Here is a 58,718-nt window from a genome sequence, read left to right on the forward strand (position 1 = left end):
CAGTGAATATATTATTTAATTAAACATTATTTGGGAGTAAAATACCTTAGAACAAAGGTTATCAATCTGTTAAATGGAAAGGATGCATATTTATGTAATTGAAGTGGTATTATAGTGTACATTCCACTGTGATATGCCAAAATCATAAACAAAAGATAAAAAAGGGGTCATTCAAAAATTTCACAATAGTACTTAATACTACAAAGAAATTGCAAAATCAAGAATATATTTTAAAATAATTTAAAAAATCACACTAGGCAAAATTCATCATACACATATATGTCCAATGTTTCATAAAGAAAACAATAAATAAAAACAGATCACTGTGTTACTCTCAGTGATAGTTATTGTGACTACAGTTTACAAATAATTACATTATCATAATGTATCACAATCCACTTGTTTTAAAATGTATTAAAAACAAATCAAACGTGTATAAATTTGTTTACATTATAGGATATCACAATTGAATCTAAAACTTTAATTCTCTTTTCTTGTAAACAATTCACAAAGGCTGTTTCAATTATTTTATAATCCAATTGACAAAATGAACTATTTTTCTTTACCTTCTTTTCTCACAGTACAAATATGTAAATTTGCATCCAATACCCCTTGGGGTACCATAGTTGTATTCTGAACTTCAAATAATTGTCTTGTTTTTGTAAAAGTCTGCATAAAACAGTTTGCTTACTTTAGAATGTCCCTTGACAATACAAATAATATTGCTTATCTCTATTAAACTGTGAAACTCACTTTAAAATATTGCTAATCACTCACACTCCAGCTAACTTCACATTTTCTTTCTCCACTTCACTTTTCTTCAACTTGACTTGCCTCACTTGGTCACCTATATTTATATGTTGTTCACTGAGGCCTGGAATATTGTACAACCTGTGATGCATTGATTTAACAATACTTAGTTAAGGTAACAAGAGAAATACCAAAGATTTGAGTAATGTGATGTCAACAGTATTAGTGATGCCCAGACAACAACTTAGTTGCAAACACAGTGCACCACTTGTAAAGAGTTGTCAAAAATTTCTTACAACTAGCACCTTTTGAAACAAATCTTCCACACTGCTGTCATGAAAACTAAACAATCATAAAATATTAACTCACAAAAATAAATATTAACATTTGCACTAAACATTCTTATACATTAACAATGTATTTGTTATTTTTTCAATACTTCACACACTTATAAAAACAAACATTTTGATTGTCAAATAGGGATAACTTATTTTAGTTGCTCATCATCCTAAACAAGAAATTCATAGAGGTCTGGCATAACCTGGTGGTTAGCAATCTCAACTTGAAATCTGTGGGTTGTGGGCTTGATTCCCCATCATATTAAACATACTTGATCTTTCAGCCATGAAGACATTCTGATGATGGTCAATCCCATTATTCATTGTTTAAAGAAAGGTAGTTCAAGAGTTGGTGATGGGTAGTGTTTAACTGCTTTCTCTTTAGTCTGTCACTACTAAATTTTAATACCCATGGTGGGAAAAGCACAAATAGATCTTTCTATAGCATTAAATTAACAAAACACAAATGAAGGTAAACTATCTGCTATACTGGACAAAAAAGTATCAAACATACTTCCATACGATGTCTGTTCAAAAAATATGCGGACTGACGTCATAAAACAAAATGTACTTTATTTAGAAGTTACAGGTCTGGGACCCGTTCAAAGTACTCTCCTCCCCAATGCACACACTTATCCCAACGGTGTTTCCACTTGTTGAAACAGTCCTGGTACGCTTCTTTTGTAATGTCCTCCAGCTCCTTCATCGCATTTGCCTTAATCTCGGGAATCGTCTCAAATCTTCTTCCTTTCAAGGATCTTTTGAGTTTGGGGAACAAGAAAAAATTGCAAGGTCAGGTGAGTAGTGGGGGTGGGGAAGAACAGTGATCAAGTGTTCGGCCAAAAACTCACGAGTTCTGAGGGCTGAATTTCGCAGCAACGAGGTGCATCTTCAATTTTTCGGTCAAAATCTCATAACAAGATCCAACTGATATCCCACACTCTTCAGCAAGCTCCCTGACAGTCATACGTCGATTTGCCCACACCAGGGTGTTGATTTTGTCGATGTGTGGGTCGCCAGTTGACGTGGAAGGACGTCCAGGACGCTCATCATCTTCAATGGACTGTCGACCATCCTTAAAATGTTCATGCCACTTGAAACATGCCGTATGCTTCACAGCAACATCACCGTAAGCCGTGTTAAGCATAGCAAAAGTTTCAGTCGCAGATTTTCCAAGTTTAACACAAAATTTCACAGCAAGTTGTTGCTCCTTCAGGTCATTCATTCTGAAATCCGCCAAACGAAAAAAATCGCACTTCACTTAAAACCGCGTAGCTAATACACAAATGAAGATATCTGGAATCAGAAAATGGCGTCGTAATCAGCTGATCTGTGCGAACCTAGCGACATCAAGTGGATTCCCCTGGAACCAACTGGAGCCACACAATTCAAACAGTCCGCGTATTTTTTGAACAGCCCTCGTATATATATCAGTTCATGCAGATAAGTTATTGAAATGATGACTGCCAGTTTTGATGCATAGCACAGTTCTAAATATAATAAAAAAAAACAATGTCTGATATGCTTATATATCTTTTTGCATCTTGTATTTACTATTTATTTATTATAACTCAGCACTTTTTATGCTACTGGTTTACTTCACTAAATCTGAAAAAAAAAAAGTTTTCCATTGCATGTAGTTTGTTAAATAGATAATTAATCATTGAAAATAGTTAATTCTTTTGAAAATATTCTTTCGTTATAATATACATATAAAAGAACTATCCTAAAACATTGACATTAGTTCTTCCTTACATTAAAAATACTTATCATTTCATTACCAAATCAAAAAATTAGTAGATGTAAAATGGAATAAGATTTTTTGTTTGCATACCCAAAATGCTATACATAATTTAGAAGTAATTCTACTGCTATACCATTGGTTTATTATAAATTTTAAAGTAATAGTTGATAATATACTGAGTATATATATATATATATATAATCATGAGCAATTTAATTCTACAATTAATATTGGAAACAATTTTTTCTAAATTACTCATGCAGGGTATTATTTGTGGATCCATGACATTGCTACTTTGTTGTTTACAGAGTCCTTAATATACAAGCCACACACACAAAATTTAAACAAACATACCATCACTATTGCGATCAATTTAAACATTTACATAAAATTATAACTTTATCAAATTTATTCATTTTTTGCAATAACTGTTGTAAAAAGCAACAGCATAACATTAATTAATTATAATGCACCATGAAGGCTTCATTGTGGTTATATTTATTTCACTGTGGTAGGTATTAAGGGATGATAATAACAATACCAAACGTGCACAGGAATAGAGGGATTCCTCTTCACCTTCCTCGTGGATTATTATACACTATGGAAAATATTAAATGTGAGTGTTGCAGAGTGTGCATAAAAATAGTTGTCATCATCAAACTCAAGGATTTCAGTAGAACTGGAAATGTAGTGCAACAGAGAGAGAAATGAAACTGGTACACTAATTACTGTTAAGTAGAAAAAGTAAATTCTTCACATCCTTCAACATGAGACTAAATTGATCTGTTACAATATTTCAAATTTTATATCAGAGGTAATTCAATTCTAAGCTTTAACTCAAATATTGTAACTGTAATTTTATGAATGAATATTTAAAAACTAAAAGAGTATAAAATAAACTGAACATGTTCTGTCATTTTTTACTTTCTTGTAAGAAAGGAGGCGGGTAGCTAGGCACTCAGATTACAAACTGTAGCTCCTTTGAACAAAACCTGTTGTCAAAGATAATTAATGAAACTTTACATTATCAAGCATACCTAAAAATATGAGAGACTTCAAATTGTGAAATGCAGATGTGTCCACAGGGGTGTCATTAGTACTATCATTGGATACTCAGTAGCCCTACCCCCAACTGAGATATTAGGATCTAATGTTTTAAAAGTTAACAATTTTCCCTGCTTTGTGACTCGAACAACGTAAGTGTTTTTGTTTTTATTTTTGATGGACTTGGTAGTTGTACTATGTAACTTGAATCAATGGCAATACTGTCAGACATGCAGAGGAAATAGATACAAGAGAAGATCCAGAGTAGTCAGCAATGCTTCAACACACAGAGACAAAGATTGACTATTAACCAAGCAGTTATTCACTTAAACAAAACACAGATTCCATACACAGATGAAGAATAGTTCATCTCATTTCCAGACAATAAAATAAAAATTAAGATGAGTTATCAGCATTGAACCAAAGACAACTAAAGATTTGAAATATTTGATTACACACTGGAATACCAACTCTCTAATACAGTGGTAACAAGAAATATCTTGGGCCTTTGAAAATTTATTTGCCCACTACACCCCCAAGAATAATTTCATGGAATGATGTCATGTCCTCATAAAGCTAATTGAAGGCAAAGTTATTATGTGCTTTAAAATTCCATAGTGAGCTGAGGCATTCAATATCCATTGTTTTGCCAATTTCTTGAGCTTCCTGGTGGACCACAGAAAATTATTCCTGGTCTCATTGCCTTGTTGATAAACTTGTAATTATCCTCCAAAATATGGCCCGGCATGGCCAGGTGGTTAAGGCACTTGACTTGCAATCCGAGGGTCGTGGGTTCGAATCCCTATCACACCAAACATGCTCCCACTTTTAGCTGTGGGTCATTATAATGTGACGGTCAATCCCACTGTTAGTTGGTAAGAGAGTTGCTCAAGAGTTGGAGGTGGATGGTGATGACTAGCTGCCTTTACTCTAGTCTTACACTGCTAAATTAGGGACAGTTAGTGCAGATGGCCCTCGAGTAGCTTTGCACAAAATTAAAAAACAAACAAACAAATCTCCAAGACATAGCAATAGTCTCAATACCATTTTCTTGAAAATCTTTTGTACTACCACACAGGACACCAGGCATTCACTGGAAAACAAAACCACAACTAAAATATATACATTCCATAAAAAAATTTCAAATAAGACAGGATGTCAATTGCAATTCATGTAAGTTGTAATAAAATCAAAACAAACTGTACAGTATGTACTTGTTGTTTTCCATATTTCTTTCATATCAGTGCAAAATTGTTAAGTCATCTTTTAGCTTTATTTCAGATGAACAGTGTTGGCTCTGGTCTGTTAAAATATTCAGCAATCAACCAGGGGAAGTATACTTTTGTTGGAGTACTCTCATCTCCCCTCATACAGCATTGGATTTGCTAATCTCAATTATTGAGACCAGGATCATTAGTCAAATGGAGACTGTTTGAATTTAGAAGATCATAACATTGCATCTGTTTTTCACTTTAATTTGGTATTTCACTTGAGGTGGCATTCTTGGTGAAAGAGACTAAGAAAACCAATAATTAACATTTTTTGTTTTCTCTTGGATCTTTTTTTTTAACCATGATTGGGATGAAGAGGGATTGAATGTTCTTTTAACACCCCTGATTTTAAACTAACTATCCACCATCATACCTCTTATGATGAAGCTCATTAATCTTGACCAGTGAACTTGATGATCAACAGACAGTTGCCATCAACAAAAGAACAAACACAGTAGCAGACATTCTTAGAGAGATCCTGTCTGACAAAGAGGAAGAAGATGTTACTGTGTTAAAATGTGGATAGAAATGCCACCAGAATCTTTTAGATGGGCAGTAGAGAAGATCTGAATGAAGACCACCAAAGCTGCTTATGCCAATGTTACATTTCAAAACTACATGCCACTTTTCCAGAAGTAAAGATACTTTTTAGACAATGTTTTAGCTTTATGTAGCCTTTCATATTCCAAAATTTAAGCCTAACATTATCACTTAATTTCTAATCATGGTTTTCTTCTGTTTTTCAGGTTTTTATTCATGAGCCTTTATTGTAATATCTTGATAATATAGAATTTTTGGTGCTTGGCCAGTGAAAGTGTTTTTTTTTTTCTGGCTACTCCCCCACATTTAATTTATAGATACTGGCATTGTTGATCTCATTCTGTGCATATTACTTCTAAATTCCTGCTTCTCTCAAGGAACTTAAGTCCAATATGGGCTATTTGTTAGGTTTCTCTTAACATTTCAACTGCTGGGCTCTACTTTCTCCACTGCCTTCTTCCCTTTTATCAACACCAGTAATAACATTACTTTAGAGAAACAAGTGCTAATCATTATTAATTTTACTTTTTACAAAACATTTGCATGCGTGTGTGTGTTTAAATATGTACATATGTGTATGTATTGATATATATCACTCGGCTATTAACTATAACTAGAAGCAAGGCAAATGAAGACTGCTGAATCCTCAAGCACCCCAGTTTCAGAATTATCCAAATACCTATTAAGATTGGATTGGAATATAAACTTACCTGAAGGCAAAAGGTAGAAAACATTTGAAATGTTGTTCTTCACATTTGAACTGTATATATTTCTACTATTTATTTTCTATTAGGCAACTGAGGGTCATTTCACTAATATCCCATATGAAAATTCTTCTTAAAACTATATATTAGAGTGACATGCATTCATGTTTTTCTTGTTTAAGTTGAAAGCAGTCTCTTCAGTTTTTTATTGTAATGTATTTATATGTATTGACTTCCTAAGAGCTGTATACATCAGCTTCTTTTTGGAATATGTCAAGATATTTCATAGATTTGTTAGTTGAGCTACTTAGTAGTAGATTCTGTTTCATAGAAATGTCTACTTGATAACTGTTAGGTTGGTGAAAAATTGGCTTATCTTCTGTGAAAAGCTGTAAACATTTGAACAAAGCTATTGCATTATATTTCTCAAAATAAAAAGGTTAATTTTCACTTCTTTCTTTTCATCTTAGAATTTTTCTATTTCTTGAGAACACCTGGAAAGAAATGAATTCAGAAATACTATAGAAAATTTGTTTTTACTGATGTTGTAATGTAGGTGATGCAAAATTTAATGTCTGGATGTGATAAATGCTTTAACAAGACTGGAGAGGATCAGTGATCTCTCAACAAAAATTCTTCTTGTTTCATCTGTGATTGTGAAACTATTTCTGTTTTTTTATTATCATTTATGAAGTCTATTTTGTTAGTCAATGTAATAATACTTGTAGAACATTTCTTGATGCTGTTATATGAGCATTTGTGAGTACCTAAATCCAAAAAATTACAAGAGTTACCTACCTGCTGACATTTCATGCTCTGGTGGACATAACAGATTCTTTGTTGCTGTTTTAATGGATATAATTTTCTTGATAAAATAATTACAATAATTACATTTTTTCCTGCTGGTATATTTTCAAATCATATGGTATTTGATATTTTAGTATACCCATTTTGGATATTATCTAGATACATGGAAAACAAAAGAATAAAATATTTTAGGTACAGAATTTTATATTTCAGAAAAATTGTGTCAAATTCCAAGAGAATAACAAATAGCTATAATTGAAAAGTAGCTTTCGAAAACTGTTGTGTACATGACCACGTCTTGTATATGCTTCCATTCTGAATATATATAAAATCATTCCCACACCCCAGTGGTTCAGCAGAATGTCTGCAGACTTACACCTCTAGAAACTGGGTTTTGATACTCATGTTGGGCAAAGCACAGATAGCTTATTGTGTAGCTCTGTGCTTAACTCCAAAACAATTTAAATGAGCAATACTATTACATTTTATCATAAAATCTTGGTTTAAAAATTTTGGATCATATTTTACAAAATTTAAGTTTAAAAACTTGAAAAGAATATTTGTCACCAAGCATTTAGATTCAAAGTCACATGCTAGTAATATGAAATATATAATTACTTGGAAGATTTAAAAAAAAATTCCTCTTATGTTCCACATGCATGCACACATAAAGTATTCATATATGTATTATTACTCAAAATTACATTAAAGTATTACTCAAAAGTAAAGCAGGTAATTGTTCATAAGCATTCCTAACTGAGAGTTCTAACCTTTTACTTGACTGTTAGTCTTTCATGGAGTATTTTTATTACCCTCTTATGTGTTATGAACTGAATTTTGTTGTTTTTGAGAAATCATCAGCAATACATTCTAATCAGAAACAACTGATAACTAATGGACTTAAAGATACATTGTATATATCCTAATCACTCATTTGGCAGTATGGCCAGATGGTTAGGGAGGGCAGTTGACTCACAATCTGAGAGTTGTAGATTCATATCCCTGTCCAACCAAACATGCTTGTCCTCTCAGCCATTGGGGCATTATAAAATGACAGTGAATCCCAGTATTTGTTGGTAAAAGAGAGCTTGAGAGTTGGTAGTAGGTGGTGGTGATGATTACCTGCCTTCCCTCTAGTCTTTCACTGCTAAATTAGACATGGCTAGTGCAGATAGCCCTCGAGCTTTGCTGGAAATTCAAAAACAAACAAAAATGTGAAGCAGTAATGAGTCGCAAATTTTGCATTCTCAAATTCACAGTTTAGGCACTCTTATGACTTGGTTCTTGTTATTAGTGTAATTACAATGTTCCAAGTTGTTGCAGGATAAATTAACAGGGAAATTTTAAATGAAACAATCAATCCATAAACTTAAAAACGTACATACAAGGGCATGATTTCCTTAAACAACTTTAATTAAATGAACTTATTTATAAGATATTCCCCTCAGTTACACTATTTTGTTCAATTTGAATCAACTTTATTGGATATCCAGAAAGTGGAAATGTAATATAACTAAGATGTTTGGTGTCAAATGGTTATTTGTGTACTCACATGCCAAGTGACTGACATAATTAATAGTTGGAAGAAATAAGTAGCAGTATTTTGTTAATTTGTCTTTTTCACAAATGGTGACACTATTGCAACTCATTACTAACAAGATAAATATATATGTATATACATATTGAGAAGTTTAGACTAAAATAAGTATTGGCATGTTGAGCCTAAGTGGCACTTTATGAGTAACATGGCCTGTGTCAGAGATCCCTATAGACCTGAGATATAGCCATCAATAATATAAACCTTTGCTTTTCTATCTTTTAGCACAAATCTGCACAACTGGGTATCTGTAGTGTTCCAAAAACGTTTAATATTATAAACCCTTAAACTTATCACTGAACCATCAGAAGAAGTAATCATATAAATATACTGTGATATAAAACAATACTTTTTTCTGTCTAATTCCTTGTTAATATTTAATGCTTTCGAAATTTCAGTATTTTCTTTCAGTTCTGTTTAGATATTGAAAATCATTCAAATAAACACATATTAACTTTGTTTCTTTCCAGGGATCCTTCAAACCTACATATAACCTAAATGACTAATGTGGGTGACATTATGATAGCTAGAAAATACCACAGCATGAACAACTTAATGTTCTTATAGTTCAAATGCAATTACCTGTAAAGCTTGTTTGTTGCAGAAATTTTTGGGAAAGCTAAACTAAGAATTATCTGCACACAGTTGTTCCTAACTTTGAAGTTACACAGCTAGTCCACAGCATCCTTAGCCACCTATTGTCAGTCTAAATAATGGGACTCAACTGTTACACTTGTAGTGCAGCCATGACTCTAACTTGCATTTTTGCGCCAATGGTTTATTAACCATAACAGTCTAAGTGCATTAACCACATGAGGCCACAATTGACCTACAAACTGTGAAGGTAGGTAAGTGCCATTAATATTTCACACACACACATGTACATGTAACAGGTAATAAACTATTCAATTTAAAAATTAGGTGTGAAGATAGAAGGTAATATATTTATCACATTACTTTTATGACCCAGCAGTGTTCTTTTTTTAGTTTTAACTATTTTGAACATGGAACCTTTGTTTCTTCTTTTTTATTGTGTAGAGCATCTTGAGCTAAATTCTGAACTCTGTATTGGTCATTGTTTTCTTGCATTATCAAAAGGTTTTCCTTGTTTGACATCTGATGTCAAATTTATTCCTGACCAAACAACTTAGTTTCCTTAGGATAATGCTCTTTTTTTTTTCTTTTTTTTCAGAAGTGGCACAGCCAGATGAAACAAGTTACTTAGGATCACCTCCCAATCCATTTTACCCTTGCTACTGAATACCAGCATAATAAAATAAACTGTTTCCCACTTGTCTATGATATGTATTACTATAACCTAATTGGAAACCATTACACGCATCAGACAACTGGTTCTTGATAGTAAGGAACTCTCAACATTTGCAAAGAAGGAGCATTATGATCACTCTTCCTTGTTCAAATGAAATTTGTCGATCAGTGTTGTTCTTTATACCATTCTATATGGTCTACAGATTGTATTTGGAAATGGGTCTGTAATGGGGATTTGCAAATGTTTTGGTGATCATGTCTCCATCTTGACCTTTAACTTGAATGATTTATCAAAAAAGACTAGGTTCCACCATATTTCAGTAAACATAGAGTGAATAAAATCCACCATGAACTTCAGTAGTATATAGAACTATAGTGGATTCTATTTCATGTGATTATTATCAAATCCAGGTTTTAATGGTGTTCAAGATTGAGTGTTATTAAGCCTACAACATTTATGTTCATGCTTACTTTTTGAGTGAATGAATTATACATAAATACAAGTTGATTGTCATGTTTAGAAAGTGTATCTTCTACTTTGTTTTAAATTCTAAATAAATCATTGGATTCTTTGTAATGACCTGGAAAAATATAATTTATTATAGTTGCAGAGTGATAACCTAAAAAGTGATGCATCTTGTTCCATCAAGAATGTTAGGCCAATTATATGTTTACTGTAATTCAAAGAAGTCCACTTCCCACAAAATTTTCATGTTAATAGATCTAAGAAGATGAGTGATATAGCTTGTCAGAGTATTATTAGCAAAATCATTCATACAAATGTTACTGTCTAATGTGTCACATATAACTGATCAATGTAAATGATGAGAAATATTTTTATATGTATTACATGATGGCAAACAATTCTAATCTCTTTGGGAGATCCAGCTATTAAATTTGTTAGGATATTTTTTACATTTCACCAAATATTGTTTGTTTTCAACCCTTCCTTATTCACATAATATTTCACCTTTGGTGTAGATATCATCAGTAGACTTTATAGCTCTTTGTAGTTCAAATTCGTAAAATGTCCAATTTAATTTTTCTTGGATATAATCTTGCATTAGTAGATTTCTCGGTATTCTCTGGTAAATCATAAATATTTTGTCTGCCCATCCAGGCTTATGATTTTTCTTAAATTGATGCATTACTTTACTAATACATACTTGATGGCCTAGTTTGAACTGAAATTTTTCTTTAGTGTGCAGTTTCTAAGGTGTTTTACACACCACAGACTGATTAGTGATTAACATCTATTTATTGCTTTTTAATGCTGTGAAAGTGTGATTGATTATAAGCACTGACAAGATGTTTCAGTACAGTTATATAAGTTTCTCATTTAATAATGTAGCACCATTATTGTAGTTATAAGAATAAAATTAAATATTTTTACTATACACTTTTGTTATGTGTGTATTAAAGAAGTGAAAGTCTTAATCTATGAGATACCATAGAAAGAGATGATTAGTAAACTGTTCTAGCATCAGTTTGAAGTTTACAAGGTTTTTGACCCTGTTTTAAAATTTATTACAGAGAATATACAAGTGTTGCACCTTTGTTATCCTTGAGTGAAATGACCCATACATATTTAGTAAACAAGTTTATACATAATAGCATGGCATAATGTTTAGAGACAGCAAGGGGTTTGTTGATCTATCTTGGCTGTCCCATTCTCTAAGCCAAACTTAAAAAGAAATTTTAGAGTCAGCCCTTATCATACATATATTTATCTAGCTTTTCTTAAAACTTATTCAAATTTACTGCCTCCACAACATCCAAAGACAACTCATTTTGCATCCCAACAACTCTGTTTGAAAAATAAAATTATTAGATGAAGATGGCTTCTACCTTGCCTAAATCTGTCTGTCCCCTAGTTCTATAATTCTCACTGTTGATTCACCAACATTATCAATTCCTTTTACAATCCTAAACACTTCAGTCAGATTCCTGCTAACTTTTCTTTTATCAGGAGAAAACAGTTTTAAGAATCTTAATTTTTCCTCACATAACAACTTCTCCATCCCACATACCATTTTAGTAACCATTCTCTAAACACTTTCCAACAACTCAATGTCTTTCTTAAGGTAAGGAGCCCATGAATGAACACAGTACTCCAAATATTTCCTAACCAATGACTTATACAATGAAATTATAACCTCTTTAGACTTGTATTCAGTATTTTTGTAGACACAAACCAACCTCCTATTTGTCCTACTACTAGCAACAGCACACTGTTTGGATGGCTGATCAACATTACACCAAGATCTTTTTTTTTTGACACTGTTAAGATTATTCTCATCCAAATTATACTTATAATTTAAATTATGATATGTAAATACAATATCTTGCATGAATCATAATTAAAAGCCATCTACCACTTATTTGCCCCATTCACTAAAGATCTAAATCCTTTTGTTAAGTAACAGTGTCCTCTTCACATCCAGAAATACCCAAGACCTTTATCTTCAGCAAATTTAAATAAATTATTGACTATTCCTTCATCTGTCATTAATGTAAGTCAAAAAATAGCAGTGGTCCTACGACTAAGCCCTGAGGTAGACCACTTTAATAATAATCCAGTTTGACTGAACTTCATTTGTAACAATTCTGTGCTTTCTTCTATGAAGCCATTCTTCTACGCAATTAGTTAATGTATCCCCCACACCTACAGAGAACTTTTTTTTTGAAGCATTTTATGTGGCACTTTGTCAAATGCTTCCCGAAAATCCGGATACACCAGATCTACACTCTTACTCTCATCTACATATGCAGTAATATTTTAAAAGCATGTCAAAAGATTTATAAGGTAAGATTTTCTCTTAGGGAGACTGTGTTAACTATTTTATAAAATTCCAAGCTTTGTTAAATGACTTTGAAAAGTACCTTTTATTAGACCTTCCAAAACTTTTCCCACAGCTGATGTAATACTAATAGGCCTGTAATTACTATGACAACTTTTGTTACCTCCCTTGAAGATAGGAGTAGCATTAACTAATTTCCAATCTGTTGGTACTTGTCCACTATTCAAGGAATTAGAAAAATTGTGGGAAGTGGTTCACATATTTAATCCTTGACCTACTTTAAAACCTTTATGAAAATATTATCTGACCCAGGATCCTTATTATTCTTTAAACTTCCCAATGTTATTTTAATAAGCTCATAATTTATGCAGTTGTCTTATTCAACTTTGTTTTCATCTATCACATAAGTAAATAATTATACTGACTTAGGTTAGAGAGATCGTCGAAGTTAGCATGCCATTATTTGTTAATCCTAGAAAGGTTAACTCTGTTTTTGAAAACTTATTTTACTCATTTGTTTAGGGTATATGTCTTCTGTCAATTTAACAAGTCTTTAACCTGATTTAGAGTTACAGATTTACTTGGTCCTTTCACAGGTATAACTAAAGATTGTACTCTTCCAAAACTAGCAGGATGTGTAGGGTATAAGAGATAACTTGTAGGGTTGTATTAGCTATTATTTTCTGTGCCATCTATTTGTATTTCATTTTTTTACCATGAACTTTATCTCTAACAATAACAATAATTTGGCCTTTACAATGGATGATATTAAATTTTAAAAGATTGATATCAGTCCATGATGATAGTCAAGACATGAATGAATGAATGAATGAATAATACAATAATACATTATTAAAAAGATCCCTTTAAATACAGTAAGTTTAGGTCTTTTAACACACTTATCAAGTTTCTTATACTTTCATTTGCTTACAGGATGGAAAGAATTTATAGAATAATTGTCAGATACAAACGTTCTAGGAAAACTTGTGGAAAATGTAGTTAAAATTCTTTTATTTTGTAGCACGTCATTGATTAGGTCAATTGTGTTACTGTTTGAGATGTTATTTGAATAATCACTGATTCTCCATGATCATTCCATGTTAGATCCCCTCCCCATTGGAACTTCACATGTTTAATAGAATTTCAGCTTTCTTTTTATATTTCTGAGGAACATTGTTGATGATCTTTAAATGTTCATGAGTTGGCAATTCCATTTCAGTTTTAACAGGTTCCATGACTTGTGAATGAATGGTATATTGTTGCAAATGGATTATCATCTTTGCTCTATCTATGGGTAATGTATCATTTTGTATGACTGAAGTCATATCATTATCTAGCCTTTCATAACCTTTGGATTGATAAAGAGAATGCACCAATTTTTTAGGAATAAAAAAACATTCGTTCTGCCATATTCTTAGATTCCAGCAGCTTTACCAATAAGCCATCCTGACAAAACACCAAATAATAAAAGTATTGGTGCTATGAGTAATGGTAAAATCTCTCTTTTATATATATTAGTAAGTTTCTTTTTTGTTCAATTGATGTATTCTTGACAGTCAACTCTCTCAATAATTACTTTTATTGTCTAAGTTTCTATTTTTGTATGTTTGTCACAGGAATGTTACTGTTAAAAACGTATAAAGCACATTCACAAATACTCAAATTCATTTTTAGTTCTGGCAATTATTCTTTTAATATGCTTACTTTTTGATTTAGGTAATGCACAGAACAACTCCTGTTGTTCTAAGTGTTATGGTGAATAAATGAGGAGATTTTGAGTACAGTATTTAAAACCTATTTATTTATACATCCACTTAGATATAACATTTACTTTTTGACACTACAGTGGTAATAATAGATTCTGTACAATTTAAAATAATGATTAATTCAGATGGTGACTTCTATGTGTAAATAATGAAGTTGTGGTTCATCAAACCATATTTTATAATTTTTCAGGCAATCCTTTGACAAATTGAATGTTAGAAATATTTTGTATTGATTTTCTTCTGGAATGATTGAACTTCAGCATAAAACCGTAAGATTTTTTCAGGAATAGGATAAATAAGTTCACAATGCAAAGTTTAAAACTTTGTTAACAAACTGCAATTTCCACTTCCTGTCAGACAAGATACTAAAGACGTAAAAGAATATACTAGCAATTATCCATCTCAAATTCTAATAAGAAATAAATGAAATGGGACTTGCCTTATATAGAGCATATTTGATCATACTTGGGAATTTCTCTCAACATCCTGCATCTCATCTTTTCAACCCATAAACTTTGGTGAGGAGTTAGTTCTATTAGATGAAAAAAAATCACTGTGTTAAAGTGTGAAAGGATGCATTATTTGGTGTAACTGGACAATAATTCTTCCTTGGTGTATATGGTGAGTTTTTAAACCTACAAATAATCTTATTATTCACAGTCATAGATGACTGAAAGGACTGAGTATATCTGCTATATTTATTTCATTGATGACAAGTTCGAATTTTTGCTGTTGATAAAATTGAGGACAAATCTTTTAATTTTACAGCATGCCTTTTTCTTGTTGTGTAAGCACTCATAGCTTTTTTTTTACCATCAGTGATCCATGATGTTGTATAATGCCCATCTAGCTCATTTGTAAATATACCAAGGTAATCCCCTATAGATGGATCATTAAAACTGTCTGAAATATGTACAATATTGTCTGTATCATAAAATAAAACATACACATCTAACTTCTATAGTGTATTATATAATTTCAGATGAATGTTTGCTGTTGTGAACGCCACCAGAAAGATATTGATTTAATTTTTCTGGGGCAGATATACTATGTTTTCAATGAAAAGCTATTACTTCTTCATTAATGAGTGACATTCTTTAACAGATGTTATATAAAAAGATTTGGTTTGTACTCGGACATACCACAATATCTCCCAAAAAGAACTGACATAATTTTGCAACCATTTATTCTGGATTCAAAACAGTATTTTCAGGGGTTATTTGCAGTCCTTTATTTTCATGATATTGTTTGTCTCTAATGTTATACAGTGAGAGGGTCAACCAGAAGTTTCTTGCTTTAATTCAAGAAACTTTTCCTATAGTTCTTAAAATGATCAAGACTTGACAGGAAAATAACTCGCATATTTTTATGACCTTGTACCCACACTTGACTGCTTTTCATTTTACCTCTTCTGTAACCCAGGTATTGAGGAAAGCTCTCTTGTCATTACTGTGGTTACATGGTTGTGGTGATCTGGATTCCACACATGAAGGAAAGACAAGTTTACCATTACTTCCAAATGGAAAAACTGGAAAATAGTTTTCTATTGGCTAGAATTTTACATTTCATAAAACCAAAATAATTGTTTAAATTATAGAAATTTGTGATTATTGTAGGATATCCAACTGGATACTCCCAATATTTGTTTGTCCATAGATGCAGTGATATAAAATCCATGTAATCGTTCATTTATCCTTCATTTATATCATATAAAAGTCTTATTGCATTGACCATTCTTCCATATTAGGTATCTTGTACATTCAGGTGGGAAGTCACTATATGGTCACTTAGAAAATTCATTAAGTCTGTATCATTAGTCTTGATTTTTTTAAATTCATGCTCCCACATTGGTATGACCATGTATCATAGAGCTTTGAGCTGTTTCTGCCTTTCTAATGTACAACACGGATCTATTTAGAACTACATTCCTTATGTGAGAGTCATTACATTTATTACATTCATCATGGTAGTACCCATAAAAATCATAAATTGTGTTTTGTTCCATACATAAAGTGCATGTTGGATTCTGACTCATACAGATTTTGTACATAATCTAACCATTAGATACTCACTTAGCTGTAGTTGTTGGTCATAATGTATCCATGATTAGATATGAAAGCAAGTGATCATAGTGGTATAAATTTGCTGCTATATACAGCCATGCATACAGAAATGACTGTCATGCATCTGAAGAAGCCTACATCTCGGATCGCAAGAAACTTCCTTGAATTAAAGGCATATCAACAATATCTAAAGAACAAAAAAACATTGATAAATATAACTTTGAACAAAATATTCAAGGTAACAACAATATCAAAAATTGATATGAATCACCTTTGACAGTGTTTTTTTTACCTCTTTATGAACTTTTGCCTTACTGGTGTTGACATGATGGTATGATAGTAAAAACTGGCATTCAGTATAGGTCTTCAATATTCCAAATTTGACTTTATGCTGAAAACATGACAGAAGTACTCTTGCTGTTGTTCTTCTATTTCAAGTGTTTTTGTAAACAATGATAAAGAGATGGGTATAAAATTGTAACTGCAGATTATTCCAATTCTGAGGCTTTTGACAGTCATATTTATAACTTTTTCCACTGTTTATAATCATGTCATTCCTTATCCATTGATGAATAAGATAATTCAAGTTAAAAATGACTATGAAAACTTTTCATTTTATGTGCTATAACTGTGTAATCGTCATGTTCTTCTGAAAATAAGAATTTACAAAATTTGTCACTTGAATTATAATCTTTGAAAACTGTTTCCTTAACATTAAAATCATGGACCACACAATAACTTACCTCGAATTCCAATTTTCTGTTCTATCTCAAAATAAGAACAGTAAGAATTTATTTGACAAATCATTGACATCTTTATCCTGGAGAAAATATAAATGATTATTTAAGACATACAATTTATATCCTACACATAATTTTGTGACATCCATGAAATTCTGGATTTCATTTTTCCTGTCAATAAATGACAATTTCTACACTAAAAAATTATCACATGATGATATCAATTGTTTTTACCATTCTTTGTTTAATGTATGTTGTAATATTCTGCTGATATACAAAATACTCACTTAACAATCTAAGTTGAATGGATGGCATCTGCCTGTTGTAGAAACACAAGAGTAGAGGACAATGTTTTGAAACTATTTTGCCTTTTGTCTTCAGTAATAGTGAATGTTTTTAAGTATTTTTTTTAAAGCCAATCAAGACTAATGTTTGATAATTTATGTCTGGCACTGCCTATTGATAATTCCGATGCAGTAACTTTAAATAAGTCATGTAATGGTACATTAGATGTTTTGTATCATCCAGTATGTTTTGAATGTTATTATTGTATGTGTTCATAATGTTAGCAAGTCTGTATGTTTTAGGATTAAAAGGTATACTGTATGTAGTAAATGCTGCAATATACGTTTTAACTCTTACTCGCAGACTTTATAATGATAAAATCTCCAGCTTCTATGTGAGGGTGTGTAGCAGATACCTATAAAAGTCAAAGAAAATGTTTTAATAAATATATTTTGTAAAGGAAAATAATTTCCGACACATGGATTTATACTGAAGTTCTGTGTGTTATATGTTCATGTAACTACTACGCAAGATCTGAATGAATCTTCACCAAAATTGGTATGGGGGCTCATTAGGTCTGTGGAGAGAGATATACACACATTTTCAGTTCTGCAATTTTTCACCACTACCTTATCTCCTTTTAATGGATCATCACCATATTTGATATAGAGATATATGGGGATACACAAACAAATTTTGAACTTTGTGATTCTTATGGGTGTTTTTCATCACTTCCTCACATCCTGTTAATGGATCTTCACCAAATTTTGCCTGAAAGCTTGTTGGGTTCATAGGAAAATACAGACAAGATTTCAATTTTTTTTATTTTTTTTACTGCTACTTTTCCTCCTGTTGAGGGATCTTAGCCAAATTTGGCATGGAGGTTTATTAGATCCATGTGGAAATATGTGCAATCTTACAATTTCACATTTTGTGTTCTGCAGTTTTTATGAACATTTTTGCAACTTTTTATGTCCTGAGATAACCTTTCAGTAATCACAGATTTACATGACTTCTGTCCAGAGGATGGTTACTCCAATTAGTTATATGTAAGTTTTGAAAACTTGCATCTCTTTTCACACTAGACTACTGCTTGACACCTTGGAAAGTGTCTATAAAAGAAAGAAGTAAATGAGATTATTTTGTATAGAAATGCATATTAATCAATGTAAGTAAATTATATGAGAACAACTTACAATAGTCAGAGCTTCAGCCTCTTTAACAGTTAGATGCCATGGAAGGAAGTAAATACCATCTAATTGCTAACATGCATTTCTCTCTCACTTGTTTAGATCCTTGCTTTTGATGGATAGTTGGACCATATCCTGCATAAATCTAAGTTATCAAAATACATCTGTGACAGTACTTGTTTCATTTAGATCAAAAATATATTCAAAATCATGTATACATCACATGAGTTGTCCATGGTTAAAACTAGTAAAAACCATAAGATACAGTAATCACATGAATTGAAAGTGGTAATATACTGATTGATAGCTATTTATATATGGATGAGATACCCAGATTGACAGTGTATTGCAAAATGGACTTGGTCAACTCAGAATTGACCTTTATTTTGTGTGCCAATGACCTATTCTGTGTAGTGTTTTGTTTGAATATATAGCATCACTGTTTCAAATTATTTTTCTAAACATTACCATATCTTTCAAATAGTAATTACACATTAGGGGATATGGAAACCTCATACATTTCACACATTTAAGTATTGAAAGTAGATTGGAAGTGATTTTTTTATTATATGATTCATTGTATTGTATAATGAAATATCGTACATTGTACATGTTTGAGTAGATGTAAATTAGATTCAAATAGATTTTTCATTTTGAAAAAATATACTAAGCCAACTGACACAGTTTGGCTCTTTTAATGTACATGGAATGCAGTGTTCAATAACTGTATGCTAACTGAAGTGTTCTATAAAATATTGAGAATATGCATTTAATATACATTTTGTATCATTGTGTAAAGTGAAAGAACTATGTTTAATGGTTTTTAAATTCAGTGACATAAAAATTTAGTTAAATTATAGTGAACCCTACATTTATGTAGAAAATATAAAATTTAGAGTTTAACCTGTTTATTTTCAATATTAAATATCTTGTAAATACTATGACAGTGATAACATAATATCACTGTAATCAAATTTTAGAAATGTAGTCTAACTGAACACAAAAATTGCATGCAATTTAAATATCCCATCAAATCTTGAGAATATATGTTTATTGTTTTATATTCCTAAGTAAAGTAAAATAACTATGTTCACTGGCATTTAAATTTCAGTGATATATGAAAACTGTTCAAGTATGGTGAAAATTAAATTTTTGTAGTTTATTTTCAATATTAAGTATAATGTAAGTACCTAAATAATGACAACATATTATCATTGATAATCACATTATGAAAACAGTCTGTTTGAAAACAAAAATTGTATTTAACTGAAATGTTTCAATACATTTAATGTTTTGTAAAGTGAACATCAAATCTATACAGTTTATTTTCAATATTAAATATAATGTAAATTCATAGATAGTGACAGTGTATTATAATTCTGTTGTAATTAAACTTTCAGTACATTCAAATGAAAGTATTACTAAAGGTCAAAAAGATTTTTCAAACTTGACTTTTTGCCCTTTATATTTTCTAAAACCAAGCCAGTCAGTGGCTTTGAATATGAAGCACATAGGACTGTGATCAAACTTATCTTTGAATTTTGCCAGCTCCTCTCTCCTTAGTAAAAGATTAAAATAACATTAACTGTAAGGGGTTGAAGTGTGATTGTATACTTTCTTTGTTAATGATGTCCGAAAGAACACGAATGTTTTTTACATTGCATTTAAAAGTGTGGTTTGAACATGTGTGATGTAAGTTACATCTCTAGTGTAAAAATTCAGCCCTCAAAGATTTATGGAAAAATAGTAAGTGTTACTATTCTATAAAAGTGATTAATCACATTTATTACGTAGCACAATCATTTACTGTACAGTGTATTAACAAACAAAAAATATAATCTGTATATTATTTGTTTCATTCAAATGAATGTATGATAGAAACTGACTTATGTAACACTGTTATAATAGTTTTTATTGTTAAATAATGTTTACTTAGGGCACTGAAGATGTATTCATATGTTGATACTTACTGAAAAACAAAAATCCTTAGTAACACTATATATATATATATATAACATCATCCATCTTTGTTAAACATAAGTAAATGGATTATTTTGTCAAATTATATGAGTATCATAAAGTAAATTGGACATGAAATGAGAAGGATGATTTATCCTGCTTTTGTTGCATTTGAACTATGTAATTTTATGGTTTTTAGCTACTAAAAATGATACTGAAGCTTCAACTTGACAGATTTGTGTTAAAAATTATCAGAATAGAAGCAACCATCCTATTTTACATTTTTTCATTTTTTAAATTAATGGATTTTTTGTACTTCAAAAGTATTTTCTAAACTTTGTTTCTTTTTGTTTGAAGTACAATCGGCAGTTTTGAATAACTTAAATGAATAAATGCTTGTACAAATAAATCGCTTTATTTCTTAGTTATATGCACCTGTAACATGTCACTAAATTTATGAAGTTGATTTTATTTCTTTTAATTATCACTGCTAAATTATCAAATTGAATTTACAATTTATTTATGGGATAAAAACTGTATCAGCTAAATATAACCATAATTATCAGATTAATTAGTAAGAGCCAATTTGTAACAAAAGACATCTATAATTATTTTACTTTGAAATTTTGGTTAATTGTTTTTGCATATTTTTTCACAATCAAGGGATATTATATAATATATATATTTCCTAACTGTAAATCTACTTTTTGTTTGAAGAACAATTGCACCATTATCAGTTCATGATAGTGTTAACATAGGTTATACAAGTACTACAGAAAAACTAATCTTCAATGGGATAACCATCAAATCCTCACTGCAATGGATCTAAAACCAGCAGTGAGCACATGTGAATCTTGCAGATGGAGTCACAATACCTCTGTGTTCACATTTCTTGAGAGATTAGTGGAGGTCATCTTTAAAGGGATGCAGTTGGACAACAGCATGATATCTTAATGTCTGGTTGAACAATCAAAATTGCTGTTGTGAACCTGTCAATGGTACAATTCTTCAATGACATTGTAGAAATGGACTCCTGCAGTTACAGAATGGAGTAGGTCATGCAGTTGCATACACAAGTTATGTAATCACACATACTAAATACAGGTACTGCATGATGAAGAAATAACCAATTGTAGTTGTATTCACGAAGCGCTTTCAACATTACTCATGTGGCAGAAAGTATGCCCTATGGGTAGACCATTCATGACAGAAATAGTTCATGAACTTTGAAATCTAAAGTTTTGACAATGATATATTTGGCAGGTAGTAAATTTAAATGCAAAATATAAAAGTTATAGTTAGACTTATGCTACATTAACAAAATAATACAGTTTGACTTGTTTTGCCAGTACTAGCTAAGAGAAATAAAATGTTTCTACTTGAAGTTACCCCTGTAATGTGAAATGTACAGAATAGTGTTGTGTATCATACCAGAGTTAAACCTGGTGTGCCTATTGTTTTGTTTGGTTGTTAGTAATGTTTCTCAGTCATGAAGGTTGAAATATTCATGAATGAACATAATTATATGAATACTTACTTAACATTTCAGTGCAAAGTGCAATTGTATATGAAGAAAGTCTTTGTTGGCAGAGGACATGGAAGATACACTGTGGCCAACATGTTGTCATACATTCATCTTTACTTTCACTCACAAGTTATTAAATTTTTAATAGGGTTTACGTAATGACATTTATGAGAGAATTCATTAAATTTGGTATTTTTAACTTCTGATGCATGGACTGAATGATCAGGTTAGACTTCAAAGTCTGACAGTCAATCCTAAGTTACTACTTCTAACCAAAAGGGGGCAATCGTCCAGTAGTGCTTGATTAATACCTGGCTTAACTTAACTACAAATAAAAATTCAGTCATGTTTATACTGCATTATCAAGAGAAAGTACGGAGAATGTTGAGCAGGTTATGGTTCAACACTTGGACCTTTTGATATGTATTTTTGTGTTAATTAACAGACCACATTGATATAATTGGAACTTAAGAACAACAAAAACTAAAGTTTTCCTACAAGTAACTATATTATGGCATTATTATTTTGTATTTTCAGTATAGAAGTATTTAAAACAACACAAATATAATGCTTTTTGTTCGTCTTAAATTTCCCATAATACAAATCCTGAACACATTAGAAACATGATGATAAAAGAATATTTTTGCCCAGTAAACAAAACATATAAAATTAGCTGTGAAATACAATATTTGAGCTCATTAGAAACATAATATTGTTGATCATGGTTAATGTAGTTAATTTTAGACAACAGTGGTCTCTATTTAAGCTTTAGTGTAACTGGATTGTTCTTTGAGTAATGCTGAAGTGGTGATGTGGCATCTGGGTTGGAGTTGCAATATCAGTGTGGTCTTACTTAACAGTTGTTATAATGGTTTGAGATGGATATGTTTTGATTGTTTGTTTGTTCCTGATACTGACTGGTGAAGCAACTGAATGTGAATGCAATCAATGGTAGCCAAAAGTGACAGATTTCTAGGCTTGAGGGTATTATTGTGTTGATGTAGAAAATTGTCTATTTTCTAAAAATTGTATGAGTAAGTTATATTAGTTTTGTCTTGATCTATTTTATGTTCTGTTGTTAACATAACATAATATGTAGAGACAACAATGGACCTGTTGGTCCATCTTGGCTTTCCCATCATTTAGGTCAAACTAAAACAAATTAAGTATGAAAAATGTTGATACATCAACATTAACAATTCCTTTTACAATCTTAATAATAATAAGATTCCCTCTAACTCTTCTTTTTCAAGAGAAAATAATTTTAAGGTTCTTAATCTCTCCTTATATGACAACCCCTCCATCCCATGTACCATTTTAGTAAGTCTTCTCTGAACCTTCATCAGTTCAATGTCTTTCCTATGGTAAGAAGCCCAAGACAGAACACTACTCCAAATGTGGTGTAACCAATGGTCTATACAATGAAATTATAACACTTTTAGACTTCTATTCAATATTTCTTTAGATACAACCTAAAATCATATTTATCCTACTACTAGCAATAGCAAACTGCTTGGATGGCATAAAAGACTGATCAACCATTACATCAAGATCTTTTTTTTTCATGACACTGTTAAGGTTATTCCTATTCAAGTTATAATTCCAATTATGATAACCCACATGCACTATTTTGCTTTTATCATAATTAAAACTCATCTGCCATTTAAATGTCAAACTCACTATATGATCTAAACCCTTTTATAAAGCAGCAGCATCCTCTTCACAACCAGCAGCACTCAAGACCTTGATATCATGAGCAAGTGTAAATAATTTATTGACCATTCCTTCATCTTTATCATTCATGTAAAACAAAAAATTGCAATGGTCCCAAAACCCAATTGTCTCTTAATTCTGTGAGACAAGTGATAATTGTTATTAATTATTAATATAGTAATTGTTATTAATTTTTTGTTTTTCCTTTTTCACTTTACATATTCATTTAAGTGTTTAGAATTTTTAGATGTACATATATGTATGTATGTATTAGCGTATATAGATCAATATGTACATATATATTTGTATATGTACATGCAAATTGCTTTCTTATCTGAAACACTGTGGTATTTCTTGATACTTACAATACTTCAAATGAATGTGAAATACATGCCAAGAATAGGATGTATAGCCTGTTATGATGAAATATTATGCAAAAGTAACTAATGCATTCGATTGCATTTATGACACTTGACTATGAAAGAAACGTACGTCAAGGGCACACGTAAGAAGAAATGTTTTAATTGACACTACCACAACAGAGAAGGTCATAAGAATGTGTATATAAACTTCATTAGAGACTGGATATGAGAATCATATTGACAGACTGTCACCAATATAGAACAGTGAAAGTTACGAAAGATGTTTACATGAACTTGGAAAATATTCCAAATAAGGGGTTAGTCAGAACCTTTGAAGTAGGATAGATACATGTAAACAGCTGAGTTATTGTCTTCACTATAGTCACTCATGAAGTATTTTTGTTTTTGATCTGAGTTGGTTCCAAGAATTATGAAGAGTTGCAAAAAATTGTCCAATTACATAAAAGGTCTAATTGCAGATGGATATGTAAACTATCTGGAAAGTCACAAGGATACCACAGAGAATTGATATAAGAACTGTTTTTGGCCATAAAATCAATGTTTTGGAGATATCTGGTTAGAAAGAGTCTGTTACTAAAATTAGAACCAGATGAGTTGTGAATTTGCATTTTGATCTACTAAGAGGTCTGCTACCAGTCTCCTGAGAAACACTATCAACTTAAGCAACTGATGAATAGAATAGCTATACCAGTGTCTCCCCTACCAGAACCAGCATGTTTCACTCAAGCTTCAGGTAAATAATCAGTGCTACCTCTCTTTAAGCAAAGAACATAACTAGAAATTTATGTGAAACATATAGTAACTCAAAGGTATCACTGATTGAGCCTAGATTTGTAGCATTTGAATAGTTACTGGAGTAAAGAATAGCTTGGAAAGTAGTGTAAGTTTATTGAAACTTAAGTTTATTTTGAAAGTTTATTCAAGATTGTTACATTAAACACTAAAGTGTGTTCTGAACCTAAGCCTTAGTCTTTTTTTTTTATTATTATTATTCTAACTGCAAACTTTCTCCAGTTAATGACTTGTGTGCTCCACTTGCAACTACATTCCTCAATTAGCAAGAATTTTGAAACAAAGACTTCTAGCCCACATGTCCCATCAGTTACACATCTATAACTACGAGCAAAGCAATGGAAGATCACTGAATCCTCGACCTCTACAAGTTCGTAATTACCAAATATCTATCTGTTGTATAAGATCAGAAACAAACTTGAAAACCAAACACATCGTACTCTATACTTGAGCTGCCTAAGTAGTGTATAGTCCCAATATATTTCTATTTGTGTTTCTTTAATAGGCAGTTGCTGCATATTTCACCGTATATTCAATGTACCTATACTATCTTTCAAAGAATGACTTATATGTATACATATTTTCAGTGTAGGATATTTTGAGTTTAAAAACCTTGCATACTATTCCTTCAGCTAATATATATGCAATCATTGTTTTATAAAATATTTAATTTATCTATTTGAAAACAAACTTTTCTAGATTTCTATAATTTCACCTTTCTTATCTAAATTTATACCATTGTAGTCGGTTTTGTATTTTAATGTATTTGTATATATAGACTTGCTGAGACCTAAATATTTTAGTTTTTTTAATATGTCCAGATCTGCCTGTCAAACTACTCTGTAGGAGGTTTTGCACTCTTTTTTTTTACTCTTTTATTGCGAGAATACTTGGGACAATTATTCTGTGCTTTTGTTAAATGAGCTTTAGATCTAACTTTATTAGGTTTTTATAAGTTTTACGAGTCAAGTAGCTTGGATGGTTTATATCACGAGTAAAGTTGTGGTACAATTACTTTCTTCTGATATCTCGAAAAAGTTGGTGATAACTGTTTTCAAGGATTACTATTTTTTGAGCATTTATAGATTTACTTGAATAATTATAGACAATTAAACGAGAAACATTATACAAGTCTCTAATAGCAGTTAGTCTTAAACTTTATGATGAGTAACTGATTTCAGATTAATAGGAGCTGTTATTTTAAAACTACATTTAGTTATTTCATGAAACTCTCTTCACAACAGCCATGGGCGGTCTTACCTATCAAACCAGGCAACTGCTCAGGTCCCCACACTTGTAAGGGCCTCCGATGCTATCTATACCTTTTAATCTCTTTCTGAGTTTTCTTATCATTACGAGGCCCTCAATGATGTCGAGAAAACCCACTTTGTGAACCTGACGATGACCGAAGAAGGTCGAAACATTGTTCGCTCTTCTATGTAAAATATTTTCTCAACCCAAACGAGCCGTTTTTGCATATATATTATGAGGCCCTATTAACTGAATTCTACACAAGGCTCCAGAGTGACGAATGACGGACCCTGACAACAGTACAAAAACCAAAATAAAAAATGTTTTGAATCAATGAAATATTGTATGTAATATTTCCGTGTTTTCTATTAGTACCTATCCTACGTTATAAAACACTGAAATAAAGAAATGTTTCTGTTTTTTGTTACTCTTTTGTGTACAGAACAAGTAATTCTTGCTGAAATCTTGTAACTGAAAACACAAAGATTTAGATATAGAAATATAATTATTACCTGTTATCCACAGCGAGGGCAGCCGACCAAAAGAACATGCTGTCACAAGGATTTTGCCGGACTGTTTAAGTGCCATTAATTGTCACTTTTATAGACAATTTTATAGACTTTTTTTTTTTTATTGTCACTCATAAAGAGCTCACAGTCACAAGCATATCTACTCACCTCACGGGTTGAATTGAATTAAGTTAATTAATAGGCTCACGAATCTTCTTTCCTCAAGCTTTTGGAGCCTCCATAATAATTAGCATTGATGAGTGACTCTAACCTAATTTTGCTCCAGAGGATCTTGAGGTCTAAAAGCACCACTGTCCACAGCTAAATATCCTAAACGTAATCAGTAGCATCACACGTCAAACTTGAGACCTTTTGATTTGCAGCTCAACATGCCAAATAATTGAAATATTTATCTCCTCTGTCTCCCAGTAGCACAGCGATATGCCTACAGACTTACAATGCTAGAACTCAAGTTTCGGTACCGGTGGTGAGCAAAGTGGAGGTAGCTCATTGTGTAGCTTATTAATTAATTGCAAACAAATAAATATTCCTAAACCTGTTTGTGTAATAATAACGATAGATTTGAAAATATTTGTTTTGCTTTTCTATACTAGTTTTATATCAATTTTACAGTATTTTGATACATACACACCAGTCAAGTCGAGTGGTTACATAAATACAGTTACTTAAATAGCAGAGTAAGTCAGCTTCAGATACAAATGAACAATATGATCGAACTAAAATATATTTTAAACATTCTTATTTCCGTCTTGCCACAAACTCGCAAGGTGTTGAATTTTCATCTCTTTTTATTTTTTCGTTAATTTTTAAACACACAAATGCGATGAAAAAGCACTGAATTAAGCTCTGCAAGTAATGTCTATTTGTTTCACAATATTGCATGAAACTGTTCGAAAGTTATCATTGCATAGCCACCTCTGAATATGAGCTGCTAGATTAAAGGAAGCTAATCAACATTATCTAGCCCCAACTCTTGAGCTACTTTTGTCTAATTGAATAATGAAATTGAAGCGTCATTCTTATAACACATCCACTGCCCGAAAGCGTGAAGCGGTAATGAATATCCGCAAATTCACAGTTTATGCACACTTATTAGTAATGTAATTAAAACAATCCAAATAATTGCAGAATAAAAGTTTGTTTTTTTTAATTTCGTACCAGACTACACGAGGGCTATCTGCCCTAGCCACCCCTAATTTAGCAGTGTAAAAATAGAGGGAAAGCAATTACTCATCACCATCCACCGCCAACTCTTGGGCTACTCTTTTACCAACGAATAGTGGGATTGATCGTAACATTATAACGCCCCCGCGGCTGAAAGGGCGAGCATGTTTGGTGCAACGGAAATTCGAACCCGCGATCCTCAGATGATAAGTTGAACACCTTAACCCACCTGGCCACAAGATAAAAGTAAACAGAGAAAGGTTTTTATAAAATAATTGATCCACAAATCTGAAAAGCACATATATTTATATACACACATAAAAAAGGCGTGAAGTTCTAAAAAACAAAAACAATTATAAATTACCAGACAAAGAATTTCAGCAACTGAGATAATTAAGATAATTCCGAGATACTGGATCATGAGGCTTTTGGTGGCTCACATATTTGTATGTTTTTCTAAATATTAATTACAAATTTTACATTCAAATTTGTTGATATTAAAATACTCTAACAATTTCACCAGAACATCATTCCTGTGACTTTTATTAACAAATTTAAACATTTAAATAATCCATCATAATATAAATCTTTGCTTTTTTATCGTTAAGCACAAATCTAAACAACTGGGTATGTACGCTGTGCTCATCAAAGTGATCAATCCCAACAACATGGCCAAGTGTGTTAATGCGTGCGACTTGTAATCTGAGGGTCGCGGAATCCCCGTCTCACCAAACGTGCTCGCCCTTTCAGCCGTGAGGGCGTTATAATGTGACGGTCAATCCCACTATTCGTTAGTAAAAGAGTAGCCCAAGAGTTGGCGGTGGGTGGTGATGACTAGCTGCCTTCCCTCTAGTCTTACACTGCTAAATTAGAGACGGCAAGCACAGATAGCCCTCGAGTAGCTTTGTGCGAAATTCAAAAACAAACAAGCAAACCCAACAGCTTATTGTTAGAAGCCCTTAAGCTTACCACTGAACCACCAGAAGACAACCATGTAAACAAACTATGATAAAGGCAATACTCTTTTCTACTTACTCCCTTAGTTAATATTTAGTGTTTTTGAAATTTCAATATTCTTTTTCAGTTTAATTTTGGTATTGAAAATCATTCAAATAAGCACGTTTTAACTTTTTCTTTCTAGAGATCATTCGAACCTACATTTAGCATGGTCTGACTGATAACTGTGGCTGAAATTATGCGAACCTGTTACATTTGTAGTGTACTCACGGCCCTAAAGTGTTTTTGCATCAAAGGGTCCCGAACCATAAACCACAACATCTAAATGAAAACCTTTTTGTGTGTGCAACGTTTAGAACAGACGTCTTTCATAACGCAGTAAAGACTGTTAAAAAAAAAAAAGAGTGAGATAATACTGACGTTCTAATTACACATGTTCAACATGGACAAAGGTGGAGTACTGTCAAAACAATAAAGTACAAAAAACATAATCCAGGGAAATGGCTACGGGAAGGGAAATACTTTGCTTCAGAAAAGTTGAAGAGGGAGATTTAGCCAGGAATAAGAGGTAAGGTAAACGCGTCTAAATAAAAGGCGTAACTGAGGGAATGTATAAGAGAAACAGTTGACGGAGTCTTATAATTATTTGAAATTAAGTCTTTCATTTATATCACAAGGGTACTTAGTATTATGATGGAAGATAAGACGATGTTTAAGGTTTCCATGTGTTAACTTGTTGAGTGGTGCATTTATCACGACTGAGACTGAAATGTCGGAGGTACTGATGTGCCTAGGAACTGGGAGATCAGTGGAGCTTAGGCCCGGCATGGCCAGGTGGGTTAAGGCATTCGACTCGTAATCTGATGGTCACGGGTTCGAATCTTGGTCGCACCAAACATGCTCGCCCTTTCAGCCGTGGGGGCGTTATAATGTTACGGTCAATTCCACTATTCGTTGGTAAAAGAGTAGCCCAAGAGTTGGCGGTGGGTGGTGATGACTAGCTGCCTTCCCTCTAGTCTTACACTGCTAAATTAGGGACGGCTAGCGCAGATAGACCTCGAGTAGCTTTGAGCGAAATTAGAAAAAAACGATATTTATTTAACTTCTAATTCTAAATTATACTTTAACTTAGTTTTGGGCTATTTGAAATCATAATACAAAACATGTTAATTTTGCTCAAGCACAACTATTTAGCAACGTTTTAAGAACGTCAAGTGGTAGCTCGGTGCTTATTTTAATTAAATATCTTATTAATATATCAGCAAGTAGAGATTAACTTGCAGGTGAAATAACTGCAACCTGTTTTCAAAACAATTATTCTAAAGTTATTATTAAATTTGTCAAACAAAGTCACTAAAAGCTTGTTAAAATTGTAGGTGTAATCTCATAGACAGTTGGAAAACGTTGCATATTCACCATAATGTGCACTCTACAGCTTCTAAACATGTTGAGTATAAATTCTTCCTTTTTTATCTTTGTGATGCAGTTATTGGATAAGTTGCAGAGGCTGGTTTGCGCTACTTGGCCGATTACTGAGGTGGAAGACAGTACCTTAGTAACTGGATTGACTGGATCATTATGGACATCTTCAATTTGCAGAGATATTGCTGGTTGATCAAGAAATTTTGCTAGGAAATTCCAGTCACTTGCAAATATTATAAAGATGTTTTCTGTTGCTATAGAGCAAATTGGAAACATGAATACTAGCACCAACCATATCAACAGACAATGCACCTTCTTATATTCAATTACAGCTTAATTCTACTTCTTAACTTTCTTTAAAATGCAAATTATTATGAGACATTTCTATAAATGTAAATAAGAGAACGATCATGCATCATCTTCATATACAGTAGCGAATTTAAAGTTGTGTAGGCCCCACCTGCCAAGTAATTTTGCACGGAATAAAATCATAAATGGACCCTGGGGCTAAGCCACCTCTAGCACGGCATGGCCAGGTGATTAAGACACTTGACTCATAATCTGAGGGTTGCGGGTTCGAATCCCCATCACATTAAACGTGCTCGCCCTTTCAGCAGTGGGCACATTATAATGTGACGGTCAATCCCACTATTCGTTGGTAAAAGAGTTGCTAAATTAGGGACGGCTAGCGCAGATAGCCCTCGAGTAGCTTTGTGCGAAATTCATAACAAACAAAACTAAACCAAAACTCCTCTAGCTCCTACCTAAATACGCCTCTATTCCTACAGCCAAATCAGTTTGAACAGCCCCACCCTAAGCAGCACGGCATATGTTTTTTCGATAGAAAGTATATTAATCACAGTCTGTTCAGTTTGGGGAAGGGGGTGACTTAAATGCGTCACGTGAGTATGTTCTAACCAATAACTGTCTTACTCGATTGTAAACAGGCAACTATTGCTTTGAGTTATACATGTATATGTGTTAGTGCTTTGTCAAAATGGTGGACGTTAAAGGTAATTAATTAATGCTATAATTTTGTAGAATTGACATTTTTTTATGTTGATAGGATTTTAGTGTTATGAATATCCCTTTTTTTTCTTCGTGAAATACTTTTTATGTATAGTAGAACTGTAAAATTCTGATTGTGATTAGGCTAAGCTAGAAACCGTTTTTTTTTCTCTATACTTTTAGGCTGTAACATAAGTTTATTTAATTATTGTGTGTTCATAGACAGGCGTATTCTGTTTTTTAAAGACATATGCCTTCGTTTGGTGGTAGAACTACCAGAATTTACGGTAATATTATTGGTTTACATTTGTTACATAAAAGATTATTGTAGCTAATTTCTATAAATAATAATTACATTATTTTAAATTTACGTACCGTAAGAGATCTGTTGGCCCATCTGTGCAGTTCTATTCATCAAATTAACCTTTAAAATGAAAACAATCAAATCCAGGCCTTATAATTTATATATTTATCAAGCTTTCTATTAAATCGCATCAGTGATTTGATCAATCAGTCACATCATAGAGAAAGGAGCACCTTTTGAAAAACCATTATGTTACAAAAGTAAAACATAGTTGAAGTTGAGATCTTGCCTAACAAAATTTATATTTACGTCCCTACTCCTACCATTCTCACCATGAAGTGCAAAAAAGGTGATGGATTAATGGTATCAATTCCATTTACGTTCCCTTTAAGTTATTGTTTTTTAAAGAAAATAAATTCAACAATCTTAACCTTTTCCTGTTGATATTAAAACTTTTCTGTCCTTGTTATTATTCTTTGGTCCTACTCTAAATCCTCTTCAACAGTTAATTGTCTTTGTAAAGTAAGGTACCCAAAACTGAGCACTGTTTACAAGATTTAGCTTAACCAATGACCAAAACAATGAAATTATGACATTTTTAGATTTTTTTTAATTCAGTATTTCTGTTGATACAACTTAAAATCTTGTTTGCTCTGCAACCACTAGCAAAAGCACAGTGCTTTTTGATGGCTTAAGAGACTAATCTGACAGAATGCCAAGATCTTTTCCTTCCACAAAACTTTTAAGCTCATTCCCTTAAGTGGCATACTTGTAATTAAAATAATGATATCCCACATACATTATCTTGTATTTGTTATAATTAAAACCCATCTGCTGTTTAATCATCCAACTTGCCAAATAATTTAAATCCTTTTGTAAACCTGTAGCCTCCTCTTCACAGCCAGCAACATCTAAAACCCTAATATCATCAGTAAACTTAAATTTGTAGAACATTCTTTCACCCATGCCATTGATAAAAATAAAGAGCAAAGATCCTAATTTTGAGCCCTGAAATATCCCACTTGTGAAATTAATCCATTTTGACTTTTCCATCCACACAATTTTCTATCCATCGAGTGAACCAAGCACTGGTAAGGATAAGTTTTAACAAGCCTTTTATATGGCACCTTGTCATGTGTTTTGTATTTTTTTTAATACAGCTACACTGAATTCACACCTTTACCATCATCTACGTAAGCTATAATCTCTTCAACAAATGTCTAAAGATTAGCAGGGCAAGATTTTCCTCTAGTGATATCTTGTTGACTGTCTAAACAAAACTTAAACTTTGTTAAATGAATTTGCATAGTATAATTTACTGGACATTTAAAAACGTTTTCTATCATTCCTTTAAGGTTAATAGACTTGTACTTAGCTGGACAGTTTTTATAACTTTCCTTGGAAAAAGGAATAACATAAGTCAACTTTCAGTCTTTGAGGACTTACAAAAACTAGCAGTAAGTGGCTCGTGTATCTCATCTTTAGTCTCCATCAAAACTCTTGGGAAAATATTATTTGGCTTTATAGTTTTATTGTTCTTTAAACTTCACAGTTCTTTTTAAAAATTAGAGGATTAATACCATCATCTTTTTCATTGTTTTTTTTTCATCTGGTAACTGCTTAAATCTTCATGGTGAAAAAAAAGTAGAAATTATTAACTCAAGCTGTTTTATAATTATCAGATATAAGACTTTCTTTATCGTCCCTCAAAGGCCCTATTATCATCCAACAGTGTATTTAAAGAAATCCTCACTGACCATGTTTTTTCATATACTTTTTGATTTTATAATTTTCCACTAGACTAACTCTATCTTTTTCTAATCTTCTAAACCTTTTTATTGCAGTCAGTTAAAACTTCTTAAGTTTATTATGCTTTGTAATTTTATACCTTATTCCATATGTAAACTATTTCTTTTTTTTTTTCACTTACAAGTATCCATTTTAACCATTGCCTACAAACTCATGAGAAAGCTCTAAGTTTTTTTGTTGTTTTTTCAAGTACAGAACTTTAGTTAATAGCTTTATCATCCCTTGCTGATTTGAGATCTAATGACAGTTTTGGACTCAAGAGGTCAAACCTATTTTGATTGACATATTTGACCATGCCCTAGGTCTCTTAGATCAATTTACTCTAGTCCTGCTTAAAAGAATTTCAATTTGAGGGTAGGCTGGTGGTGATCCTAATGAGTAAAATGAATTGTGTATATATGCACTCAGTGCTTGGTATTGTTGGCACACAAAAATATAGCAAATAAAAAGGAAAAAAGAAAAAGGTCTCGTTGGTTAACTTACTCTAATCCTGTCTAAAGAATTACAAGTGATTGCAGCTATTGAGGATTCCCTCTTGTTTGTATAGAGAAATAAGCCTATCTTGAATATTTAAAATTATTTTAAATTTTTCCAAATTTAATCACTATCTCCAACAAATTCGTTTCTTCAATTCACAGCATGCATTTCTTCAGAATTTTATTATTTGAAATTTCTAATTCAAATCTCACTATTCCTTTTCAGTTTGCACCAGAACATGAAATTGAATTTTGTAATTATCATTTGTATCCAGGTGTTTGCCAATCAACCATATCAGCCATTTTTATATTAAAAGTTAATGTTAAATCTAAAATTGCATTGTTTCTGTTAAGCTTTCTGACTAGTTGGTGAAGAAAACCATTTCTAACAGTTTCTAAAATGATGTCTTCTTCATGATTTGGTATAAACATTTTCCAATCTGTAGTATGTCTGAAGTTATCCCCCATACGTATGACCTTGTTAACAGCTAAATTCATTTTCATTATACTGTGTAGTTTTTAATAATTTTATCAGTGTCATCTGATGATTTGTAACAATTTCCAGCTGACACTTTTCTTCTTCTAACCACTAAAGAAATCCTAAACAGATTCTACCTCATTGCTGTTAACTTTATCTTCAACTTGAAGGTAATTTTACTCAAATTTTACATATAAAACTTTTTTTTACTATTATTACTGATCCTATTAGATAATTTGTATTACGATGCTGCCCAGCAAAATACTTATAATAACAGGACTAGAGGACACAAGTATAAATATTGGCAAAATAGGAGTCATCTTCACCTATGAACATTTTATTTTTCTAACAGGGTGGTTGACTTGTAAAATATAATGCTTTTGTATGTTGTAGATGCAGTAAATCAGAGTTTCAGAGAAAGCTTTATAAGTATATGAATGATAAAGGCTGGCTTTACGATTTTTAAAATAATTGTTTAGAGGATAGGACAGTTGAGATGGATCAATAGATCCCTTGTCTGAACATTATTCTACATAAGAGATTGTTACAACTCTACCACCATTAATAAAATAAATTGTAACTTTGAGGAGGAAAATAAAATTAGTGAGCCCTTCCGTGATTACTTAATTGGCATATGTTCCATCTTGAAATGTTTGTTTTTTGTCACTCAGGAAGTCTGTGTTTTTCCTGATAATCAGCAAAGTGAAGGTCTCTTAATTTTTTGTGTGATTAAATTTTATGACAATAGAAAGAATACTATTTAAGATTTGGAAAAGAAAGGCAAGCTCCAGATTAGACTGATTATTCTATCAGATATTAACTTAAGAAGTGAGTTAGCAACTTATAAGAGTTTGGAAAAGAAATTGATAATTCTGATATCATAACTCATCTCTCACACAGTTTCGTAGTATTCCACATCCATTCAGTGCATCAGCTAAAGAGATTTGTATGCTATTGGCCTCAAGGCAATTCCCACCTAATGTAACATGATGCTATATGAATTGCACTACTACATGATGATTTAAGCATGTGATAAAAGTCCTCTACCATCAGGAGGTTAACACACTTCCATGTTCCATGTGTGCTAATTCTGCCTATGTGTTTACACTTTTAAATTTTCATTCTTATTCTTGGTACTGTATTGATTAAACATATTTAAATTTATTGTTTGTGTTTAATTTATTGAGATTTGTATTGTTAATGAGACTTTGAATTTTGTGTTAAAAGCATTATTATTATTTCTTAAATGATAGTAGTTTATACTTAATTCTAAGCATGAGACATTGTTCATACTTAGGCCTTATTTTTGCTGTGAAGTTTGGAGACCTGTTGCCTCTCAGAGTTATTGCAGCCATTGTTTAGTGTGTTCTGTATTACAACATACTTTAGAAAAAATCCACACTTTATAACAGTCACAAAAAATATATAATTTAGGATTTAGAAACACAACTACAGTTATTTTTTAATTGCTTCATATAATTCTTTAATCTTTTGTGTATTTCATATAATTTTTTAATCTTTTACGGTATTATGACAAGACAGTGCCTTGATCCCTTTTCTGATACTTAAAAATATTGATATTTTGTTTCAGATAATCCTCTTGGAGTATCATGGCAAGACAGTTCTCTGATCCCTCTTCTAAATCCTGGAAATATCATGGATTATTTTTCTAGTAGAAGTAATTCATTTTATGACCGTACTTGTAATAATGAAATTGTAAAGATGCAACGTTTGAATCCTGAGCATTTATCGTAAGTTAATGTTATGTTTGTTAAAGTGTCAAAAAACTAAGAAACTTTATATTTCTCTGATTAGTTATTTAATGTTTCCAGTTATATCACTTGAAGAGCATAGAAAGCAACTTTAATTTAGCCAATTATATATCTTGTAAAAACTCTTAAAGATTAAATGATAAGCACATTTTGTTGTTTCATAAATCAAGAATTTTGTTTGGTATTTTTCTGTGTAGAAAGTTTTGCTTGTTATTGAAATAAAATAATGGTAGGGCTAAGTATTCTTAAGTTATAAATATATTAATCATGAGTGAGTGGCATTTGTGTAATTTTGAAATAAAAATAATTAAAATATAACATATTACTATGTTTGATGCACCTTTGTTGTCTTTATGAGCAACTTACAAGACTAATATTTCAGTATTTATACACTTGTTACAGGTCAACTGATATTTTTTTCTCCATCATTTTCTTAATTTACATTTTGCTCTTGTTGTGTCACCACATTAAGACTGATGTCATAAAAAAACCCACACATTTCTACATTTTACACTTATGTTGGCAGTGTTGAAAATATGTAGTAAATAGCAAAGAAGTAACAAATTGTAATTAATCAAAAATTTTGCAATTGAAAGAAGATTTAAAACAAATGCTGCCGATAAAGTTTTACAAAGTTTAGTAAAAGTTCAATATCAGGTAAAAATGTTTATAAAAAAAAATGTTTACTTTAAATTTCTGAATTAACAGGTTAGTTATTTAATGTCTTTAATAAACAACAACAACAACAAAATTTGTCTTTTTTCTGAACTGATGAATAAGGTTAAACAAGTGATGGAGAATACCAGTGATGAAACTAGGAATTACAAAAAACAGAATGTGAAAGTGATAGATCTTATATTAACCCTACTAACACGAGTCTTCCTGTGGCCACAGGTCAAAAACCACATCATCCCATTTGAAGATTCATATTCAAAATTTTATTGAATTACTATTTTATGAATGTATATCAATACATTTAGTATTAAACTGTGTATATTATGATTCAGATGTTAGTATTATACATTAATTTCTTAATTTAAAAGTAAATATTTAAAAAACCCTAAATATCAACTTTTGTGTGTCGCATGGTATGTTGAATGCAGCATTGGTTTAAGTTAGATATTTCTGATGTCCAAATACAATGTCTTTGGTTTCTTAAGAATTTGATGTTCAAAATACTTATATTGACAAGCTAAAATAATATATGAGAACCTCCTATCTTTTCTGTTTTCTGAGATTGTAATATATTTATTGAATCAATCTAGTTGGCCTCACCCAACTCTTACATTTTTGAAAATACCTTTTTAGGTACTCCTGCTTTACTCAGTGATGTGTGTAACCAGTTGAAAACTCAGAATGTCCTTCTAGTGATTTTCTTAGCCTGTTGAAGTATTCAACTGGAAAACCTTTTCTTTTCATAGTAGATTCCATGTGGTAAGACATTACTGAGATTTAAAAAAAATATTTTCCTTTAGACCCAAAAAACAGCCTATTTACTAAGCTTAATAAACTATAGTGTAATCCTGTGATATTGATATAATAATTTATGATTTTTTGTTATTTTAAAATGCATATATAAAACTTTAAAAACAATTTCTTTTATATCCTCCATGTGCAATATTTGTCAGGCTTATTAATTTAGGGCAAGTAGCAAATGAATTTACAGTATCATAACTAGAAGAGATTTAATTGTTTTTTATACTTTGTTATTTACTGTTCTATGTTTTAAGAAAAATAACCAGAGTTCAAGAACTTACTTTTAAATAGTAATAATAATATATATATACTGAAATGTGACTATTGTATGAAATACTGGTCTACTAAAAACACAGCCAAGAAAGGTCACTTTGTAAAGACCAGTTTTATTTTCTTGAATATGTAATCATGTGTGCAATGTCATTGTAACTTCTGTAATGTTAGTCAGACATGACTAAAAGGTCAGTACAATAAAAATAATTAATGTGTATGTGTATATAGAGACTAATCATTTATATTTTCCTTTTATAATCTGTAGTCATTCTAGAAAGAAAAATAACATATCCAAATTTTTTATGGTAGTTACAAGGTTGGTCAAATCAACTAAATCTCTACAGGGATACAATAGTGAAACTAACAGTGTGTGTATGTATGTATATATATATAGTTTGTGTAATAGTCAGTATTCAAAAATAAAAAATGCATGAGAAAAATATTATTTTAAATAATCATAGAAGTTAATAAAAATCTGTTATTTTGTGTACAAAAGTCTTGTATTATTTACTGTTAGTCTGCACCATTTTGTGAAAATGTACTCACTGTATTTGAAGTTATAGCATGAAAACTATAAAAAGTACAAAATTGTTATGATGTTGGTTCCAAGCCCTAGTGAAAGATTTGATAAACTAAAAGGATCCTGAAATACAGAATACAAGAACATAAAGGTTACATGAGAAATAATTAAACTGAAAATTCAGCTTTTGCAGAACATGAACAAATAACATAATTCCTAGTTTTATTGGATAAGCTGTAGTTGTTGTTCATAGTATGACTGCTATAAATATCCAAGAAACATTAGAAATTGTAAAACTTAAAGAAGGATAAATAAACCATCAAACAGAACTGTAGGTTAAGCTAATTATGAAATATCAGTTCAGCTGTTGGACACAAAACTGATAAGTTTGCAGTATATCTATTTCAAGAATGGTAATTCAAGCACCAAGGTTAGTATTGGCTACTTTCATTATTTTAGTGATATCTTCTAGAGATGTGTCAGAATTACTTTCCCACTTCTTGTACAAAGTTTATGTCAACTGGCATTTTTGCTGATAGCACCTGAAATACCACGATTTGATAGGGGGAGCAACCAGGAATTTGTTTAGCACTTGTACTGTGATAGCCACATGCCAAGACCCACCCAGCCTCGAGATAGTTGAGATGAAATTTTATGTGAGGCATCCATTACACTTGTCTAAGATTGTGGCCTGGCCTGACTTGGATGCAACTAGTTTCTGTAAGCTGTTTACTGCTTATTGCTAGCTATTCTGCATATACTGAGCCATAGGTTGAAACCATTTGCTTTTTTGATCTTGCTGCTGTGCCAGGTACAAAGAGTTAACTCAGAAATTACCCCTTATTTTAATGATATCATGAAGATGAAAACATTATCAGTATAGCTTGTGGCATATAAATCATTAGAAGAACCAGGAGAGTTCTTCTCATTTTTTGTACATACTGTGGCTACATCACAGCACCAGGATGTATGGATAGTTAGTTTAAGTCTTGGTTGAGCTAAAACTTGACATGATGTGGATGCCTGGATAAAGATGGTCCTTCTCAGATGAAATTATTGCATTAGTGACTACAAGTTTTATACTGTTTTATATCATAGAAAGAGAGAGAGGTAAAAGTGAGAAAATCTTTCACACCTAGGTAGTGTGTTGTCATTTCACTGAATAGCCCCTTCACAAACTTGTCTACAAGAATATTCTTCCAGTATGCTCAGGCCATTAGTGGTTCTCCTTCCTGAGTGTGCAACAGCAATAAGAAAGAAGTCATGAAACTTTTACAGCTTTAACAAAAGCCTCATGCCTAGTAGATAACTTATTCTGGACTTGACAACTTGTGTACAACTGTCTCTTTTCATTGACTAACTCTCTTGATTGTAAATCCTTCAAGTTTCAGAAAATGTCCATTTCATTAAACATACCATTTCTAGTAAAGGGAAATACATATTAACTGAAAAGGAAAACTGCACTTTTTTCCTTCCTGTTTACTCCTTGGTATATTTTGATAAAACTACATCAGCCTTAGAGCAGTAGAGTAGGTCTTAACAACATATTTATCACAAAGTACTTGTGAATTTTTTACTCTGACAGTTTGAGTAAGAGACTACACACAAATGTACAAAAAGACAGTGAAATGGCCTACGTTTTAACTTAAAAACACAATCAATTAGGGCTTGCACATAATCGGTAAAGTCATAATCGATTAATAATCGGAAAAAATTTTCATAATCGATTAATAATTGATTAATCGTTACCTCACAATATTATTTATAAACAGTCGCTACGATTCTTGTAATGGATCACGTTTTGCATCATAACTCTGGAAAGATATGCTCCACAGAAAAGTATAATATATCAAAGTAAAGCTCAGGATGTCGACAATCTAAAAAGTCATTAACAATCAGTGCAGTTACAGTATATCTTGGTGTAATTTTTCTGGTTTACTTTTTTCTGACTTTCACTGCATCAGCTGTTATTGTAGACATAATAACAATGGCTCATGACTATTTTTAAGTCAAAAATGGGCATGTGTTATAAATATATCAAAGCTACAACATAAGAATTTTATTAAAATTTACTGTATATCACCAAACAAAAATTACAAAGATGCAAAAAAATACCCATGTATATTGACCATGTAGTAAACAAACAAAAGAAGAGTTCTAACTTCCAAATCCAACTATTAACAGGATTACAGATTTACAACATATTGACAAGTTTTAAATTTAATAAATTTTGTAGTTTTTTAAAAAATAACTTGTTAAAAAACTTAAACTATTTAGTATCGATTCATGTCAGTACTCAATAAATCAATATTTATTCTTGAACAGATCCTTTAGGAAACACAAAGCACTGACAGTTTCATCAGAGAGACTTGATCTTATCTTCGTAATAAAAAGACCTGCTGCAGAAAAACTTCTTTCTGCCTGAACGCTTGTGGCTTGTATACTTTTCATGTCATGGTATAACTTAAGGACATTCTCACTTCTTGTCCCAGTTGCTTTATGTGATTTCAGCTCATCTTTCATAGTTATCTTTTTTGAATCAACTCCCTCCAGTCCCTTGTCGAAAGTGTTCATAACCTCCATATACTCCTTATAAAGTGAGACAGCTGAGTCCCCTTCATTTTTAGCTTCATTTTCAGGCTCAACTGACTGGTCTTTATCCTCTGCCTTTTTCTCCTGCATGTTATGCAATCTTTCAAATGTATGCTCTCCAATTTTTTTTATATTTCCTTTTGTGCAATAAACGAAGTCATATCCTGATTGACTTATTAACCCAGGGTTGTGAAGGTAACAAAGAAGTGAAACAGCATCCCTTTGTCGCCTGGCAGTGTATCTGTCTAAAAGATGCTTATACAATTGTTCAGCTACGAGATTTTCTTGGCTTTTGAGTTTAGACAATAAAAAATGAACTGAATTTTCAGTTTTCAGCAAGTTGTTTGCTTCAGAGCAAAGATTTTTCAGCATGATTTGGACAGGTTTCAGAGCATCAACAAGGTTGTCTAATGTTTTCCACTCATCATCAGTGATAGTTTCAACTGACCCAATAATTCTCAGAGCTTTGGGTATGCAAGCTTTAACCTTCACAAATCTTTCTATCAATATCAACATACTGTTCCATCTTGTTTTACAATCAAGAGACAATTTCAGTTCTTTTCCAAATTCACCTTTAATGAAGTCCTGCAATTTTTCGTTTTTTAATGGTGACTCTAAAGAGTTTGCATATTTTTCTGACTTTGTCAATCACTTGTTGAAAATTTTCTTGAATCTTATCATCTGAATCATCAATATCCTTTATTTGTTCAAAAGTAAAACAGCTTTCACCATCTTCATTATCACTCTCTGTTTCATTGTCACTTGCAGCTTCTAAATTCTCATCTTCTTTCTCACCCTCATGTTCCTTGACCTCCTTCCTTTTTGCATATAATACATCACAAACTGCCAAGTGTATACCGAAAATTGGTAAGAATCCAAGTTATTTTATGTTTCTTTCTAGAATGGCTATATATTGCAAAAGAGATTACATACTATTTATTCTTACATCTGAGGCTATGGACATTTCAAATCAAGGCTCATTTCATTTTATTGCTTTATAGCTGAGTTAAACTTTCTTGGAGTGTCTAAAGCCATTTATTGCAGCCAGACAGCTTTGTGCAAACAAACAATTGAGTTACAAGCATGCATGTGAAATTACTGTCCTCCCAATGGATGTGTGAATGCTACAGTATTGACTGCAAGAAGAAGAAATGTTTTGTTTCAAATTTTATATTCAACCTATAAAGTTCTTAATATTTACATTTTTAGTTACTCTTGCAACAGTAAATAATTGATATGCTTAAAAATCAAGAAATTGAGCTCTCATGTGAGGACTTCTTTTTTGCTTTTAGAAGACCAAAGAACCATAAGGCTACTTTTTGTAACAATATTGGTGTCACAGAATAGTTTTTATTTATTTCAAATATGCAGGTTAGAACACAATATTATCACAAAAAATCATAAGACTTGTAATTTAACTGACTTTCCAAGCTATAAATTGGTTTAAAAAATTCTGATAGGTGGTTGACTATAATGCATAGTGACAAACAATGAAACTAACTAAGGCCAAATATTTCAAAACTTATCATTTGAAAGAGCTTGCCTTGTAAAAGAAATTAATTTATATTGAATCTTCTCTTTATTTACAATTAGCAATAGCAAATGTCAAGAACAAATTTGTAATTAGTGTTTTTGAAAGACAGGATGTAGTAGGTGGGGCATGATATCAGTTTGACTTTCTTGTTTGTATCTCAATAAAGCAAGACTGTAGGCTACAGATGTATGTTATTTCTTAATTATTTCTGCTATACTTGTAATTAGTACAAAACTCAGATCATTGTGTAAGGTAAGAAAGAATATCTGAAACATGAAGTTGAGAACAAATAAATGCTATGTCGCATAAAGTAAATGTTTAGAATTTCTGTAAATTTATCCTTTTCATAAAGAATTAAAGACATAGATTAAAATTTGAATTATAAACTACATTTTTATACCAATTTTATTGACATACATTGATAATAAACTTGTTTAATTAATTGTGAATGTAGATAGGTAAAAATGTGTGACATGAGTTTGACCCACTTGTACACATACTTTTGTTGAGAATTAAAACTCCAGGAGGATGTTGTTGTTTATAGACAAAAACATCACTGACTAAACTAAAGGTCTGAGCTTGAGAGAGAAAGATAAGAGGTCTTAGTAATGGTGTATTCCCTAGGATGTGTGTGTCACATATGACACTCTTGGTTAATCTAATTGAAACATGAGGGAGGTCATTACCATGAAATATCACTTGGCCAACCAGTCAGAGAAATAATTTGTCTGATGGAGAATTAAATAAAGCAAAAAGATGTACATTATACAAACATGGCTACTTATTATATTCCTTTGCTTATTTTTTAAATTAAAATACTTTAGGCTAAGATAAAAGTAAGCAGAACATGCAATGGAAACAAAACATTGGAGGATGTTGTCTACAGTATTTGCACACTTGCATTACATTTTTCCATGTCTAAACATGTTATTTTCAGAGGTGGTAAGGGAATAAAAGCAACTAGAACAAAATCAACTTGATGATTTTCTTAACTATTTGTTATACTAAAACTGCACACATGTTAAGCTATCTTCATCCATGCATCTGTCACTAGCTTTGAGGCAATTCATACCTAATTTTATATAATTTTATCATGGATTGTTCCACTGTAAGATGGTGTCATCATGTGACAGAAATTCTCCATTAAGTAAGAGAGTGACACAACTCCATGTTTGCCTGTAGGTGCTTGCACTTGTAAAACTTTATTCTTGTCTTTAGCATTGCATTGTGTGGATGTATTTGAATTTCTTATTGCTCCATGTGTTGTTACTTATGTTGTTAATAGAGTGTTTTGTTTTGTTTTCATTTGAGTATTCTTTCAAAAGATTTAATTTTTAGCTTCAACTGAGTGGCTTTTAGAACTGCACTGTTTTTTTTCTTCTTCTTCTTTTAAGTTTGAACTTTTAGCTCATAGCTCCATCATCTCTTGACTATTTTGAGATGTAACTACAGTTTTGGATTTAGGATTTGTTTATTATTAATTTGTCTCATATACTGCTGATACTGCATTTTACTTTAGCCTAGAATACTGAAATATATATATTTTTAGTCATGGCACAATAGCTTCAAGTGTTTTTTGTTTTTATTTTTTCAACTACAAGGTTTTAGCCAATAACTCCATCTCATGGCCAATTTAGATCTAATTATAGCTGAAGATGTTGTGAATTCCCTTTTGTTTATCTGCATTCTCAAGTGATGGTGATTTATATTTAATTCCGAATGTAGCATATTGTTTACATTCAGGCTTTATTTCTACACTGGGTTTTAAAAGCTCATTAACTGTCAGATTTGTTGCAGCCATTGTTCAGTGTGTTGTGGGTTACCTTTCCATATGAGTCAAAGGCAAGGTTGTTGTGTTTTCTTACTCATTCAAAATTTTATTGAACTACTATTATAAATTTATACCATTAAATTTAGTATCAAACTATATATTATACTTCAAATTTTAGTATTATACATTATTTAATTTATTAATATAAAAGTAAATATTAAATAAACATACCTAAACATCAATCTTTGTGTGTCATGTGGTATGTTGAATGAAGTGCTGGTTCAAATTAGATGTTTGTGATGTCAAACTACAAAGTCTATAGTTCTGTATAAATTAGGAACTCAAATAACTGATGCTGAAAGGCTAGAATATAAAATAACCTCCTATCTTTTCTATTTGCTGAGGTATTGCTCATGTACTGAATCAGACACAATAGTCTTATTCTTCTCTTTCCAGACTCAGTGTGGCAAGGTAGGATGCTTTACTTGAAATCTGAGGATTGTGGACATGAATCCCTATCCTACTAAAAATTTTTCTCCTTTTCAGCCATGGGAAATATTAATGTGATGGTCAATCCCATTATTCATTGGTAAAAGAATAGCCCAAGAGTTGGAAGTTGGTGGTAATAACTCACTGCCTTCACTCTTAAATTAGGGGCAGGTAGTGTAGGTAGCCCTCACGTAACTTTTCATGAAATTCAAAACAAACCAAACTGAGTCTTTTCATTTTTGGAAATGGTTCCTTATGTACACTTCTATGTATAACATGTGAATAACCAATCAAAATCTTAGAATGTCCCCCAAGCAGTTTTCTCAGCCATTTTTCTTTTATTCTGATTTGTAGACTTGATAATTTGAAGCACTCAATTTTTTTTATTATTATTAATCTCTGAGGATCATGGCAAGAGGTTATAATTTTGGGAATTTGAGAACTTGGGATACATCTTCCATTGAAGCAGTTTTGCTTCTTCAGTGAAAGAGTTTTTGAGCCTGAAGGATTGATGGAGATCTGGACATCTTCTCTGTTTCCCTTACACAACTTTCCCTTTTAACAAATGGAACACAGGAAATCTTTGCTACTTACCAGTTCCTAGCCACTGAGGTGGTAGACCATGAAGCACTCTTACCAACTTAACCTACTGTTGTTGATAGAAGAAGAAAAAAAAAGAACACCAGTATAGTTATAAGTGAGGATGAAATAATTCCATTAGTGTCATGTGAGTCAGTAGTAACTTGGATACATTTCTCATACCTCTTCCAGCTTGAGTCTGTACAGTAGAATTCAGGTCTGCATACAAAATACGTGAACCGACACTGTCCTCCTTCTGTATATTCAATCTGTACCACCAGCTAAATGGAGGTATGCACACTATACAATACTGCTGATGGTTAAATTTTGTAAAGTCTGATTATGGAATTGAGGTGAAGATTCTGTAAAAATCTGTGTTGTAATACTAACATTTCCTGCTCTCACAGCTGGTATTAGCCCCATAGAATTTGATAGTAGATTTGAAGTAAGAATAGATATGTATCACATATGCTCTTCTCCCACAGCTGGTGTTAGCTCGAAAGAATTTGATAGTAGAGTTGAAGTAAGAATAGATATATATTACACATGCTCTTCTCCCACAGCTGGTGTCAGTCCAGTAGAGTCTAAAGACAGAATTCAGGTGAGAACACAAGGTGTGGTTTAAATGAATCAAAGTCACACTCTGCATATTGTTTGTGTGACAGCTTGTGTGCAAGTACTCAAATGTTCACCTTTCTCCCATCCAGGTGAGACAAAATTGACTATGATACCTCTTTACTACGATACTTACCCTAGTAAAATATGAGATGTGGTCTCTAACATATGTATACCTATGGAATCCCTGCTGTCAAGTTTCACACCCCATGGGCTTTCTTTTGGTGCCTTCTGAAGGAAGGCTTATTTAGGTAAAGTTAGTATCAGTCCTCCACCATTTCAATGTAGGATTCTAGCTAAAATTGGGTGTGAAGGTGAATTCTAGTCTTGGGAAGTTAACAATTTCCTTGATTAGAAATGCACTCCAATAGGTATTCACCTCCACATACATTTCCACCTAATCTTCTTTACTTCTAGTGCACATTTTCATGCTTGTATCATAAAAGTATAAAGTTTCTCAAATGTAAGCACATAGTGGGAGCTAATGCACATGGAGATATGTTACCCTCCAACTGGTGAAAACCTTTTATTACATGTTAACATCACCATAACAAATTGTGCAAAATTAGGTTGGTGTTGCGTCAAGGCTAGTGACATAAAATATCTTTGGCAGATCAAAGAGAAAGATAGCTAAAACTATGTTTGTTGAGGTGAGTGTCTATTTGAAATACAGTTTTAGATGGGAGATGTATTAACTTCAAATAATAATACATTAAAATAAGAAGATAGAAATCATGGTATGTTTCTTATCTATGACATGAATGGTAGGTGTAAAAATGCCTAGTGCAGATAATAAAAATGAAAGTGAAATGTAAAGTGGTGATTGAATTCTTAAAAAATAACTTCTGTTTTCCAGAAATATGACTGGTTTGGAATACATTCTTCTTCATGTACAAGAACCAATTTTGTATGTTATCAGAAAACAGCACAGACATTCTCCTACTCAAGGTGAACAGAAATTTTTATCGTGGTTTTTAGATTTAAGTGTAAAATTCTAAAAATAAAAATACAACCTGAAAATAAAAATGATTGAAAACATTATTTCTTATATTTAATAGATAACAGCATTGTATTTAAAAATGTATCTTAGAACGGGTGGTATGGGTATTAACACTTATTGATAAGGAGAGAACAACATTTTGACTTTGCAAGGTCATCTTCAGGTTAAGAAGATGACCTCGGAAGGTCGAAATGTTGTTCTCTCCTTATTAATAAAAATGTTAATACCCATACCAGCCATTCTGAGATACATTTTTATTTCAAGTGGGTTTCTCGTCATGAAGAGTGTTGGTTTTAGAAATATGTGAACATTAAATGTACACAAGTTAATCACTTGCTTGATACAGGTACCCTTTAGTGTGCATGATACAAAGTTTTAGTATCTTACATTCAAAATTTTATTAAACTACTTTTATTTATGCTATACCAATTAGTGTAGCATAAAATATTAACTAATAATCCATATTTTAATAGTGTGTGAATTTTACGTCCTTAATTCTGGAAGGCAATATTATAAAATAAAAACAACAAATAAGCAATACTGAATTTTTCCCAAGTATAACGCACGTGGCACATGTTCTCTTTGTATCTTCGCTATTTTATTCATCACCGTTATAATCCCTGTGAAGTTAAATATAAATTACTTGCTATAAAATTTCATTGCTTGGAGAAATCATTATTTTTGTAGCCTTCCCTTTTGTTTGGTTATAGAGCTATCAAATAGAAAATAAGATCCCACTTGTCACATCCTCTCTCTTGTGATTTGTTAGTAGTTCTCTCTTACTGTTAATTATATAAGATCACCCCTTTAGTAATGTCCCATTTTAGGTTCAGAAAACGAGAAAGGATTTCAAACACTTTTAATGTTGTTTAATCAATAATGTATGTTACATTGTTATTAATTACTTCCTGCCAACAATTCACAAGCTTCTGAATACCACTTCCATAAAATTCTTGGTTTGGAGGAAAAGAATGTAGAGAGGGTAGTTTTGACATCTTCATGTGTTTCAGTCTCTTTTCCATCAAGATAGTTCTGCAAACTTCAGAATAGATTATAATCAGATAGGACAAGGTCTAGAGAATAAGGAGGATGTGGAAGTTTTTACCAGTGTAGCTCTTCAATCTTTGCAAATGTGATCCTTGCTGTATGGGGCAATGCATTATCCTAGTGTAACACAACACCTTTACCACTGACCAAAGCAGATCTCTTTTCTTTCAGTGCAATTTCAAGTACTCTAACTGTTGACAGTAGAAGTGTTATGTAATTGTTACATTGAGTGGCAGCAACTCAAAGTGGATCACACCAACATTATTCCACCAAATTCTTAAGAAGACTTTCATGGAGTGGAGGTCCATTTTGGGCTATGCTTTAGCCAATTTACCTGCACTAAGCCATGGTCTGTAGTGCTTAACATTTTTATAAAATGCCCATTTTTCATCTCAATCACTAACCTGTCCAAAAAAAGGTGAGTTATGTTCACGAGAGTGCAGAGAAGTGCAAATGTCCACTTTTACTCTAAGGTTGTATTCTGTCAAATCATGGGGAACCCATTTCCCAAGTTTCCAAGCTGTTGCAGATTACGGTGAACTATTGAATGGGTTGAATTAAGCTTCTGTGCTAGTTTTTCAGCTGTTACAGCATAATCTTTATTAAGTGCAGCCATGTAAGTCATCATTAAAACTCAACAGAATGACCTGAATGTGGCAGATCACTGAAGCTGTAGTCACCTGATCCAAACTTCTGAAACCACCTTTGACATTTTCTTTCATTACGAGACTGTGGACCATAAACACCTTGAATGTTTTGTGTAGTTTCTACAACACTATTGCCTTTTTTAAACTCGTAAAGCAAAGTATGGTTAACGTGTTCCTCAGACACGTACATCTTCATAAGGGTTTATTTGATTAATAATCTGAAAAAGTAGAGTTGGGTTAGTTTCTCTTATTTGTCTGAACATTTTTATACATGTCCTACTACATGTTTTAGTCATTAAAGCCTTCTTCAAAGACAGAAATGATGATGCAATTTCTGTGTTAAATTTTCGGACATTACGTGTGGAATGACCTGATACATTACCTATAACCAATAGAAAGCCATTGTTTACTTCTATCAAATGACATATTGTATTATGTGGGATAATCATCAGTTTCATTTGTAATACAATTTTGGTTGTCATGGGAATGACAATGACTAGGTTGGATAAATTTGTAACAACTTTTGTTGCATAGTTAGAAAACCAGAAGAATTGTGATTGTTGGAGGAAATTATCTGCTTTTTGCATATTATTACTCCACGTTCTTTGGTACATTATTAATTAAATAAAAATTATTTAATGCACCACTGCCACTTTATACAATTAGTATAAAGAAAGTAGGGTTAAGTGTCAGCAAAGGGCAATGAAACAATAAAACTTGGATAAATGAATATAGTTACATTCTACATTTGAAGTTATTCTAGAAAGAAAAGGGGGGTAATTTAGGTTTTTTTTTATGTGGTTATGAGGTCAGTCAAATTGATCAACCTTGTATAGAGTTAGAGAAAATAGATAAAATATTTTACTGAAAATAAACATTTGGAATGTATTTAGGAGGTTTTGGAATTACACAAATGAACTTTGAAATTTTTGACATGGAGAAAAGTATTTTTAATCTTAACATAAATCATTTTGCACACAGATTATTCTAAACAGATACTTAATATATTGAGGGAGAATTTTTTTAGTCTATTAAAAATACTTCACTAAAAATGATTTTTTGTGTGTGAAAGACTGCAGAATTTCATAAAAATATCCACACTATATCAAAAGTTAGTAGTATCAACTCTATAAAGACATTATAGAGTACAAAAATTGTGTAGTTAGTCAAATTGACATATCCTATGCAGAGAAAGTTAAGTGACCAAATTTTATCCTACATTAGTGTGTGTGTGTATATTGAGAGTATTAAACATGTATTTACAGTAATTTCTCAATATCAGTTTGAATGGTATCTTCATATTTTATTGTTACATGTATATTTGATATGGGTTATAAAAACTATAATTTTTAGAATTAAAAAAAAATATATACATTTCATATTTTGCATGTTTTCATTGTACTTTGAAAAATACTAATTTTTATTTCATGCTAATAATATTTTATGGTTTTAAAACCAATAGTGTCTGCATTTGCAGACTACTATGTAATTGTTTATTCAGATTTTGTCTTTTAGTTTGTATAATGATGGACTACTATGTAAATGCTAACTTGGATTTTCTTTTCTGTCATCAACACAATTGTTTGGTTGCATTTTTATTTTTTGTAGTGTCTTTACAGGCTGTTTACTTTATAATTGTTGACTCAGGTTTTTGCTTTGCATAGTGTCTACAGTAATAAAACTACTATATAAGTGCTGACTCAGATTTGATCTTTTCTGTAGTTTCTACACTTGCAGATTACTACGTCATTGCTGGAGTGGTTTTTCAGGCTCCAGATGTTGGATCTGTGATTAATTCACGTTTGGTGAGTTTGTAATTATCAATGGTTGTTTTGCATACTTGACTTGTTCCTGTACTCTACTTAAAATGCTATTTCTTTGTTTTGAACCTTGTTTTATGATGGAAAATATATGAAAAATAGCAAAAGTTTATTTTTAATGATTGGAATGTATTGTGCACAATGAAAGAATGACTTTACCATTGTAGTGATACTTTTATGGTAAATATATTAACTGGTATTAAAGATTTAACCCTCTAAGATCTTCCTGTTTTAAAACCATTCATTACTGGTGGATAGAACTGGACTGTTAATTGACTTATCAAATGCTGCTGAACAAAAATTGGTGTCATATATAATAATCATCTAACCAGAATTGGTGTTGTTATTGATTTTTTCAACTATTTAAGCAAAAATAATAAACTAGTTGAATATAATTGATTAATGAGCTTAATCAGTAGTCAGTTTCTAAATTCCACTAATCCCCTACTGTATTAATGGAGTCCAAGTATTGTATTATATTTAGCTAGTATACATTCCATTAACCATCTAGCTCTACTGATGAGATCCATATAATATATTGTATTGGGTAACTGTGTTCCATTAATCTCCCAGTTCTTTTGAGGGGACCAACTTACTGTGTCATATTAAATAGTTATATGTTCCATTAATCACTTAGTTGTACTGGTATAATCTACCTGTTGTTTAATGTTGAATACTTGTATATTTTGCTAATCACACAGGTCTCTTGATGGGTTTACACACTTTATCACATTGAGTAACTATTTATTCCACTATTCACCTAACTCTGCTGGTGGGATCCAAGTGTTGTGTCATATTGAGTAATTATTTTCTGATACAATCACTCACCTCCATACAAAGATCGATATTTATTTCTTGAAGTTACATTATCTGCCAGAGAGACTTGCATGCCATCATCTTTGTCAAAAATTCCCATCTATATGAAAAGTCGATGAAATATTTACCACCTTTATCTGATAGTAAAGGTGGAGCATTTGTACTAATAACAACTGATATAGAATAGGAAAAATTATAGGGTGAAATCATGTGCAGGAACATATAAGTACTGGTTAGGCTAAGCAAACTAGATTAGCTATTTCTAGCCCAAGATTTCAAATGAATCATACAGTTGGACAGTTAGTATTCATTGCCAATTTTTAAGGATAAATTTGTTAAATTTTATGAAATTATCCCAATTAAAAAGCATTCATTGTCACATGGTATTAACTAAGCAATAAGCATAAATAATGATTCTTGATATGGCTGTACCACAGTGCATGCAGATTATGACAAAAACTACCACCACCTTATAAAGGATCTGGTTGGTTCTGGAAAGTACAAGTCTTTCAAACAGTAGGGTTGTGATCCTAAACCTAATGTTGAATACTTTCAAATGTTACTTTCTTAGTTGTTTTGTATTGACAAAACGAAGTCATGATATGTAATCAAAAACAACTCAGGTGTGGCAAAAAAAGGATTGAATGTGTAACTTAAAGGATGAAAGAAAAATTGGCAATCAAACTGACAGATTCACTTATAGCATTGATAAAAATTAGTTAGCTAGTTAGGTCATGTATTTTGTTTCACCCGTCATCATGCCCCAAGTTGGACAAAATCTTGGAGAATCAGTATTATGTAAGTAATTATATGTATCATATTGAGTAATTGTGTTCCACTAATCACATTACTCTACTGGTGGGAGTCTAAACACTGTCATATTTAGTAATTGTATGTTACAACACTTGCAACAAGGAACTAGCCAAAAATATTACCTGGAAGTAATTAGTTTGAATAATTGTTCTCTTTATGTTAGTTTTTATTATGTATGTATATATTTGTAATGCTTGCCATTAGAAACCTGGTATTCTACCAAGTCATGCACTCGTAAGCTTTTTGGCGTATGATGTGTTGAAAACGATCTGTTTATAATAAATATAGTTGAGTTAGTTAGCAGTATTATTTTTCTTTTCCAGTTAACAAGTGTTCACCATCTTCAGTCAGCTTTTGATGAAGGTGAGATATTATATTTTTACAAATATAATTGCTAAGTGATAAAATTTTATTTAATGTTTGTTTAAAAGTTGGGCCAAATTAAAACTTTAATTCCTTTATTTTTCTGATATTTCTGAACCTGAATTTTTATTAAAGACATTGTTACTGTTCTCAAGTTCTTTGCAAAGCCTTCTTAAGTGTATTTGATTTGGTATTTTGGTGTTATACCATATTTTAAAAGTGTATAATTGTACACTCAGCCATTTTTATATGCTTAGAAACATATTTTGTGTTTCTGAATGTTGTCAAGGTATATGTTGGGGTTGCTAGCCTTGTAAAGTCACTTCATTACCCTCATGATAACATTCAAAGTTTTTGTGTTTTAGCACTGTCCTACTCCAGATATCATCCATCTAAAGGTTATTGGTGGGAATTTAAAGATCAAGAAACCACAGGTTAGTGCTGTTGTTATTGTTTTCATTACAGAGTTAATCATCTTTGTTTTTTATGCATCTGGACTTAAGGCTTATTTTTAACAGTTTTCAAAGTTGTTTTATAACTCGCAAAACAACACGTGTTGCAGTGTGTAGCTGTTGAACTATAAAGAACTTGTATTGCTGCACTTTCATACTTTAGATTTATTTACAGTGTTTTACAAATAAAAATTTTTCATACTATTTGGTTTTTAAAATTTTTTATTTGAATATACAGATCAACTATAAGTTGCTTTCCACAAAATTTATGTACTCTACTCATCAATGTATATCAACCATTGTCAAATATAATTTAGAACATGTAAAATCTAAACTTAGTTGATAGTATGAATTAATGTTAGAGATGTGTTTAATAAAACTATAATAGTCATTGTTGTTTGAAAAATAGTTTGTTTTTTTCTTAAGTAAAATGGTTTAATACTATTTTTAGAAGGTATTGTAGACCATTCAGTTTACAGTGATCTCTTCAGTTTTTAATCAGATATTTGTAAGCTAAAATGGTCAATGAGAGGGCAGTCACCTTGTCTGCTGTTTTTCAAATTGTGTCATTGCTATTAAAAATATATATTGCCTTTGTTTATTTTCTTTAAAATATTTATTCTAATTCAAACAATTCTGGCAAGTTTATATTATAAACATTTTATAAGTTTGTTGTTGTTTTTTTTCTCTTTATATAACAACTTGATTCAGTTTGTGTACGTATTAATAACAATATTTTGATAGTATTTGATATAAATTTTCATAGACAAAAGCAAAACCAAAGAAAAAGTTAAAGAGGAACCCAGTTCTATCTTCCAGAGGAGAAGGGTTGACGTACTTCTTGCTGAGCTCACAAAAAAGTTCCCTCCAAAACTTCCATCTCCCCCACAACTAGAAAAACAAACTGGTATGTATAAGTTTCAAACCTCTACCTGCTTTGAATTCTTCATTACTATTCTTTTTTTGATGTTTTTTAACTCTTTATACTAATTTAGGAAAAGTAATTTGAAATGTTGTACCATGGTTCTTGAACTTCACATAACAAAAACAGAGAAAGCAATAATTGAAAGTGATGAGGGACCCTCAGAATGGAAGTGAGGGATTTGTCTGTTAGAATCTGTTGGTTGTCATCAAAGTTATTAATGACTTTTAAGCAGGGATTTAGTGCTACCAGCATATGACACTGTTGCATAGCCCCAATACTTCAAAACTAAAAGTGTGTATAAAAAAAATAATCCACCTTTCAAAGTGTTGGAGAACAATTTGGTTGTTTGTAATTCATCCACCCATATTCATTGGTAGAGCTCTACTAGACTGCCCATTACACACACATTTCAACTCTTTCTCAGGAGCTGGGATTAGGCTCAAGAGCTGTATCAGACCATTAAAATGAAATGTTTTTGTATACTGTAAAACAGTGGTTGCTTTTCTTTGTTATTTCTGTTGGCAGGGCTAAAGGTTTGCCAAAGTAATATAAGTTATTAATACTGTTTGTGGACTAGAGATGAAGAAGACTAAAGCTATTTTATCCATTGTTTTTTTCTTGCTTTAAAGGAAGTTGAATTGCATTTATTCCCTCAGTTGCATGTTCATATTCAGTTTATTACTTATGTACCTTCTCTTAAGTAACTAATGAATGTATATACTTCATTTAAAATACTCATCAAAAATGGAAATTAGGGTTTAAGTATGAGATATTAATCATGATGGTGTTATCATATGTCTGAAAACGTTGAGCAGAGATCACATTATAAAATTTAGCACTACACCATAGCATTCGAGAGATTTTTAAAAACAATTATATCCATTTACATTTTTTAATTTTAAAATTCGGAATCTGTAATGGTTATTCATAGAGTTTGGGGCAGAATGGTTCTCAGGCTACAGATTTAATAGAAAATGAGAAAAATGTACACATTTCCCTTGAATTTTTATGGTTAGTTTTCAAGTTATAAGTATTAAAAATTTAAACTTATTGTAAATACAGAAGTGTAAATAAATTTGTGTTTTTAAAATTTGTAAATATTTAATAATTTTAACATAAGCTGCAAGTTAATGCTCAATAAACTGAGCAAGACACTAAGATTTGCTGATATAGAGATCTTTAGATACATTTTAAAACTAGTAAATTTTGCTAATGAAGCTCTGTGTTAAAATGAGTTGATAAGGGAAACACCTCAAAACTACATATGTTTCCTTCAACTGTTCCCCTCAATGTGGATTCCTGTTCTTTCAGTTTACCTCCTTTGGGATCTAAACTTCCACCCATGTGTTTGCCGTGTGTGGGGACCTGTGAAAGGGAAGAGAGGATCCTGGTGGTTGAGGGGTCCAACCATCACACACCACTTTAGCCTTGAATTCCTGTACACAGGCAGCCTTGGGGTAGCCCTCCTAGGGTTAGTAGGCTGGTCCACTTGGGTCAGAGTTAAAAACAAGTATAAGTGTTGGATGTTCTTAATGGGTGTTGTGGACATTGTATCTGATGCTGGCATTTGGGTATAGTGTTTGCAGAACCCTGGCATTGCTGCAATGTCCTTGTTTGGTACTGTAGTGCATTCCCTTGTAGGGCCATGGTGGGTGGTGGGGTCAGTGGGTACCGAAACATTCTTCTGTATTATGGATATCCATAATCATTTTTTTTAAATAGTGACAAAACAAATAATTGGAAACAACCATGTCTTGAAGAATCTGAACAGGAATCTTCAACTTGTTCAACACCTGTACTTCATTTTTTGATATTACATTTTTTATCAGGGTTTAGGGTAAATGTCTTGTTTTTTTATTCAGAAGAAACTAGAGGAACTTGCTGACTCTCCTAAGTCAGTCAAAGAGCTTCATTCTGGTGACATTTTGGTGGAAACATTCACTCCTAAACACAGTGAACTCTTCTTGCATTTGAAAACCATTGGGGATATACCTACTGAGGTTACTCTCCATGCTACTTTGAATTTGTCACAAGGAGTTATTGTTGAGAGGGAGTTGAAGAACATCCCTATGTCAGAGATACTCACTGGTTTCTCCTCCCAAGGAGTTTCTGCAGTGAGGTGTATCTCCACTTGCAAGAATGGAATTATAATGCTGACCAACTTCATCATTTTGACATTTACATCACTATGTCCACCTGCCACTATCATGGCAGGTTATCTTAATTTCGAGATATAGCCATATATTCCTGAACTCTTTCCGATGTTTCCAATGTCAGCAGTTTGGTCTCTCAAAGACATCATGTTGTGATTCCTTTACGTGTGCTCATTGCGGTGGCAAGGACCACAGTGCCTACGAGTTTGAAATATACCTGCATTATGTTAATTGTAGTGGCTTTTGCCAATCATACTTTCATTCATGCCCTAGGTGGGTGGAAGAAAGAGGTACATTGTTTGAAAATGGTTCACAACCCCAAGGCTTGAAAGTTACTGTCCACCACTCCAACTTGGATGTTTGCTGCTACACTTCGTTCCACTGCGACAGTGGGAGTACAGGCAGATCTCTCTGTGCCTCCAAAAGAATCATTCTCAAACCACGTGAAAAGTCTTTTGTCCTCCATCTCTATCCCTGCCATTTCTTCCAGCAGATCCCTGGACCCACTTCCTTTGGTTCCAGATACAGACATTTCATAAGGTCCATCTTTATCTCTGGCCCCAAGATGCAGAATGATCATTCTTTCATGCTCTTAGTTGCTGGAATATTCTTCCAATGATAGAGACCTGCCAAATCGATCCAGGGCATGATCCATGGAGGTCGATAGACCTCCTTCAAATAAAGAAAAAGGACATGGTCAAAAACAGAAGGGTTCCACCCAATTCACCTACACATAAGTAAAAATGGTCAATTTTGTATAGTGGAACTGTCGATATTTACATTCTCATCTGGATGACATCAAAGCACTAATTGCTTCTTACCATCCTGTGTGTCTTTCCTTACAGAAAACATTTCTGAAACCTGCTGATATAGTAACTTTTCAGCATTTTTGAAGATACTTGACCCTGTTCATCATCTGGGGCTTTCTGCACCTTCCCCCAGTCCAGAGTTTGTACACGTCTCATGAACCTCTACACCTCTGGTGACACTGTCCATTGTACAAATGTTTTTAGTTTTTTAAGGACCATTGGTTTTTTTAATGCTATTTAAGTTTTTAATTCAAAAATTATATTTTGGTTTGTTTTTAACTTGATTCCTTTTCACAAATATAATAACTTTTACTTTTCTTACTGGTTGTTTGGGGCAGATAGCCTAGTTGCTTTGTGCCATGAAATGCCAAAGAACCAACCAACCTTCAACTGCTTGTATGCTGGTTTAAGAGTGATGAAAAGAAATTTTTGATGTTTTAAGATAATATAAAATCAACAGTAATGGTATGGAATTTCTGTGTAATAAAAACATAATCAAAGGTGGAGCACAAGAAGTGAATTGACCAGTATAACCTTGGCTACATTTACAGTGTTTTTTACTGGCAAGTTTGAATGTATTATATTACAGATATCTTTTCTTTTCACCTAAGGTAAGATTGAAAATATAATCTGTAACATGGATTCTAATGCATTACTTGATTGACTGCTGTTTTGCATATTCAAGACACATTAACACAGATTGGGTCAACAAACCAAAGAAATACAATTAAGCCTCTTATAATAGTGATGTGTATATAATATTTATGGTTTTTTTGAATTACTATATGGTGAGTTAGAAAGAACTGAAAACTCCCATAAGTATCTGTAATGAGATATTGAGAAGAAATGATTGTTTATATTTAAAAAATGAAACATTTGTTTTTATTACTCCATTGTTTAATATTTAATGAGTATTTTTTTATTTGTGTGTGTGTGTGTATATATGTATGTAGAGGAAAGTGTGAAAACTGAGATAAAAGCTGAAGTTAAGCAAGAAAAAACGGAAACACAACATGCAGCTCCATTTGCGACTCAATCAGCAAAAACTGGAATTAAACCACCACCAGAGAAAAGGCCACGACTTGCTTGAAAAGAATTTTTTTTTACTATATTTAAGGTGTAAATAAACTGACATAAAAACATTGATTTTTGAAATAATTTTATTTTATAATTGGAGATATCCACCTGGTCTCTAAAAAAGAGATCATGCTTGAAAAACATATCAAAGTACTGTTAATGCATGGTCTTGATAGATTATCCTTCAGTGGTTGCTCTTACTTAGCATTATGGAACATTTTCATATTCATTGTAAATCCAGTTATAAGAAATTTCTTTGTCATAAATCTAATCATAAAATATTTCCATCATTCCTATTCATTTAACACTATTAAATAGTTTCACCTTTAACAAAAACCACAGTAAATGGAACAAACTTTCAGAAGTCTTAATATTAAAGAAACTAGTCTTGATGCATTTGTGTGCTCTGTTAAGTCTTATATTGTGTTTTGATAGGAAAGCTGGTCAACAACACCTGTGTAACCTTGTAACTTCATATTGTCTTAAGAATATGAG

General features: G+C 31.9%; 1 protein-coding gene, 1 long non-coding RNA gene and 1 pseudogene across 11 annotated transcripts; 2 read left to right on the top strand and 1 right to left on the bottom strand.

Annotated features, from left to right (window-relative positions):
* Window positions 1-226: 226 nt before the first annotated feature.
* Window positions 227-27,676, bottom strand: LOC143248955 (protein GVQW3 pseudogene; annotated as a pseudogene). 7 transcript variants are annotated; one of them, XR_013027298.1, is made up of 5 exons: window positions 27,045-27,676; window positions 26,542-26,822; window positions 18,916-19,054; window positions 15,071-15,163; window positions 227-2,578 (listed from the first exon to the last, which is right to left on the bottom strand). The product of XR_013027298.1 is annotated as a protein GVQW3 pseudogene, transcript variant X2 (transcript). The 7 variants fall into 7 exon arrangements; XR_013027301.1 differs by lacking the exons at window positions 18,916-19,054; window positions 26,542-26,822 and adding an exon at window positions 16,704-18,831; XR_013027299.1 differs by lacking the exon at window positions 26,542-26,822.
* LOC143248956 (uncharacterized) lies at window positions 25,020-26,660 on the top strand. The gene is made up of 3 exons (XR_013027304.1): window positions 25,020-25,222; window positions 25,504-25,651; window positions 26,526-26,660. It is a non-coding gene; the product is annotated as an uncharacterized LOC143248956 (long non-coding RNA).
* Window positions 27,677-31,373: 3,697 nt separating the features above from the next.
* MED6 (mediator complex subunit 6) lies at window positions 31,374-58,292 on the top strand. Of its 3 annotated transcripts, none has more exons than XM_076498007.1 (8): window positions 31,374-31,507; window positions 36,272-36,431; window positions 47,158-47,249; window positions 50,718-50,800; window positions 52,768-52,807; window positions 53,173-53,241; window positions 54,026-54,166; window positions 58,100-58,292. In XM_076498007.1, exons 2-8 carry the CDS (start codon window positions 36,337-36,339, stop codon window positions 58,234-58,236), a joined length of 657 nt encoding a protein of 218 aa, XP_076354122.1. In that variant the 5' UTR covers window positions 31,374-31,507; window positions 36,272-36,336; the 3' UTR covers window positions 58,237-58,292. The 3 variants fall into 3 exon arrangements, with proteins under 3 accessions (XP_076354122.1, XP_076354121.1, XP_076354123.1); XM_076498006.1 differs by having other exon boundaries at window positions 31,461-31,618; XM_076498008.1 differs by lacking the exon at window positions 31,374-31,507 and adding an exon at window positions 34,828-34,850.
* Window positions 58,293-58,718: the final 426 nt, after the last annotated feature.

The sequence above is a fragment of the Tachypleus tridentatus genome, chromosome 4 (genome assembly GCF_004210375.1).
Source record: "Tachypleus tridentatus isolate NWPU-2018 chromosome 4, ASM421037v1, whole genome shotgun sequence".
NCBI lineage: Eukaryota > Metazoa > Arthropoda > Merostomata > Xiphosura > Limulidae > Tachypleus > Tachypleus tridentatus.

What these genes read in the sequence shown, in the direction of transcription:
- MED6 (XM_076498006.1), top strand. An exon ending in TTGAATCCTGAGCATTTATC is followed by an intron (nt 36,432 to 47,157) that starts GTAAGTTAATGT and finishes TCTGTTTTCCAG; the next exon opens with AAATATGACTGGTTTGGAAT. An exon ending in TCAGTCAGCTTTTGATGAAG is followed by an intron (nt 52,808 to 53,172) that starts GTGAGATATTAT and finishes TTTGTGTTTTAG; the next exon opens with CACTGTCCTACTCCAGATAT.